The following is a 72,089-nucleotide window of genomic DNA, read 5'->3' as shown; positions in this document are numbered from 1 at the left end:
TCATCTCTGGTCTTAGATTGGAAGCATTCTTGGGCAGGGCCATCTTTTTGTTCTGTGTTTGTACAGCACTTAGAACAACCAGCTCCTGATCTGTGACTTGGGCTGCTAGGTGCTAATGCAATACAAACAATAAACCACCAACATTCATGTTAAAATTTGGAAAACGTTCGAGATTTGCAAACAATTTTGAGAATACCTGGAATCCCTCTGAACACCTGTGAGCAACAAATAACACAATCTCACAAGTAACAGCTTACGCAACTTGCTGCTTCCATTCATTAAAATAGTCACAAGTCACTTTTCGTATGATTTGATCAGCTGTAAGGAGCTAACTCCCATTCTGCTGGTAAGCAGATGCGGCATCTACACCCTGCATCAGGCACAGAGAAAGGTGCATGCAAAGTAATAAAAGATTTTTTAAAAAAAAGTGGAGAGGGAAGATAAACAAGTGAAGATAAGAGAAAATTAGAATTCATCATTATGTAGCACATTCATTCATGGTCATGCAGTCAGCCTTCAAATCCCCCCTTGTGTGTGTCAAAATGCTGCTGCCACATTGCAGGAGACAATTCTCCTCATGAAACTGGAGATCACCCATCCACTTCAATGCTGGCCACCCAGAAAACCCTCCAGGAGATCACTACGTTTTCTCAATCTCTATGGGTCCATTAGCTACTGTGATAAAAGAGAGGAAACTCAGGGTACGTAAGAGCGCTGAAGTTTCATTTCTCCTGTCCCCTCAGGCTGATTGTAGAGCCCATCTGCCTCAGATTTCCTCAACTGCATAGAGATCCACCATGTATATAATGAAATAGCTAATAACCTAAAAAAGGCCTGTCAGAACACAAGTGACTGTCAATTTATACAGAATTTTCCCACAAGTAACATTTTCTTTATGAAATGGAGTGAAATGTCAGAGGCCAAACATTCTGCATTTTTTACTTACTGCAATTTAACATCTTAGCAAATGAGGTTTTTTTCTGCTTATGGGCCTAAGAGAGGAAGGATGATCTTGTGGCTACCGCATGAGTCTGGGAAGCCAGAATGGCTATTCAATACTCATCATTACTTGTGTGTGTGTGTGTGTGTGTGTGTAATTCTTTCAGTGTATAATTTCCTATCTTTACAATGAGGGTAATGCTACCTCCTACTTCACAGGGATGCTGTGAGGATAAATCCATTAATGCTCTTACTACCATTTAAGCATGCAGATGATCACTCAAAAATAAACCAGCTGAGAATGGTACCCAGGAAGCATCTGCTCTTAACACAGCAAATACTACACTGGACCAGACCTGAGCTCCATCTACTCCAGTATGCTATCTCTCACAGTGACCAGTCCCAGATGTTTCAGAGGACGGTGCAAGAAATCCCACAGTAGGCAGATGGGGGAGAATCAGTCCCAAGAAGATCTCATCCTAATTCTGAATACTTAACAATTAGCTTCAGACCTGAAATGTGAGGTTTAACATCACTTCCAGAAGAAATTTATTAGAAATAGCTATTAGAATTCTGCATATTCTTGTTGTCCAAACTGTAATTGATCCTTGTAAGTTTCTGGACTCAACCACACCTTGTGGCAAACATACATTTCTTAAATACTTTTAAAATTTCTTTCATGAAATGTAAATCAGTGAGATCTATCATAGCAGGAGCTACTAATCCAAATAATGTCCTACTGTACTGTCAAGACACAGGAACAGATCCTGCTCCTATTGTAGTCAATGCCAAAACTCCCACTGACTCCTATGGAAGCAGAATAAGGCTCATAAACAGAGAGGTAATAAACGTCATTCAGTACTCACTTTGAGAGTCAATCAGTAGCACAACCAATACCTATATAAAGCAAAAAAAAGGGCAGAAAGACAAAGGATTTAATAGCTTTGAGGGAGTACAATGCTTGGAAAAACTGCAGTAATGTTTCAACTTTTCTCTTAAATAATCACGCTGAACACTGTTTTGTCAGACAGCTATAACCGAATAGTCCTCATGACAACCTGTAAGGTAGGTATTTTTATTAGAGCTAGTTGGAAAATTCCAAATTATTGTTTGCTGGAAGTTCCAAAAAAAGTTTTGTTTTTGTTCTTAATTTCCTGTGATTTTTTGTGTGTGATAAAAAACAGAAATAAAAAACTGAAAAACTCTTGATTTTCAAAAACAATTTTTACTAAAAAAAAAAAAACTTTGGATTTTGATTTAAAAAAAATTGGTTTTCAAAAGCCAGAAATGTTTGCTAAAAACTGAAAATGTTGGGGGAGGGATGTTATTTCTGCTTTTTTGTTGAAAAAATGGAAAATTCTTACCATAACAAAAATTTTCTATGAAAATTGACACTTTGATGAAGGAAATGTGTTTTGATCCAAAGCGCTCTTTCATAAAAAATAAAAACATTTTGTCCATTATACAGAATAGAAGACCAAGGCTCAGACAGGTTAAGTGACTTCCCCACGTCCACACAGCAAGTCAGCGTCAGAGCTGAGGTTCCGATTCCAAAGACTCCCAACCTCATTTATTTTCCTCTAAAGCATTTTCTCTCTCAGTTCCTATCTGAGACTTTTGTGACCGTATTTTCAATTGATGCTGAAGATCTCCAGTATGCTGCACAAACAAAATTTTCCACATGAGAAGAAGACATGGCCCTGGCAGGATGCAGAAACAGTGTTAATTCATGAATTACAGGGAGTACCTGTTAGATCAGTTCTTGATTAGGAATGGGTGAAAAAAAATTATGGATCCAAACCTTCCCCTATCCTTTGAAACAAACCATTATTTAAGTTGGGAAAAGTGCTGTTCAACTTTTTCTCCTGCTCACACTTGTGCTCTTGGGATCCAACCAACAATAGAAGCTATTCATATCATTTTTCTGGCTCAAATGGAATGAGGAAACACCAGAAATCTTAATAAGAAAACTTGATTTCAGGAGATATCCTGTCCCTGCTCCAAATGGTTAATGATCTCAAACAGTCTTACAATCTACACCTTTTAAAAGCTTAGATTCTTTTCTCATCTTTTGCCCAGAAATCCTGCTTTTGAGTCCTGGGCATGCCTATATGGAGACATATTTTAGTACATCTGTAGCATTAACTAATGAGATAGGTAAAATGTGAGTCTCCCCTGATTACATACATACAGAAATATCAAAAAAATTGTATCCACCTTTTTTTCTTTCAGTGATTTTCACTACTGATGCTGATGCCAGACAAAGAGAAAGCTGGCACTCAGGAAATGAGATTCCCACATAGTTCTGCTAATGAATCTCAGTCTGATCTGCAAGACACTTCTCTTCCATTAAGAGGCCCCTCCTAAGGGGAAAAAAAATCCGCCAGTATATATGGCAGATAATGTGGCTATGCACAACTATCCACAAAGGACTAAGCTGCACTTAAACCAGATTTATGTCGCATATGACCAAGTACAACTGATTTGGACTCATGTCTCCAGGTATGCATTGACAGACTATTATCTGACTGCAACATGTAGCCTGTCCTAGCTCCTTTGTTAAATGCAAAATATCTCAGTTCTCATTCCAGTCTAAAAACAATAACATGGTGCAGGTGTCGCTCAATGCCTAGTTTGGGTGGAAGAACTTTCATTGCCAGTGATGATGCACAAGAAGGAAAGAATTCTACTTTGCTCTCAGACCAAGTTTGCAGGGCTGGCCATAAGAAACCCCCCAACCTCCAATTCTACTTGTAAACTGAGCACATTTGATACCGAAATCTGAAAAACACAATAAATATGCAATACCATTCTGCCTTTTTTTTTTTTTAACAAAGCTGCTCTTCAGACTGGAGCAGCTCTTTACTTTATCTTGTTCCAGACACTGAACGGTCTTGATCTAAATCCACAGTACTTTAGCAAACGCATTTTGCTTTAGAAAAGTCCATAAAACCTTTCTTGAAAGGGAACTTTGCTATTTAAAATAATCAGCCACCCATCGATGTTAATCTTTAAGTGAAGGGCCTTCACTTTCCAAAAGCAGCTTTCCATATACTGCACAGATGTCACAGATTCAGGGAACCTGCAAAGACTCTATTGTTCAGGGAAAGGGAAAGGGGAAAACAAACTTGCTTCCATAACTTCATGGAATGATGCTGTGGGCCAATTTCAGCCCTGATGTAATGCCAATGATTTTAGTCCAACTGATACAAGGCCAGTGGAGAAGGAAAGCAGTTATACCACGGATGACTTTGATATCATGAGTCTAATCCAATGCCCACTGACGTCAATGGAAAGACTCCCACTGACTTAAATGAGCTTGGAATTGAGCCACAGTGCACAATACAAGTAACTACTCAAAGATTTTCTTTCTTTCCTTCTCTCTCTCTTTCTCCCATTTAATGTGCTTGCCTGCCAGTCAGGAAAGAAAGATGGAACTAAGCGCCGCAGATTAAAGGGCAAAGGGAGGAGAGGGAATCAGAAAAGTCATTCACTCTCCCAGTGGAAGAGAAGCACGTCTGCTCACAAAGGCAGTGACAAATGGCATGGTTAAGGCTTTCAAACAAATATATATATCTCAATAAGACGGTGTGAGCAAGTACATCTCCCACACACTACTTTTTTCTAAGGAAGCATCCAATGCCACTTGCCATGATAACTAAATTTATTATTAACTGTGTATTTCATGATGTTAGTGACAATATGTTAATGTGATTTTTCACGTCCTCCTGCAGTGAACAGATGGCTCCTTTTACTTTACTTTCCACATCAAGTGTGATTATTTCTTGGTGCCAAAAGCCACCTGCCGCTCCTCGGTCTCCAGTCTAATTTTTTATGTTGGTAAAACACAGCAGGACTTGTTATCAGTTGGATGGCATCTTAATAAAAGGAGACATGCCAACATATTGACATCATGTTCAAGGGGAAATTTTCGCCCCTGTTCCTGCCCCTCCCCCACTCAAAAATATATTTTTTAAAAATACCCATAAAAACAGACCATACCAGTTTCAAGATGCTCCAGTACAAATTTTGGGCCCAATGCCAAGATGCAGAGTTGGCCTCCTTTTGTTCCCGCACCAAGCACCTCACTCAGGGCTCTGATCTCTCGTCCTGTGTAATGATAATTAGTCATAACATATTCAGAAGTCAAATGTAAGCAGGAATACATTAACATTGAGATCAGTGCTGGGATCATTTTCATTGGGAAAATGACAAAGAAGGACACAAAAATTAAAATACGGGATGTGGATTCACAGTATCACTTTCAAATACATGAAGGGTAAACTCATTTGTTTGTCAGTCACGAGCTGGCACTCAGCAGACAGCTGTGGTTTACAATAAACAAACAATAGGAGCCTGATAAGCCACTGTCGCCGATTTCAATTTTTCTTCACCTTGTTGGAAACAAAGAAGGACAACGATTTAGGCCAAAGCCATCAAAAGCGGGAGCCTAAAGTTAGGCTCATAACTCCATATTTAGGCATCTAAATAATTGGCCTAATTTTGAAAAGTCCTGAGCATCCAGTATCTCCGATTGACATTTAGGAGCAGCTGGATGCTCAGCAATTTTGAAATTCAGGGTGGGTTTTTCAAAATATGCCTACGTAATTTAGACACACAAGTCTCACTGAAAGCTAACGGGACTTGTGGTCCTAGCTGACAGAGACACATTTGAAAATCCCACCTCGGGTTCTTTATGTGGGTGCTTAAATATGACTTACGAGGCTAACTTTATACATCCATATTTGAATATCTTGGGTTTCGGCTACGAACGACATGAGATAAAGTCTGTCCAGGAGACAGCATAAGTCTAATATTTTCTTCAATAGTCATTTGCTCCTGTGTCATGTTAGAGAAGAAAATGAAAACACCACTAGTGAGATTTCATTATTTCAAAATTTGTACTCTTGGTTAAAACTTTATTTATTCATTTTAGTTACAGAGGGGCTCATGCCAAACCCCTGAATCTGAAAGCCCCTGCACTTAAGGAAAAGTTGAGTACTAGGCTTACTGACCAACTACTTCGATAAGCAGACTAACAAGTCTAACGAACAGCCTGTAGTGTTACAAATATGGAGCATAGCTTTGCTGGTGCTGGCGTTGTGGGAATGAGATGTCAGAAGGGGAAATAATTTTTATTTAAATATGTAAAGAAAATATCATAGGTACGTACATTGCTTTTTTGTATAGAGGATCCCTTCAAAACAATTTCTCCAAGTGTGAAAGTCTCTCTTTAATAGCAAACTTGAGCCTGATCCAAAGTCCTCTGACATCAATGAGAGTCTTTCCAATCAGTTCCTGGGGCTGTGGATCACACCTTATCTCAGGTACTGTTTTTAAGAGAAAGTCATGGTCCACAGGATTTTGAGACAGGATATTTCTGAGTTCCAGTTGTCTCTGATACTGATTTCCTTTGTGGCCTTGAGCAAGACATTTTATCTCCTATCCTCCTTCCCATCTGTAAATAAGGTCAATAGATATTTTTTAAGCCTCCTTGCTTTATTACAGAAGTATTTTATTTGTATGAAAGAAATGAAGGCAGGCTGTGATTGCCAAGATGATCTCATGTACTTCTGACCTTCTTTAGGTCTTGAGACCTCTCTTTCCAGACTCATAAATATCCTCTATGGGGTTTTGGTCAGCATTAGTTGGCAGTTTTGGTCATACTGCACCTCTTGACAGCTTTTAAAATGATTGACCAGCGATTGCAGGCAATTAGCAGATATAAATATCTGGTCTAATGATATTTATGTGTAGTCTATTCAGTGTTTTTCTTAAATTGGTGAAAAAAATATTTTTTCTTGTTACCTGGTCACCTCTGTAGATAGTCAAATAATATTTGGCAAATTATTCACAATTTTTCCATCAATCTATGACTAATTTATTCATGAATCATTTGAATTTGCATTATTTTATCTCCTGTAGTTAGGCGTGGTAAAATTCATTTTTTTAATTCTATAAGTTTGATAATTTTGACCATGTTTATTTTAAGCATATTTTTATCTTTTATCAATTTACATTTTTACAGCTGCATAAAATTATACGTTTTAAAAACAGATAAAATTGAAAAAAATGTTTATTATATCTTATCTATTCATTTTATCTATTTACATTATAGGAAATTATTGTGGAAGTCAGACAATTATGTAATGAGAATAGATGCTGAGATTCAAAAGTTTAAAGTTTTGTAACTGTAACTGTCAACATCACATGTTAAAATAATAACAAAGTAAAGAGCCTTAAATCAAATACTAAATTCTCAAGCAACATTTTTATTACTTTGCCTATTTGTACATTTTGAGTGTTATTGATGAAAATATTTTCCTCAATTTGTGTGTGCATGGTGAAATCGATGTTTACCGACATTTACCAATTTAATCTTTCCAAGCCTAACTGTAGATAACACTGTGGGATCTTATCTCCCATGCTGCTCAAGGCCAAAGCTGGCTAGAAATTGCAGAGGGAGCGGGGGAGTATGTTGTAAAAATTTTTGAAGAAAAAACATTTCTATTTTCCCTTGTTTAAAAAAGAAAAAAAAGTTTCCAACCACCTCTGCTCAACATATTCATGAAGCCTCTGGATAAGAACTCTCTTAAATATTCTGTGTGCAACATCAGTAGGTTGATGATAGATATTACAGTATTTTAGAGCTGAGTGATGTTTTTTTGTTTTGTTTTGTTTTGACAAATAATGGCTGTTCAAAGGAAACAAAATCTTTTCCGTGGGTTTTTTTTTTATTTTGGTTAATCGAAATGAATGAGGGGGCAGGAAAGAAGAGAAAAGGTAACTCAGAAAGCTGGGCTTTTCTATTTTTGAGAAATGAAATGAAATCTTTCAATATGAAAGGAAATGAAAATCATTTCGCTTCATTCCATTTTCAGGAAACGTTCCATGAAAATTTTCAAACATGAACCAAACCCATCACTTTTTGACCAGGCCTACTGTATATGTGGAGGGGTTTGGGTTTGTTTCTCCCCCCGCCCCCACTCTTTCCCCCCATTGACACTACAAATTTGGTCTGTTGCCTGAAAGAATGTTAGGACACTATTGAAGGCTGAATGTATCAGAGCTGCCTCATCCTCAACCCTGGGGAAATAGAAGTCTTTTTGCTGGGTACCAGTCATCAGCATGGGAAGTCTCACTCCCTTGTAATCCAGCTTGCTGAGGGGACTGATGAATCTGGTGTAAAACCCTGATGTCACTTCTGACATGCCTTTTCCATGGAAAAGCAGGGCTGAGATGAGCTGACTTTCCCCTCCCCGCCAACTGGGCAATTTGTACAGGCTACACTCTTATTTATCCCGTAATGAACTCACAACAAAAACACACACCTTCATAACCATAAGGCATGATGATTGTAATTCCTTCTTTATATGGCTCGCAGCAGGACTTCATCATTTGCAGCTTCTTCAGAAGGCAGCAGTATGTCTGCTTATTGGTTCAAACAGCTGAGAGCGTATTACACGCTTCCTATGTTCTTGACACTGGTTTCCCATTCAGTGGAAAATATATGCTAGCACTGTTCTTTTATAAAGCCCTGGTTGGTGTTAGCCTTAGCTGTAGTTGAGCCTTGTTTTGATGTGTATCTGGGTATACTGAAACAAAAGTGAAATCTGTGAAATCCTTTTGGTATTTCCTCCTTCCCAGGAAGTATTCTAATTCTACAGCGGACCATAACGGGAGGTCACATGTATCATGGGTTGTAAGGAAACGTCTAGCAGTTGAGCTGCAACATTCTGGGAGATTGCACAGAGGAAAAGAAAGGCTTTTAAGGTGGGATTTTGAAAAAGCATCTAAAGGACTTAGGAAGCCAAACCCCATTATTTTCAAAGGGACGTCTGTTCCTAATGCCCGTAAGCCTTTTTGAAAATCCAGCCTTTAGTTCATTTATTTGTTTCAAGGCCTTAATATATATAATAAATATATAAAAAGGCTATCCACAGCCCTTTGCTACTTGGTTAGCGGGAACACTGAGCCAATAAATCTGGACTCTGTTTCATTTCTGCTTTGCACCTCACATCTGAGACCCTGATCTAGCAAAGCACTTAAAAATGCATTTAACTTTAAGCACACAAATAATCCCATTCAAGTAAACAGTGCTATTTACTTACTTAAAATTAAATGTTTAAGGCCTTTGCTAGATTGGGGTCCAAGTCAATGCATGATCACACTGGTAAGCCTTAGGATGTGCATCTTGCTCGTCCCTGCAATCTCTCTGGGTCCATTTTGAACAGGTGTTTGAAGGCTTAAGCCCTAGGTTTTTATTGTATTTTAATTTGTTTTCATTCTGTTGCACTGTGCCCTTAGTGTCTTGCAGTCAACTATACATTGCAGTATTTCCATAAGTTAATTGTAATAAAAATAGTTAGTTTGCATTCTGTGAGTATTATACAGTTGAAAAGTCCTATTCATAGTCACCTGAATTAAAAAGAGAATTATTTCATCTTTGATCACAACTCTGTGTGTGCGCGCACACGTGTGTGTGTGTGTGTGTGTGTGTTTGCTTTGCAAAAAGAGTAATAGATTTTAAGGACCGAAAGTACCATTATGATGATGTAGTCTGACCTCCAGAGATTCCTGCATGCAGTCCAAGAACGGGTGGTGGAACTCCAGCAACTCCAGAAAGACAGTCTGGACTGACCACATTCTTTGTTAATTAAATAACACGTTCAAAGCCACACAGCAAACGAGGGTCAGAAGCAAGACTTGAGTCCATGTCCCTTCCCAGTTCGACCTCTAATTCACTCGCTCACAGAGCTTCCTGTAGCATGTGTTCACTGGCAAGAACCTCTGAGGAAGCAGTGAATTTATATGAATGGATATTTACCAAAAAATGAATTTTGAAGTCTTACATGTGAAGATTTGCACAAGAAACCTCATTCTAAGAATTATGCTTATCTCCTCGGGGGGGGTATAAAACTTTTATTTTTTATTATACGCTTATTTGTATGGTGGTAGCACCTAGGAGCCCCACCCACTGACCAGTCTCCCATTCTGCAAAGCAATTAAGCACATGCTTAAACTAAACTAAATATGTGAGTAGTTCCATTAAATTAAATGGGATTGCTCATGTCCTTAAAATTAGGTATCTGCTTCAGTAACTTGCTGATTTAAGACCTGATCCAAAGCTCATTAATGTCAATGGACAGATTCCTATACACTGCAGTGGACTCTAGATCAAGCCCTTGGAGCCTAAGGGTTCAATCCTAAACTGGTAGGTGCTGAGCACTCCTCTGAGGTGCTGAGGGCCCTCAACTCACAAGAAGGAATCTCTCCATTGATTTTAATAGACAGAGATCCAAACTCCATATTGGCGTAAGCATGTGCAATTCAACTAGAAATCAACTCAGTTCTATCCACTTTCACTTGAGCTGAACTTGACTTATATCCTTTATATTTCATTTTGTATTCTGAGTTCTGGGAGTCAAATGCTGCTTGGAGAAGAACCTCAGCTTGCAGCTGGGTTTTTTTGTGTGTATTTTCATCGCCCGCAGTGGCTGATTTTGCAAACTACACCACACTCTGGGCCCACACGCCTTTGAGGGTAGGAGTAAGCCCTTCATTAGAAGTCATTTCGGTGGCTGGAATGTAGTCTCTCTCCCAATAATGTCTAGTATCATTTAAAACAAATTAATATTTCATTTCGTGCTCAGGTCATAATTCTCAGCATGGCACACATTACAAATGACCTTAAAGATGGACATGCAACAAACATCATTAGCAAATCAGAAAAATCCAAAAACCCCTTTAGACCTAAATCTTCCACCCTCTTTCTTTGGCTATTGGAACCTCATTTTCATAATTTAATTAATCTGATATTGGTAAATTACAGCACTTTCCCCTTAGGCTACTAGATAGTCTCTGTATATTCTATTATAAAATTGGTTCATTCATAATTTCTCTATATTGCCACTAAGCAGAACTACCTGGTTAAATTATGATGATGGTGCCTCATTACACGCACATTCTGAGACACTAAGTCATCATTTAATGTCACGAGTGTGCACTGTGTTCACACTGGGTTGCTAGACAGAATAATGCTCTTTTTTGTGCCGCTTTCCAGGAATGCACTTTCAAATTAAAATGAGTCAAACCTGGTAGATACAGATTGTCCAGGAGGGGGTTGGGTGCAGGGGGAGAGGTTTGGAAATAGTTAAGGTACAGGTATTGGAATGCAGTCGGAGACCAGAGCTTACTAGTTTAACTGAAGGACAAGTACAAATCTCATTAGGGAACTTCCACAGGAGCCAAGAAGAGTCTTTGGTTTCACCTACAGGCACAAAACAATAAGCTATTACGCTCTTTTTCTTCTAGAAAGTAAATGTTACAAGGAAGACAACTAAATAAGTCAGCCTTTACGAGGATCAGGCTCCTTTGAATCCCCAACTATCTGTTTTGGCAAGGTTTCTGATGCTTGCGTTATCACTTTGATATTAATACCCCTAATCCCCTGGGAGTAAGCTATTGTTTGACTCGGAGTAAGCCCTTTCCCTCAATATATGAGGCTAAATGTTAAATTAAACAGTCCTTCATCTAGGTAGAACATTATGCAGCAACTGTATGAGTGTTAGATATAGACAATTTGCTTCTTTTTTTTTCTTTTTTTAATCATGCAGTCTAATAAGATCTCCAGGAGTAATCTCCCTACCAAAGTCTAAAGCAAATACGATCACATCTAGTCAGTCACCTACTTTAACCTCCCATCGAAATTACAGCCACACAATCTTTTCTGATTGTTTCAATCAAAACAAAATGAATAAACTTAACCCAGAGAATATTTAACTATCCACTGGAGTTTCCCGTAAAACCTTCACAATGTGATTTATCTGAACACTGGTGAAATTGCCTGCAATGCCTGGCCTCTGTGTTTAGCATACAATACAGTTCATTATTATCCCACCAGCTCTGGCCAAGCAACTCAATAAAAAAAAATTTTTTTAAAAAGGAAAAGAAAATAAAGATTCTAATCTTAGATGGGGAGGGAAAGCAGGAGGACCAAGGCTATAGAAATTGCCTTCTGTATAGCTAGTGACTTTAGGTTGAGTTTACTGAAGTGAAGTGAAAAAAATATGGGAGTTATTTTAGCACTGATTGCAAAAGAAAATTACTTACACATTGACACAGAAATAGATGGACAAGCGAGTGCAATTCTAATCTGGTGGGCACTGGATATGTCATGCTTATTTTTTTCTTGAAAATACAAGAGGTTGCCAGTTTGATGCCGCCTTGAAAGTAAGTTCAAATTTTAATCCTGCACCTTTTTTCTCCCTATATATTAAGCAATATGTAACCATGCAGATATAGTGGCCCTTCTGACAACACCAGTGTTCCACTACTAAGACCATTGTCACCACTCTGCTGCGTTTAGTAGCATTCTGGGGTCTTGCAGGTTGACTCCTCTGATGAATCCCATCCCCCTACATCCAGACCCCCTGCACCAAGACCCCTCACTCGAACCCCACCAAGCCCCATTTCCATTGCATCCAGATGCCCCCCTGCTGAGCCCTATCCCCCTCACACCCAGACCCCCCTGTGCTGAGCCCCAAACCACCTTACAGGGACCCCACCACAGAGTCCCATTCGCCCCACACCCAGAATCCCCCAATAAGTCCCTGTGCATCTAGATCCCCGCCATATCCAGACCCCCACACTGAGCAGCCTGCATGCAGACTGCCCCACACAAAACCCTCTCACGCCACACCTGGATCCCCCCCCACACTAAGCCCCTCCACACTTGGATCCTGCTGGGCTGAGCCTGCTTGCCTCACACCTGGATTCAGGGGGGTGGGGGGGCAGCACTGTTTTTGTGGTGCCCCCTGCACAGAGGGGCAGAGCCCCGGCGTCTTTTTATTTCATTGCTGGAGCCCGGGCTCTAGGACCCTGCAGGGTGGAATTGTCCCAAAGCTGCAGCTCTAGTCTGAGCCCAGAAGTCTAAAGCGCAAAGAAACAGCCCCCCAGACAGAGCCCTGCAAGCCCGAGTCAGCTGTCATAGGCTAGCTGCAGGTTTTTCTTTGCTGTATAGACCTACCCTTAAAGTCTTCTGTGCTTGATGTATATGGAAATACCAGTTTTGCCCTCTGCCCTGAATCTTTTTTGTCATCTGTATTGTTACAGACATACTTGCTGACAGGTATTTTGAAATAAATTACCAAAATAATTGAAAATGGCGTGATCATATTGAGTTGCGTTATTTTGACAAATAAAATACGCAGAATTTTTAATTTTTTGGCTCAGAATTCCCTCAGCAATAAACAAGGGAAAGAAACAAGATGGAGACTTGTTATTCTGTATGACTTAGGTAAGGGACAGATTTTCAGATCTGTTCAATACCCACAACCAGTGTCACAATGGGAATTGCTGGATGCTATGCCTTGAAAAATCGGGTCCAAATAGTGGGTGCTCCTAGACACTTGAAAATCTAACCCTGAGATTTTGAAAATGTAGACCCACATGAAAACAAAACAACTACATTCTACTTTCTTACCTCAGTCAAAATACAATGGCAAGCAACGGGTGGGGGGTTGTGATTACACAGCACAATGATGCTAATTCTTGTGATTTTATCATGAGTCTCACAATATTTGGTGTTTCTCAAAGCCCCTGCTCCTGGAGCTATGTGAATATGAAAACCTAGGCTTTCCTTTGAAAACAAAAAAGTAAGTTTCTTGCTCATGTTTGTGAATAAAAGCTCAAAGACATGACTCGAGCCTATCCTAAGCACTCAAAAACCAGTAGAGAATAAAAATGACCCCAACATTATTATTTTTTAAAAATCTCTTGGTTTTTAAACCAATCTTATGCTTTCTGTGAGCCTGATGCATGATTTTTGAACCCTGGGCAATGGCAATACTGTAACATGCTACCACGTTGGGGATCTGACCACAAATGCTGAATACCTGGGAACGGTCTAAAGGACCAAGTATGTATGCTCAGCTTGCAAAGAGAGGAAGCAACTGGTATTGCTCAGTAATGATGCGGCTCAGAAAGAGGCAGCCAGTCCTGAGCGTGAAAGATGTCAGCTCTACACATATGGATAAAGGGAAGCAAAGGAAGGAATAGACAGGTCCCAGAAGGGCTTGCTATAGGGTCCAGTTTTCATGGCACAGCCCAGCTTTGAGAAGATTGCATTTATCTGGTAGTTCTTTAAATGGTGCTGCAAATGACTTTTGCTTCACAATGCTGTGCATTTCCAAAAACAGGGACACTCCAAAGGAGCTACCACCATCACCTATGCAGATACATACACACAAAAGGACTATAACCAAATTTGATCACCCCTTTTCACCCGTTCGCCGATTCTGCTGAGGGAAATCATACGCTACTTACTATTCATATTCACTAACATAAGAGAGAGAGAACAAGCTGTTTAATGCCTTGCAGATGAACATGCATGGAAAAGCGGCTCTGACTGCCCACTGGACAGCCAGCGGTAATTTACTACGGATCTGGTATCTCCCTCCATGGCAAAGAGTGACTTTCATTACAGTAGAATCTCTAACAAATAATGTGTCAAATGTTTGATATAACAAGTATTTATTCCCCTTCTTATCATTCATATTCACTCACTCTCACTTTTAATATTCTCATTGCATATACATCAAACAAGATGTTGCAAAAATATTCCTGGATTCTGAAGCCTGAAAAAAAAGTACAAAACAGATACCCCACGGCATCTGTTATCTATTAATTATTATTATAGTATGTGATAAGTGCTTTACTGAACAAATAAAGAGATAAAGCCTCTTCCCTAAAGATACTGACAATCTATTTAATTATAATCTAACAAGAATCTCATTATTGTAATAAATAGTTGCCTAGTGTAAGAGGACTGGGTCCCTTCGAATAGTACAGTAGCAACCCTCAAACACTGTCTCCTTTGCAGCTGAACTAACAGCCTGATGTGAAAGCCCCATGGGGATTAATAGTTTCGAAAGACATTGGGTGATTAATTGTCATTGGTGATATGCATGTTTCCTCCTATATCTGTGACAGTTTTGACACAAGTAGAAGGCTTACAAAGGTGTGCCTGACAGAGGATTCCTTAATTATAACACAAAATGGATGAGCCTGACTGAGTTTTCCTTGCAAATGCCAGTTTTATTTAAGTGCTGAGTGAGTGAGAGGTTGTTCTTTGCCAGAAGAACTGGAGACAGCCAGCAACATCACAGAGTAATAAAGTTGTTTGTCAGCTCTCCAGAGATGCCTTAAGCTCCAGCCTTTCCCCAAGGGAAAGAACAACATAATAGGGATGTAATAACACAAGAGGCCTGGGAGAGAGTGCAGATTCTTATCCAAGGGGCATTTTTAACCCAGGAATTAAGCTTGTCAGTGGGGCTTGCTAAAATCCCATTGCACTGTTTAACTTTAAAGACGTGAGCATGTAGGCATAGCAGTTTACTAGGTGATTTGTGGGGTCTACTCTTCTATAGACCTAGGCATCCCTACACACACACACACAGTGTCTAATGAGCAAGTGATGAAACTTCATGATAAACCCTAGACTTCTGTTGCATAGGATTCTGCCAAGGCAAGGAATGCAGTTGCAATATTAGCCAGGGGAGCTGCCTGGTTCAGAGTGTTGGTAGTGTGATATAGAGCCTGCCAGTCCCCAGTTGCCCATATCTAACTGAGCTCCGGTCAGCGGTTCCTAAAAGTTGTCACCATCTGACGTAAAAGAGATTCAGCTGGGGGCTGGAATGGGACCATCAATCTCTGTTCCCACACTTTATAAACAACGACCTGAGTCAGCACTGATACCCGAGTTGAGAGTCTCAACAAAGAGACCCACCAGGGCCACGAGAACTAAACCCTTAAAGGGGATCCGTTCAGATGAGGGGTAGAATGCATGGATAGGACAGTGTGGAAAAGCTTGTACTCTCTTTACCTGTGTTCTACCTATTCTGTTTGGTTCTCTAGTCACCACTCTTTTAACCACCATGCTCTCTATTCATAGAAGCGGTGGTTTGGAATCCTGGAAGTAGAGGAATAGAAAAGAAGAAAGTTCATATGCAGTGTAACATCTGGCACCTCTAAATAGCACCAACATACTGACAAAAGTTACCTAATGGAAAGATAAAAATACAGGGTTTCTTTGGGTTAGAGAGTACAGGTATAGAGGAAGGAGTGGCTGAACAGCCACCGGAGTGGGGGAGCTGCAGGCAGGGCCATGGCTCAGAAGACACAGGGTGATGCCGCTTCCCACAGGCCTCCAGTGCAGGCTAGAGAGTAAATAATACAAATTGGGCCCTTTATTGCAATCTTTTTACCCATTTTTCAACTTAAGGGAAATGATTATTATCTGATCCAAAATTTTACCTTGGATTGCTTGGTCCCATTTCCACATCTTGAATCAGGACCATGCCTGGAGATTTTCCAGTGATCCTAACTTGGCAAGGAATTGACATCTTGATTACTGTCCAGAATATTCAAAAAACAAAATAATGGACCAAAACCTTCTGTCAGCTGCCTTGGTACACCCCTCCCCGCACCTTGCTTTCAATGGGATTGCAATGCTGTAACAGAGGTGGATTGACCCCAATTATTAGGCTTCAGCAGTCACTATATTCCTGACATATAAGGGCAGGGCAGAAGAGAGGATGAGCTTTGTGTTGAAGAGGGAAAGATCTGCTGAAAGCACGAAGCCAGTAAGGAAATAGGCCATTGCATGCTATGCATAGGCATGGATTAAAGTAATACAGCAGAGTCCATGCAAATGTTTAAGGAATGTGTCCATCTCTGATTCTGCAAAGATTGCACTAGGCAGCTGACTCACAGATCATGAAGGGGGAAAAAAGGCTTTCGCCCAAAGTTCTTACAATCTTTTGGAGATGGTCAAAATTCAAGTGCATTATGTCTTTCACCCATTTTAGATACAGCTGATAGCAGTATATACAACTGTTCTTCAATAGTTCTGCTCCTTTGTAGAAGGTCTCAGAGAGTGTTGCTGGACAGCTGTTCCTTCCCCAAAATTTCCAACAATGGTCCACTGAATGCATCCAATGAAGTGAGCTGTAGCTCACGAAAGCTTATGCTCAAATAAATTTGTTAGTCTCTAAGGTGCCACAAGTACTCCTTTTCTTTTCACCAATGGTCTTGTTCTGTCCATTGTGTATATGATGTTGGATGAGAACGAGGTATTTTGGGTTGCAATGCTATCAGTATATAGATGACTTACAGCTCTACATCTCCTTTTCATTATATCTAGGTGGCACAGTTTATTTGCTTTCTGGATGCCTGACTGAGAGAAGGACAAGGATAAACAAACCACCTGAAATTCACCCCAAAAGAGATGGATGTGATAATCGCTAGCAAGGGGAAGCAACTTGAGGAATTGACAACAGCATTGCCACACCTGGCCAGAGAAGTTTGTTATCTTGAGATACTTTTGGATCCTTGATTGTTCTTGGATTTCCAGGGAGGATCAGTGACTCATACCTCTTTTTTTCTCCCATCTGCTAGTTGCTAATAAGTCACAGCCTTTTCCTTATTATGTGAAACTTGCCACAGTCTTTCAGGCCTTTGTCACCAGTGCACTCTGCTTTGGGCTGTGGCCTATGCTTGTTTAACAGAGTGAGTTGATGTGAGCACACTACTCCTGTGCTCTAAGAACTGCTCTGTCTTCTCATCTTCCTCTGGGTACAATCTATGGTACCTAAGTGTGTGTGTACATACACCCTTCAGGGATTCTAATATAGAAAGTCATAAATGGGTTTGAACCGGTCACCTTTGGACAGCCTCTCTTCTCCATTTATCACTATGATGGCTGATATCATTCAAAGATTTTTTTTCCTGCCAATTTGTTGATGGGCTCCTGTGGGGGTTAAAAGAAGAACATTGCCTCCCTATGGCTGTGTACCAGAAGTCCAATTTACTGATCTTTAGAGCACCATGCAAGATATATCTTTTTGGTCAAAACAATATGGAGCATTAGTAGATTATCAATCAATGAATGGGACAATACAGGGAAGAGAGTTGTACATAATTTATATCATGCAACGTTTGATTTAATGTTTAGTAGAATTTAATCGGTCACGTGCCCAGATGCTAGTGTCAGGTGCATAACAAATCATTTTCAAAAGTACTCAACGTTGGCCTAACTTTGCTCCCCTGGGAGTCAACTGGGGTTCTACTGTTCACCTAACTAAAAATATATGTTTACTTTTGGAGAAGATGTTTTATTTATTTAGGGTGGAATTTTTAGACAGGTGAACAGTAGATACACACATTTTTTTTTAGATTCCAAACAGTTCCCTTCTAGCCCAAATCATCCTGTAACAATAAAGAAGTGTCTGTTTATGGATAGAGGAAATATAGACAAAACACAATTAAACCCTGAGCTGTTAATAGTAATAGTGAGTTTCCTTTACTATATGAAGATCCAGTACATCAGTAATGTTACTAATAGTCCAGAAATAGCAATCCAGATTTCATGGCATCTGTCCATGCTTGCCTGTAGCCCATAAATCACCTTTTCATAAGATGCCATCTGAGTTAATGATGGGATCCCTTCCTCCTCCATAGTTGAATGTTTATCTTTCCAAAGCCATATGATAATTCTTTTAGCGGAGATCAAGCTTATTCTTAACCAATAATTCAAGATACAAAAATAGTTTTCTTTGGTGCCCGTCTTACATACCCCCCACCCCATGAATACTGTATGCAATATTAGATACTGAAAATTTGTGTGTGCCTATATAAAAATCTCTCAATAAATATTAAGGGCCAAGAACCTCTGCCAGCATAAATTGGCATAGCTCCAGTGAAGTTTTATTTTTATACACACACATATACATACATATATATATGTGTGTGTGTGTTATTTAATACTAGCAATATGATATATGAACTTCTATAATGTATTTATTATAATATTGTGTACAGTATGTGTGTATACATAGTAATTTGGGACTGATGACGCATACAGAGCTCTTTCATAGGCTACAGCAGTGATTCTGTACGCCGAAGAGATCAAGTACATATTTTCAGCTGCAAAGACAGGCCTAATTATTAGTGCTGATTAAGAGGTATTTCTGTGTAGCTGAGCATTGGGGCTGTGCATGTGTTTCATTGATCTTGATGGCATACTGTGACAGGATACAGCTGTCCAGATGTGCTCTGTAACCTGCTCCAAGGCCAGCACCTTTACACTGGTACCAGTTCCTTAGCAGGGTGTGTGGAGAGGACTGTTGATGTACACGCTCTGCCTCAAGGAGAGAAACATCAGAAGGGTCTCAATGAACTAGAACCAAATGCCTTCAGGAAGAAAGGAATCTAACCTGACCTTGATGTGTCCAGTTGACTCTCTCCACCTACTGTAGCATTTTGCCCTGAAGCAAACAACGGATACTGCTATGTGATATATAAATGGTAGGTGTGTGCCATTTTTAATTGTGTCTGACTTCAGAAAGTCAGAGATGCACTATTAATCTCAAATTAATATTAAAGGGCCAGATCCTTATCCAGTGTAAATTGGCCTAGCTCCAGTGATGTCAAAACAGCCGCATTAATTTACTCCCGCTGAGGATCTGGCCCTAAATGTGCCACAAATGTGGACTGAAGGGAGACTCCAGGGGTGCAGATCTTTTTCATAAATCTGCATTTGAATACAGGAGGTTAAATATAACCTTTTCATTCTAATGCCTCCTCCTCCTCCAGCACTGCCAGTACTAGAATTGGGCAAATCCTAAAGCAAAATGTGTGAGGGGAGGGCAGAAATGTTAATATTTAAATAATCATTTCCATGTTTTTCCCATTTCGTGTTAGCTTTTTGTCAATATTCTAGCATAGAGTGTTCCGGCAGAAATGTTTGTGGAAGCAATGAATCTTAAGTGAATACTGGACAATATTTAGCAAAAGCAAATTCTGAATTCATAATCACAAGTGTTAGCACTGGGACTCTGATTCAAAGAGTTACGTACATCCAACCAGTGAACACACGCATACCATGCAATCTATGTATCCAGTCAAAACCAATCAACACAACTCAGATTTCAAATACTAAATATTCACATGCCCTAGCTACAGACCAATAATTGTTTACCAGAAGAATTTGACAAAGAATTTTGAATATCAATGACATTTTGTCAGCAACTCCTGGACAGTTGACTGGGTTTCTGTTTCTCAGTTTTCTATCTGTAAAATGGGAATAATAATCTCTCTTTTCTCTGACTCTTTTTCTGTCCTGTCTATTTAGACTGAAAGGTCTTTGAGGTATGGACTATTTCTTATTATGTGCCAACACAATGGGGCCCTGATCTTAGTTGGGACCTTTATGCAGGAACTTTAATTTATTATTGCCTGATCCAAAACTCAGAGCTTTACAGTTAGAGACATAAGAGAAGTAGGTTCTGCATAGTGAACAAAGTTTGCAATCACATGCTGTGCTGCAATTTGTTTATTATGTTCAATGTAAAACAGTCTAAATTCTCCAAAAGAATGTATTGTGCTATATACATATATAGAACCAAAATAATCATATATATATATGATTTGCAGTGGCCAGTCATGTCACATCTGATAACTATGACAAGTCATCAAGATGTTGGGTTAGCACATTGCCTTGGCTTTCAGCTCAGATAAATAGGTAGGAGCTGATAACTCAACAGTAGCTCTGTGCTCCAGCTCCCTGGAGGTATTCCGGTGTAATTAACAGTAGCCCACCCTGGGGGTATCCAAGGTTCTTACTGCATTTCGATGTTACATCTAAACATACAGTGGACTTACACATGAGAGCCTTGTATAGAAAGACTGATTGAATAAAAATGCAGTGTGGCAAAAGTTGAAAAACCACAGGAAAAGATTGTGAACTTAACCAAGTAGTTTACCTTTCTTTTTCAAGAGCAACCTAGCCAAGATATTGCCTTACAATTTAACTGATAAACGTTGATAACTCAAAAGACTGGTAAAGCCATTGGCTACTAATCTGATAGCCTAATACCAGGGGTGGCCAACCTAAGCCTGAGAAGGAGCCAGAATTTACCAATGTACATTTCCAAAGAGCCGCAATAATACATCAGCAGCCCCCCATTAGCTCCCCCCCCATACACACCGCTCCCAGCACCTCCCACCCACCAGCAGCACTGCGGATCAGCGCCTCCCCCTCCTTCCCTGTACCTCCCGATCAGCTGTTTTGTGGCATGCAGGAGGCTGGGGGGTGAAGGGAGAGAAGTGAGGGCACGGCAGGCTGAGGGGAGGGGATGGAAAGGGGTGGAGTGGGGGCAGGACCTGTGCCAGAGCAGGGGGTTGAGCAGTGAGCGCCCCCCGGCACATTGGAAAGTTGGGGCCTGTAGCTCCAGCCCCGGAGTCGGTGCCTAGACAAGGAGCCGCATAGTAACCTCTGAAGAGCCGCATGTGTCCCTGGCCTAATACAGAGAAGAGTACATTTAACACAGTAATCATCTGGTAGGGTTTGTATAATGATCTCTCTTCATGAGGTGATTTCTGGATGCTTTTTAGTTTTATATCTTTAAGGACACTTGATCCAGGAAAGCACCTTCCATTAATATCAGGTATGGGTAACTAAAAAAAAGTGTCAGAAAGATAGACCATTTCACAAAAGAAAACCCTTCTCTCATGACTAGAGCTGATTGGGATTTTTTCCTCCCTCACAGAAATTTGACTTTTCAGTCAAACTGAAAGAACCAAAATAATTTGGCCAAAACCTGAAATATTTAGATTCGGAAATACCACAGAGTGCTCCATGCGAGTTGAAGTTTAACTGCCCCGTGCGCGCATTCATTGCTATAAGTTAGACACCCTGGTTGGATTACATCTCTCAATATTCACCGAAATCTCCCCTCTTTATCATTTTTGATGGAAGATTTTTGACCAGCCTTGCTCATGACTTACATTTTTGCCACAATGTGTTTATTTTCCATGAATATTTCTATAAGCATCTCTCAAGTTAAATCCAATGCACTCTAGCTAAAATATCTAATGCTGGCATTTTCAAAGGAGCCTAAGGGGGTTATATGTCCATGCCTAACTCCCTTAGGCTTTTTTGAAAATCCCAGCCTAAATGATAGGAAGAGCTCCAGTTACCCCTAAGTTCGGCTAATGTTAACTTTACAGGAACGACTTCAGGCACATGGAGCAGAGAGCTACCATCTTGTTACCATTGACAGCTGCACAAGTTTAACAGGAGTGATACATGGGTCTACATTCAAAATGGCAGTAGGGAATGACCAGGTTTTACCCTTTTTCTAGCCATTGCTAAGAACACTCAAGCATCTGTTCTGCCATCAATGAGAGCATAGAGCCTAGGAATGGGACCTTCATGCTAGGCTCTGTGCTCTCACTGATGGCAGAAGAGATGCTTATATACATCCATAGTGTATATCTCTGCAACCCCATAACATGTGCCAAGGCACTCCCCATTTTGCATAAAGAAACTACCTGAAGAAATTAACTTTGTTTCATTTGCATTTCTAGTTTTATTTAAAACCAAAAACATTGCAATATTCTATAAGGTGGAAAGTTTCATTGTTTTATATTTCTTGTATAACACAGATTATCTAATGGTACTGACTACATCCTTCCCGATATATGATCTAAAATTAGCTTTGTCTCCTCCTTTATATTCCTGGACATTGTGGACTGGTGGGAGAAAAAAGGAGGCGATGTAAGAATGTGGACTGCGAGAGCAGTTTAGTTATTATAGCTGCCATCGGTAACTTATGTTCAGAGGAACTAGCACAGGTTCCTTGTTTTCTGTGACCTCTGCCACTGTTTATCATTTACCTCTCACCTAAGACTTAATTCTGCAACCTTTACTCATAATATATAGCATTACTCTGTAACTAGTCCCATTGATTAAGTATTACTTGAGTAATACTATGTGGCCCAGCCCAAGATTAAGGGATCTACATGGCCCCAGAGAGGATCCTAGGAGCTCCCCTAGCTAGACTATAAATTATACAAGTTACCATAACTCATGATTTAGTAATACTTGAGTAACTTGAAGTATCTGGTCCACAGTGTGTACTTTTATTTTATTCCTTTTTCCTTTCCCATCTGCCTGTCTTTCTTTAAAATGTATGTATTGATGGGAGAACATTCATTTAAATAATTTGCAACGGCCTGGCTATGCATGTGACTCGTAACTTAAATGAAAAATCTTTTCTTGTGCAGTGTGCAACTGCAAGCAAAGTTGAGTCCAGAGTATAATAAAATAGAGGTTGAAGGCAATTTTCAGTACATGTTTCCATCCTTCTATGCTTCACAATATTTTCTCTTAACAACATTCCTGGACACTGCCATTTGAAAAGTAATAGACAGATATTCCAGAATATTATGTCTACATAATAACAACAAAATATATGAATACATAGTAAACAATAAGCCACATACTCTCCTTGTGGGTTAGTTTTATTATATCTATGTGAGAGAAGGATAAATTAAGGAGCGCAGAAGCAAAGTAATTTGCCCAACATCAAGGTGTGTCGAAGTAAAACCAAGAATAAAACTTGAATAATCTGCTTGCTCTAAACTCTAGTCACACTATGGGTTCAGTTATGCCATCTAGTCCCAGCCCAACATTAAAGGGTCTACATGGACCCAGAGGGAATGCTAGCTAGACTATAAATTACACAAGTTACTATAACTCATGACTCATGACACAGGCTGAGGTAACTTAGGCCACGTCTACACTACCTGCCGGATCGGCGGGTAGTGATTGATTTATCAGGGATCGATTTATCACATCTAGTGTAGACGCGATAAATCGATCCCTGATCGCTCTGCCGTCGACTCCGGAACTCCACCACAGTGAGAGGCGGAAGCGGAGTCGACGGGGGAGTGGCAGCCATCGATCCCACACTGCGAGGATGCGAAGTAAGTGATTCTAAGTCGATCTAAGATATGTCGACTTCAGCTACACTATTCTCGTAGCTGAAGTTGCGTATCTTAAATCGATATTCTCCCCCCCCCCGCCCCGCAGTGTAGACCAGGCCTTAGAGCATTACAAGCTTACATGAGGAAGGAATGTCCCTCCATGATATAGCTGGATTGCAGAAATACAGAAGGTTTATTATGTGATGTTTATGATTTCTTATGAAACATCCAGCATTGGTCACTCCAGAGAAAGAATATCAGACTAAATGAAGGCACTGGTCATTTATTCATAGAGAGGGTCAAATAACATTCAAAAATAATTCATTTGACAATATACGTATCAGTTGTCAATTCAAATAATTTCCAGCTACATTTCCCCCATTTGACTAGCTCTGCTTATACTGTACAAAAATTCTGCATGGCAGGAGCATTAAATTCTAATTTATTGTTAGAAACATTTGTTCAACATTAATACGTATGTATTAATTGATGCATAGTTGTTAACCAATCCTCTCCTCCTTTATCATGTTGATACAATCAGCTATTACTTCATTAGCAAACAATGGGCACAATTCTAAAGTCCTTGCTTGGGCAAAAATTCCTTCTGAAGGCAAGGGAAGTTTTGCCTAATGACTTCAGGGGTTGGCCTAATAATTGTAATAATCACCAAAAAAACATAGTTGGGAGACTTCTATGGAAATCATTGCCCATATTTAAATATAACTTATTTTCTACTTGCAGAATATTGATCCAGATTAGCCACAACAAAGGTCAGTGGGCAAACCTCAACTCATTCTGCACTGAGGCCTTCATCAGCTTTAACCACCAACAGGGTTTATGACAAATGAAAAGCCAGGCTTCCAGCTGAATTTCAGTTTAGTTATTTTTGTTTTAATGTATGTGTGAATCAATTAATCCTGTCATAGAAGGGCATCGTAAACTGTGTGCCAGAGTTAATGAGTCAGACATTATCACATCATTACACCAGCTGGCATAATGTAGCATGTGTTGTTTGTCATAATATACACTGCCATGCTTAACAACCATTAATTGTTTACACGAACAGTCATATTTTTCTTCAAAGAACCTTCAGCGACTGGTTAATATTTTGAAAGCTTCTTAAGTGAGTAACTCTTACAAACTAAAAGATAACAACAAAAATAAGCCACTCTTGCAGGAAGCTAAACAAAACAGAATCACACGTCACGACAATTAAAGCTCCATCTCTGTCACCTTAAAAAAGAATACACTAATATCTCTAATTCTTATAAGTTCCATGAATTCGATTCCCATTGGTTGACATCCCCACTTATAATAATGATGACTAGTCTTGTCTCTATATAGCATTGACAAAGTCCTGTCCTTATTCTCAAATGCAAACTACAAAAAGCAGAAGAAGGGAAAGAACTTGGGCCTGACTCTTCTCTCTCTCCTTGATGTAAATCAGGAGAAACCCCACTGAAGCCAAGGGAGTCACATCAACGTAAAACTGCTATGACATTGGATGCAGGCCTTCTCTTTATAGGTATAAAGCTTTAGAGAGGAGGTGGTTGTGCCGTGCCCTGCCTTTGCTTGCCCCACTCATAGATCACCTGGGTTTGTCGGCTGAAAATACAGTAATCATTTCTATTTTACCATGATACTTTGGCTGCTAGTATTTCCTTGGCTGACTAAAGACAATATTTGGCCACACATAGCAACAAACTCAGGTTTACCAGCTTTCTATGAATTGGCTCAGTCTGCTTCTGGCCAGATTTGCTGGCCATATGGCTTCCCAGAGCCAAAGGCTAATAACGTATTTAAGGAAGAGATTACTGGAACAGCCAAGAACACTGATTTTGACCCACAGGTACTGTCTATATATATAGACAGATACTCCTCCCATACCCCAACCCCCGAAAAAACCAGTTACATTGGAGTTAATGGTTTTAAATACATCAATTTTCTTTAGGCAAGCAAATAAAGACTCTTAAATGAGCACTGAAGTGGAAAAAACACAAACCAAACATTGGGAAACCCATTAGTTTCAAGGTAAGGTATCATTTTTTTTAAAAAATGAAGTATACGGAAATATGGAGTATCAATAGTTCAAACAACCTTAATGTTCTGTTAGCTTGATTTAAGTTTAAGACTGGGAGAAGTACAAAACACAATGCTACTATTTTGATGTAAAACACTGAGTCCAGTTTCTTCACCTCCTGGAATTAACAGCCACCATCAATTACTATTTGAAGTGTAACTAGGAAGCTCAGTCCTGCAGCTACAGACATGAGGATGTCATGGAAGTGACATCTCCCCTGACATCTTAAACCCCAGGCGCTAGCTGTTTTATGCCTATGGCTGCACCTAAAGTGGCTTCAAAAAACCCTATTGGCCTGGATTAGGATTTAAGGCCCTGATTTAACAAAGCACTCAGGTATGTGCTTATATGTAAGAATGAGAGTAGCCCCACTGAAGTCACATGCTTAAAGAGAAGCATGTGCTTGTGTACTTTTGCTTAATCAGACTATACCCAATGGCATAAAACTGGTTACTGGACTAGTTTTGAGTGCATTCTAATGTTTTTTATATCTGTAACTCCAGTTTTAGTTCTGTGTCAGGGAATTTCCTTCACGTTTTTTATATTGTCAAGATACAAAATACCGGTATCCCTGCTACATAGACACACTTATTCACCAACAAATATGTAAAATAGAGTCATTAATTTGACACTGGCATTCGATACCATGCAGCATTAGGGTCTCAGGCTTGCTAAAACTATGCAGTGGACGTCAAAATTCTTCACCTTAGGTGGTAATACCAAGAACACTGCAGGAATTCCCATCGATCTCGGAGCTGGGGCATCACAGTTCCAACAGAAGCTGCTGAAGGACTTACTACAGAATCATAATTTATGCTTTATTCTGACTGTCTGCCGGAGTGCTTGCAGTGCTTAGAAACTCTGTCAGAATCCTGAAGTTCATCGGCAAGAATACATCAGGTTCAACATTTCTCCATTTCTGCTGAGGAAGCGTAAATAGTTCTCCTTAAAAGTCTGCAACACGCCAAAGAAGAATTCCAACACACCTAATTCTCCAGGGACTATCTTCCCAACAGGTAGGGACAGCACAAGAAGACAGTAGGAGGCAGTAGAAATCAGCAAAACCTTCACAAATAACCAAATTTGAAGTTTCTGCACTTCACTGTTTTCATTTTCTTAAGATGTGATACAACAAAGAAGCAGGAGAAGAATATTAACAGTGACACGGGAGAAGGATCATATCTGGCTGCTGAATGCCTGTACATTGTCTTAATATTCTCTGTCCCTATTAAAGTAAACAAATATATCTCGTTGCATATGGTGGATATGTCATGCTGCAAAAATCTACATTTGGAAGTATGACATTTTCTTCAGCTGCTGTGTGGTGCTGCTGGTCTGGTACAGAATGGCTGCGGCTTTCCATCCCAGAGATAACAACCTTTAAGCAGTAGGTGAAGTGTTTCTTGGACATTAGCGATTCAAATCTCAATGTAATGCTAGAATTCAGCAGGCCCCACTGCAGGATGAAACACTGGACAATTCAGAGGGGAAACACTACAGCAGGGCCGCAGTACTGCTAGAACTGGGCTTCCACCTGAAATTTAAGAGAGACGGAGAAGGCAGCACCTAGGGTTGTCAAAGATTGCTGCTCACTTCTGGCCACCTCAGCTTGCTATTGAGCCTCCATTCCTTTTCTAAGCAAACTAAAATTACCTCTGCTTGTAAAGAAAGATGCCAGAGTACATCAGACTGCTCCACGGACAGGAAAGGACTTTCACAAACTGTGTGATTTCCTGCTGGAGAACTCCTCATTCCTTTCCTCACCGTGTTAATGTACATTTACTGCTGTGCTCTGTAGGGACATTGTAGCCGATGGCTGTGCTGTTTTTCAGACCCTGTGATTGCATCATCAGAACCATGGCAGTAAAGAGCTGCAGGTCCTGACACACTGATGGCTTAAGAAGCATGAGGCTCAGAGATCCTAGGAATTAAAGTTTTTGTTCTGATGACATCTTGAATAGGCTAAGTGAAACTGTTGTCCCTTCCCTTAATTCTGCAAACTGACCCAGATACATGCATGGCCATAGACGCCGACTCCATAGGTGCTCCGGGGCTGGAGCACCCATGGGGAAAAATTGGTGGGCACCCACCAGCAGCTCCCAACCCCAGCTCTCCTCCGCCTCTGCCTCCTCTACTGAGCGCTCCTTGCCCGCTTCTCCTCCCAGGGTAACAAGCTGTGGGAGGGAGGGGGGGGAGAGGGAATGCGGCACGCTCAGGGGAGGAGGCAGGGAAGAGACAGGGCCAGGGCCGGGATTTGGGGAAGGAGTCCAATAGGGAAAGGGAGGGGGCGGAACTGGGTGGGGACTTTGGGGAAGGGGTTGGAATGGGGGCGGGGAAGGGGTGGGGCAGAGGTGGAGTTGGGGCACGGCTGGGGTGGCGCGAGCACTCACCGGCGCCAGGAGAAGTTGGCGCCTTTGTGCATGGCAAACAAAATCCTCTCTGTACCATCTTTAGATTATTTTAAGAATCAAAATCGGTTGAAAATGATCATAAATATCATTGCAATTTATTACAATATGACAGACATGCAGAGTGTGGGCCTGGCTCCTGTCTTGTTGGTTGGAAAGCTGTCAGTAGCGTCCACTTTGTCCCATATTAAAAATAAGTTGGTACACCCCCCCACAATATTACCCTGAAACTCTTTAACATGTCCTCCTAGGAAAGAACCTTCTTGCTGGCAAACATAACAATGCCATACAAACAAGGGAGAGACCCTTGAAAGGAGACATCCATTTAGAGGTGCAATCCCATTCATCAGTCATTGTTCAGATTATGACAAATCTTAAATGCCATGGTTTTACAGGGAGGGCTGGATGGGCTTGGAGGCTTGGCCAACAACATTCTCTGTACGCTCTCAATTAATGTTACCAAAGATTAACTGTCACTAATGAGCATTGTTCACACGGTTCCATGTGCATCACTGTCATATCTGCCTACATTCAGCCACCCAATTACTGAACAGGTGTATAACTCAAAGCTCTGAGGAAAGGGGGAGAAAAGGTTGTTTCTCCATGTATGCTACGTCAGCCCAGTACCATTAGAATGCAATCTGTCCAGTATCCGTGGGTTGCTAGGCTAACATAATCAGCACATGGCTATTAGCCCCATTCTCGGTGACCCTTTGAATACCTGCGTTCTGTGCTTCTGAAGCCATCCGGAGGATTTCTCCAGCTTTTGGGAGAAACATCACCCGTTAAACAATGAAAAAATGCCTATTTCCCTACTACAGAAAGGGAAACTTCCCCTCTCCCAAAAAATTATTATTTTTAAACTAGAACACTGGCAACATTGCATTGTAATCACACAAGCTAGGGATGGATCAGACTAGAACCCAGGATCTGACCAGGACAGACTTTAAGGTGACTCTCCACTGCCATTTTCATTTACAAAGTCAGACTGTAAAGTGGATGTAAAACACCACTGACTCCAAACGGTAGCATTTTACTCGGACTTTGTAAAGATGTAAATGATGACAATAGGTTCAGGGCAGTAGAGAACCCCGTCTATAATTGTATTTGTTTACATAATGCTTTAATTTTATACTTTTTGCAGGAAGAGAAAGGGAGGTGAGATATAGAAACTCAATAGTTTAGGGAACTAATAACTGGCAACATAGCCAGTGAAAAATGCAGCATCAAACCTCTGAGGTAAATCTATCTGCACTGGGTTAAATTGGTAACACAGGACCAGATTACTCCTATTGGTGAGTAGTCGCTCACATGAGTAGTCTCGTTGACAATTGTAACCACTCACGAGTGGGAGTAAAAGGTTTACAATCTGGACCATTGTAACCAGAAAGAAAGAAATGTGTCTATTATAGACCAAGTAGGAATGGTAGATAGTGACATATCAGTAGCAAGTGAGTACCTGGATTACATTTTAGGCATTCCAGTTCAAATCATAAACCTTAGCTTCCTGGAACAGAAAAGACAAAGTGCTTGTGGCTATGATTTAGTATGTGTCATTAAGAGACAAGTACTCACACCCTTTTGCTCAGTAGTACCATTTATTTCCCAAGAATAAAGTAATCCTCGCTGGCCAGATTCTGATGCCCTTACAATCATAACACCTTTCTCCTTTAATAGTCCCATTGATTTCAGTGGAGTAAGGTAGAGCTGGTTGAAAACGTTCCAAAATTACCTGGAATGGTTCCATCTGAAAATGCCATTTCATCCAAAACTAAACAGATTATTTTGATATTTTGCTTCAAAGTTTATTTTACTTGGTAGACTATAACTAGAATATGTCTTATTTTTTTTAAAAAAAGTCTAAATTGGAACAAAATATCTCTGTTTTATCTAAAGAAAGTATTTTGATGGATCTGAAATGAATTTTTTTTCCAAAATTTCATTTCATGGGTAATTTTGGAATTTTTTTTGTTTTGTTCAGAATCTGAACAAGAGAATTTCCCACACAACAAAAGTTCCATGTTTCGATGAGCTCTAGAATAAGGTACTATTCAACATGCATATGGTTTCTAGAATCTAGCCTTAAGAACCTGGATCACTGTATATAAGAAATATTTGGGGGTGAGGGGGAGAGAATTCCAACCATATATCATACCTGATCTGCCATATGTAAGAGGACATATCAAATCTAGGATGAAATGAAGAAGGATTTTTATTTTCACAATGAAACTGAAGCCTAGAGAAAGTAATGTCAGATCAGTGTACTGTCCTGTTCCATATTGAGGAAATGATTTTACCTCTTAGTTGGACTTACAGTAATTGTATAAAGGCTTCCAATCTCTGAAAACGGTAATGAAATCTGTAATCCTGACCTGCTGGATATGAGCTATACAATTACTCTGAGTATATTTAGAATAAATAATCCATTCTCATAAAGCTCCAAATATTCATAGCTTCTGATAATGGACGCCATGTCCAAGGGTTGGATTATGATTACTTCTGCAGTGGCGGGGCGGAGGGTGATGTCTGACTTTTGATAAGCCCTTTAAGACAGCTCATCCTTTCTCTTTGACAGTGTAGGAGCCATCGTTAGGTCTTTGTTTTACTTGAGATCTGTTGTGTTAGGAAAATAAAGAAGGAAACAAAAGGGTGAGAAAGGGAGAAAGAACCCTACAGATCAATTAACCGAAATTAACAGCTGCTAAAAGATACGAAGTTTCTACCATACAGGAAAATCCACACCCCTGAGTAACCATCCACAGTTATCCCATCAGCAGAGGTAGTGTCTTCGCTAAGTGCTGTATCTGTAGATAAACCTATCCTGGTCAACTGACCTACTAATATTGAATGAGATATTCTGTGATCTACAGATCTCTCCTACGAGAAACTACGAGAGCGTTTAGGGAACATGCTAAAAAAAAAATTATTAGCACAATGGGAAGTATTATAATAGGTGAAGGTCTTGTTGTTGTTGTTTTTTAAACTTCTCCACTGTTCTGCTGTCCAGTACTTCATCAAGAGTGAAGTTCATGCACAGTCCCTGTCCGCACAACACTTAAGCCGTATATTTAGGGCTTAAGTTGTGCATAGGTCCCTGTTTGAGCATGTTTTTTTTTAATTGTATAAACCTTGGTTCAGCAAAGCACCCAAGCACAAGCTTAAGTTCATACCTATTCAGCACAGCGGCCCAGATTTTAAAAGGTATTTAAACATTGCTCTACCCAGTGTTGCAATGCCTAAGTGATTTAGAAGCCTACATCTCATTTTTCAAAGGTTATAGGAGCTTGGAGCCTGAGGCTTGGTCTATGCTTAAAAATAAGGTCAACAGTTGCATCAGTCAGGGGTATGAAAAAAACACACCCCAGACTGATGTAGCTTGGCCAACCTAACCCCAAGTGTAGACACGTTCTTCCATCAGCAAAGCTATTTGCCAATGGAGCCAACTTTGTTCAGGGAGGTGATGTCCCTATACCAATTAAAAAAAAGTTTAGCTGGTGTAGGCTGTTTCTATACTAGAGTGTTATGCTAGCTGCTTGCATAGTGTACACAAAGCCCAGGTCTCATTGAAAGTCAAAGTCAGTTAGGCATTGCAATGCTGAGCAAAGTGACGCCTAAATACCTTTAAAAATCTGGGTGTAAGGCCCAATCCAAGCCTCACTGAAGTCGGCAGAAAGACTCCCATTGACCTGGGTCAGCTCTTTAATCGTGTGCTTAAAATTAAGTGCATGCAAAGATCCCAGTGAAGTCAACAGAACTTTGTCTTACAGTGAAAGTTAAGCATGTGTTTAAACTGCATAGCTGAATAGGGCTGGACAAAGCTTCGTGGTATGCTGAACTGGGGCCTTTGTTAACTGAACAGGTTGAAAAATGTTCAAATATTTTGGTGAAAAACACGGTCAAAAATTTAACTTTTCAAAATATTTTCAACCAGAGGGACAAAGTACACTTGATTCTAGATTTGGATGTTTCTAAGGTATCTGACTTTAAAAGTTACCATACTATTACATATTGAAAAGCTAGTTAAAAAGGAGTTACATGTGCCAAGATGTATCGGTAATAATTCTCCTCTCCCCTAAAGGCTGTGCAGTTGATGTAACAATTACTAAGGCATAAGGCTTTACTTTTAGAAGGATATAAAAATAGATTTTTAAAAACGCTCCAAAAATAGTGAAAAATCTGGTCTGTGCACGGTATTTCCTGGTGTTGCATGGAAGTTTTATTGGCACTCCTTTGGGATGACTTTCAAAAAATTCACACGGGGTAAGAGTCACCCCATATGCATGCTGACAAAGCCTTTACGACACAACCCTCACTCCATCCTTCTCTACCACTCCTAACACCATCATCCTGTCTGTACTACGGCCAATAATATGAAAGTCATCTTTTACTTCCCGCTCTCCTTTGCCCTCACATTTCCAGAAATGTCCAAATTCTGCTGTTTCTTCCTCTATAACATATCTAAAATGTAGTCTTCCTTCTGCCCAAACAATTAACACTCTGTTCAAGTCCTCTTCACTTCATGTCTTGATTACTGACCCATCCTCTTCTCTTTACATACTAAATTCAGTTGCTAAGATTATCTTACTCACCTACTGATCTCAACAGATCACCCCCAGTTTGAATCTCTCCATTTGCTCCCCTGTTTTTCTCCACCAAGTTCAATTCCTCACCTTGAGGGATCTTCACAACTCCACCCCTCTCCTCCTTAACCATTTTTGTCTCTCATCACCCCTCTTATGCTGCCAATGCTGCCAAACTCGACCTTCCTTCTACACCAGCCCAAACGTCTGGAATACCCACCACAAACTGACCCATCAGACTACTATCCTCTCCTCCTTCAAAACCTTCTTCAAGATCTACTTCTGCTGTGGTCTACAAATCTGCCAACTAATTATGTACATAATGCAGTATTCTGTATTTAGCCATATGGCTCACAATGAATACAAATACATAAAAATAATTAGTATAGCGTTGAAGCTGTCATTGTAAAACAGAAAATGTAGTGCCGTATTTTTGTAAGGTTTCTGGTAAGGTCTAGTCAAGGCTTTGATATATGATTCCCTCTGGTACAGGTGAAAATATATTTGGTACAAATCTTTAAGAATAGAATTCACTGTAAGAAAAAGGTATCAGGAGCTCTAGTAATGTGATGTCGGGCTCAATCCTGCAGCAAGCTGAGCTCTCTGGCTCCAATCCAGCAGAAACTCTTAAGCACATTCTTAACTTTAAGCACATGAGTACTCCTCCTATTCCTGCTTAAAGTTAAGCACACGCTTAACTGCTTTGCTGGGTCAAGATCAGAGTGCTCAACACCTTGCAGCATCAAGCCCATAGGTATTACTCCGTTTGGAAATCTCAAGTCTTAATAGGCCTAGAAGTACCATATAGAGAGAATCCCAGTCAACTGGCAATATCCAAAAGCAGCAGACAACAAGGTATTATGGGAAGAAATAAATACTATTGGCAACCTCTAGGACAATAGGCCTACCAAATTCTCACAAGCCCATGGAAAGTTTCTGTGCCTGAAAGATGGTAACAGCTTGTCAAAAAGGCTTAAAGCAGCTGTCCGCATGGCTCCCTTCAGCTCTCAAGAGTGTGGCAGAGTGTATTGTCTGGCGTAATCATGACACTGATCTGCATGTGTATGTCTTCAATAATTCATGTTGCAGCTTGTCTCACTGTGGGGACAGATGTCAGCGAAATCAGTGACAGCCGATCATGCTGATCCCTCATATAATCATGTGAGAGCTGATCCCACGGTGACACTGAGCCTTGGGAACATGCCCATCAATACAAGAAAATATAGATACACATGTGTATGTAAGGGTGTAAATATGTACTCATACACTCACAGTATCACAGTCTATTTCTCATATATAGGCAGCCATCAGAGGTGATGTAAATCTGCATAGCTCAGATAAAGGCAAAGAAGCCATGCCATTTAAACCAGCTGAGGATCAGGCTCACCGTGCATATCCTATTATGAGTGAATGGTCACATTAAAACAACTTGTGTAATTGTGTCCTCTCACACACGCAGTATGCATATCACACTAAAAGCCGCCACCACCACAGGCTTAGTGTAGTTGATTAAATGGAAGGACAATCTTTAGCACAAAACCAACATTTTGGGGTTTCTGTTGTTCCGTTATTGTTAGAATGTGATAATATATTAGATGTGCTTGTTCAGGAATGGGGGTTCAGAAAATATGTGACAATGAAGCTTTGGTCAAAAACCAAACAGTTATTCAGCTTATCCTTGTCTTACACATTCTCCTTGATATTAGATTTCTCAAACCATATAAAAGATTGCAAAAGAAAAACAATTAGTTACACACATTTCAAAGCCCCATTGCGCTGCCAGAGTGGTGTAAAAAGTGATGTGAGTAAGTGAGAATCCGCTCCTAGATGTTACATGCTTTGAAAAAAAAATCAAACACAGTTAAGGAAATAACTTTATTAATGTTAAAATGTTTTTTGTTTTTTTGTTTAAGTTCTGTGTTTAGGTATTAAAAAGTTGTGTCTTGATATTCTTTGGCACATACTGTTGAAAGTCTGACTCGTTAATTATGCATGTAAATATTTAGCTCCAGTTATATTAGCTTTATAAATAAGTGTATTTATCTTTGTTTGTCGAGTGATTGGTGGGTTGGCTTTTTTTCTCTGACGCTCTAATGCAGAAAATCTAGGGCTAACTTGACTGTCTAAAAAATACATTGCTCAACATCAGACACATTTCAGAGGGACACCCTTATTCCAAAATCTGTTATACAAGAAAAATAAGGGTTAATTTGGTGATGCTGATTTAGGCTTTAGTTAAAACTTTCTAAGAGAAAAATCTATCAAGCATGCTTGTCATGGTCATTTCATACATATGTGCTGGAAGACGTGACATATCTATAAGAGATATTTAGAAATGAGACAAACAAAAAACTCTAAGTCTGAGCATATGCAAACATCAGTGATGTTCTGATAAGGATCTGAACTTTATAGACATCAGAGGCTGCTGCAATCAGTCAAACCAGACACACAGCTATAAACAACCTGAACATTTTGGAAATTTCTCATAAAGAACTGGATTCAACCACCAGAGAGGAAACTCTCATTAAATGACTCAAATAATATCTTGAAGGCCCCTTTGAATTCTCTTAAACCAATCCTTTTTGTCTAGCAATTATAAAATCCCTCTGTTTGCCTCGAACATAGCCCCCATGATATCGGTTGTTATGCTTGCTTGTAATACTGCACTGTGGAGTGGTGAGATATGGGCAGATATCAGTTCCCTAAGAATATGGTTTTCTGTCTTTTTTTTTTAAATCATTTTCCCCCTTTTGTGATTTTAGTGTTTAAAGGCTACACTTTTCTTCCTTGATGATTGCAGCAGCAACCTCATCTAAGATCAGTGCATTTTTAAAAGGACATTAATTTTTCATTATACTGGGATCAGATTGTTTTTGAGATAACATCCTGCCTGAGTCAAAGTATCTCATTAGAGCTGCCATGCATATTGTTGTCTAACACCATGTGCCATTTTTCTTTGGAAGGTACATTTACATAAACATTTCTAATCACAGCCCTGTAAAGAGACGCAGTATAATAATTTATGACTTTTCGGTAATATGTCATATGAATCTCAACATATGGCATTACGCTGTACGATGGCAATCTTGGCTCTTCTAAGGGAACCTGGATAACATCCAGCCAGACGCGAACCAGCCAAATGCAATAGAAAACCATATCAATGCTAATCCAGGTTTACACCTTTCATTCAGCACTCGGAGCTCTCCACCAGATGGCTTCATGCAGGAACACTAATGTTAGCAAAATGCCAGAAATATTTTCCTTGAACTCCCCCATTGTTCAGACCTACTATTTCTCAACCACCAAAAATCAAAATTACATTAATGAATTGTAGCAATAAGGGTCTCCGATTACAAGTGTAGTGTTTGGTTTTAAGCAAAAAACCACTCAGTGATTGGGAATTAAGAAGTGGCATGTAGCATTATTAATAGCATCCACATAAGCTTTCATCTCATGGTCATTTCATTTATTTGCTCAAATGAGTGTCAGCAGACAGGCTATGCAAGTGCATATGGAATGCATGTGCTGTGGACGTGCAGTTGTTACTAGAGCTGTCAAGTGCTTTGGACTAATTTGGGGTGGAAACATGCAAATTAGGTAACACTGAAATAGCACAGACTCATGTCGATTTTGCCTAATTGTTCATATCAGACAAAAATGCAAAAAGTTTCCCCAAAAAAGGAAACAGTCAGTTTTTACATTTAAATGAAACGTGTCACTGTTTTGGATTGAAAGGACTTGATTTCAAAACTCCCTGTAATCTTACTTAAAATTTAAAAAAAAAAAAAAAAGCTCAAAATCAAAACATTTTGTTCAAAACAAAACTGAGTTTTCAATTTGCAGAAAAATTCTGATTTTGGTCCCAAGTAGACCAAAACTTTGATATTTTGAAAGTGCCAGAGAATTTGTGGGGTAGAATCTATTTTTCACTCACCTCTAGTTGTTAGCATATGTGAAACTACCCTATACATTGATTTTGCTGTAGCATGACACTGACCTGTGGAAAAACACAAGTATTAATTTTGGAGCCACATTTTCAAACGTGGGTGCTAGGTAAGGGTCCCCACAGTTCCACATGAGACTGCTCAGATAAGCACTAGGAACACAATGTAATAGATATTTGGCAAATATAAGCAGGTACTAGGATGTTAACAAGCCAGCTTTCCCACAGGCTCTGCAATCACAATTAGAGCTAGATTTTCCACGGAGCGCAGCACCCAATAAGCTGAGCATTTCTGAAAGTCCAGCAACTTATTTAAGTGCCTGTGAGTTGAGCTCTTCCAAAACACCTGTCCCAATTCCTCAGTCAATGGGACTAACTGTGGAGGAAGATGTTACTCAGTGTGAGGAATGCTGTCCCAATCTAGCCACAAAGGAGGTACTTGTGCACCTACACGCAAATTTGAGAAACCAAATGTGGAACCAAGTGCTTTAACTAACATACCCAGGTTTGAAAATTGTGCCCTAGGTACCTTTTCTATGCTGTTTCAGTATGGTATATATGCAGGTTACAGTTAGGAACATATCTGTGGGTATACTATACTTTGCTGTTACTATCATGCTTTATACTGTAAACCTACTATGATGCTTAGTATATAAAATGGTATATAAAATGGTGTGTGAGTATTCATCTTATTTGAGCAATAACTATTGAATTAAGCAATGAAGTGGGTTGGATGAAATCTAAGTGACTGAGACTTAGCCCATGTAAAACATTGGTAATGCTGGTAGGCTGGGAAAAAACAAATGGAGGAAAGCAGTGGAGGTAGCACCCTGAGAGGGAAGGGCTACAAGGTGCAGATGGATGCCCTGATCGTCGGAGCCCTGGGTGCCTGGGACCCCTGCAACGAGCGTGTGCTGTGGACCTGAGGGATCGGTTGACGCTACACACGGCTCATGTGGCACCTCATGGTCTCGGACACCATCCGATGGTCCTGGGACATCTACACTGAACACATACCCAGCCGCCGACAGTACTGGGAGGCATGAGCCGGAACGACATCGTGCATCGATTACGAGAAAGGGACCGAGAGACTTTTTCTGTTGGACCATATGAACTGGAACCATAAACTCACGGAACATTAAATCTCACCAAATGAGGGTCAATCCAACCTCATCATCGTATCCACTCATTATCCACACCTGAACATAGCCATCATATGAATAACATACCCTCCTATCTCAATGTCTGTACTTTGACCCATCAACCTTTTACCCCCAATCAGGAATATTTCAGATTATGTATTCCTTATGCCATCCATCTTAAACTGAACTTCGCACCCCTTGATAATCTGTATGTTATTCCCTGATACCCAGAAACTTCTATGCTTAAACCCTATACCGTTCACTTTTTTTAAAAACATCTTAATAAAAATTTTAAATCTAGCCTCTCGGTGGAAGATGTGTCCTGCCTTTGTTATACATCTTGGGAGTCCTCTTGGATTCTTGGCTTCCTCTGGACGTCCAGACAGCAGCAGTGGCCAGAAATGCTTTTGTCCACCTGTACTTCGTGAAAAAGGTGCAACCCTTTCTTTTGCCTGTGACCTCACCACAATCACTCATGCCTTTGACACTGGGATTATTGCAATGCATTCACCTATACCAAGGGCACGCCACACCGGTTCTCCAAAGGCTCCATTTGCTTCCATTTAATTTCCTAGCATGATGCAAGGGGTGCTCAAGTATTTGAAGTCCTTTTTGGAGAAGCTGAGACCATGACCCCCTGTGTTTTGTAGAGCACAGCTCCACAGGAGCTCCCAGCACGTGACTATGAAAGAGCTATGGGGTGGGACAGAGGCAGGCTGAGAGATGAGTGAGAGCCACTGCCTTGGGGATGCACAGAACATTGTTCCAAGAGCGGAGGTATAGGCAATATGAGCAGATGGGGAAATTCCTTCTCCCCAGCTCCAGCAAAGAAACCCAGTGCTCAGTTCATTACTAAGGCCATGCATAACCCACTGGTCAACATGTGTTACATGCTCCCCCTCCCCACAGTATATGAGTCTGTTACCACAGCTAGTGATGGGGACATTTTAGCTCAAGCTGTAGCAGCTCTCGCTTTTAGCACGGGTGGTCTTTGGTTCAATCTCTTGTGCCAAACAAGATAGTGGCCATTATATACATGCATGACTTGAGTCTTAAAAATTTAGCGATCCACAGAATTCTGCTCATTATTGGCACTAACGAATCAGTCTTCAAATGGGGAAAATTGCAAATAAATCTTTACATGGCAGGAACTACCATAGCATCCTATGACCTTGCTTGAAATACTGCAATGATCTTAGTATGTCCCTCTAAGGGTGAGGTTTTCAAAAGCACTCAGTATTTGCCCAACTCTGCTCTCATCAAAATCAAGGGTAAAACTCCCGTTGACTTCAAGAGCAGCAGGTAGCTCAATGGTGAGCATTTTGAAAATCCCAATCTCCACAGATGCAGTTTTATTCCTGTGGATTTTATATTTATTTATGTACTGTCTATACTACCAGAAAGTTGAAAGATACATTATCATGGGGTCTGTTCTAATGGCCAGTGACGTCAATGGAGAGCTTTCCATTGGCTTCAAGGGGCATTAGAGTAAGCTCCATCGTTTGAAGAAATGAGAGAAAAGATGGTACAGTGGTTAGGCCACTAGCCTCAAGAGGGACTCAGGAGATCTCTTTTCAATTCCCTGTCTTGCCATAGACTTCCTGTGTGACCTTGAGCAAGTCTCTCTGTGCCTCAGCTCCCCATGTGTAAAAGACGGGTATAACAGCACTTCTCAGGGGGGCACTGTGAGGATAAAGACATTACAGATTACAAGGCTTTAAGATACTACAGTGATGGGGGGCCATAGAGATGCCTGAAAGAGAAATAGACAAGATTACCAGGAACTGATACTCTTTGGCCAAAGAGCCAGCTCCTCAGCTGATGATGAAGCTCCATTGAGGTCAACTAATTTATACTGAGTCTCTGGACCCGAGTCATGACCTGTCTTCTGCCATCAAACTTTGCTCAAGCATGCACAAAACCCACCATTGTTATGTGTGTGTAAGTATGCAGATAAGTGACCATTAAGATTTGTTCATGCAAATGAATTTTTTACAAATTTTGAACAAATGAGAGTCACATGCTAATTTTGTTGTCACAATTTAGGAAGCTTTGTTGAAGGCTTGACCTAGAAACTAACCTAATGCTGCTAAAATGCTTAACAACAAAAGCTGACAGGCTGGGAGTATTTAACAGAGGTATGCATATTGATCAGACAGAGATGTGTTATTCAAGCTTTAATTTCCACCACAAACAATGCTCTGTGTGAAAGTATAATATGAAAAGAATTGCAAAAGCAAAAAAAACCTAAAAAACTGTAGAATTATTGTGTAGATAAATCCTAGCATACATTCCTTTACAAACTAGAGAACAATTATTTAACGCAATACTAAAATGTATCCACTTCTGGTGTGGAGTGCGGTGGCTGTCTTACAGTGTTCAGGAACAAGGATGGGAAGTGGAAACCTCCTCTGAAAGAAAAGGGTGATTGCTTTAGGAAAGCAAAATGTAGTTACCCAACTTGGAACTTGGCCAAGATACCAGAGTTAGCACAGCTACTGTTTTGGAAAGAGAGCCATAAGGTTTTAGATGCCCAATTTACTTCCCATTTAGATCAATTTAAAAGACAACAGTCCAGCCCGGGATCTTTGCTCACCAAGTAAACGATTAGGGCCTTTGGTTTAGCACATTACCCTCTAGCACAATTCTCAGGGTCTGCTTCAGTGCTGTCTCAGAAGGAAAAGCGAACCCCTCTGAATTGCCATTATAAGATCCTGCCTCAATCTAATATTTTCCTTGGACCCCTCCCATCCAGTTACTGGCTCAGCTCAATGCTATTCAGATGGTGAGATCTGATGAAACCACAGCCCCGTGGCAGGGGTACACCTTGAACACTGCCTGACTCCACTACTAGAGTTTACCTGTTACACATTTTGCCATGTTACTAAACATGAGGCATTTGCATTAGAGCTTGTTGAACGAGCCAAACGTTTGCAGGTGGGGTAGGAGGGCTGTTTAGTTGAAAATATGGGAAATTGCAACTAATTTGCATATTGGTTGGTGTCAGCTGCAGATTGCTCAGATTTTGTTCATTTTGACTCATGACTCACCTCCATTATTACAAACAATTTAAGTGATTAGAAAAAAAATCACTTTCCATGGGTTACTCAGGACATAGGTTGCCTACTTATTTCTTCTCTCTCCATGTGAAATGGGGCAGATAGATAGGGAGTGAAAAAGGAGAAACAGGAAATTGGCAGGGGCTGAGTTGAAGTATGGGATGCTGTAATTTGCTTCTGTAGGCCCACAGTAAATTTCCACCTCCCATGCACCCTGAAGCAAGTAGGATACAGGGCAGCTGTAGTGTCTTAGAGGGGTATCTTTGAGTCCCAATAGCTCCTGGGGCTCACGTTGTGCCCGAAATCACAATCTAGGCACAAGTAAAGATTCATTTAGGACCAGACTGTGGTACCTTTGCTCATACTGAATAGTACCTTACACTAAGTAGGCCTACCAAAGTAAGTGGGACCACTTGTGGAGTAAGATACTACTCAGTGTGAATAACTGGCCAAAGTATCGTAATCTAGCCCTTAAGCACATACTTAACCTTAACTTGAAAATGAATGAAGTCAATAGGATTTAAACACATGCTTAATATTATGCATCGGCTTAAGTACTATGCCGAATAGGGATGAACTCACACACGATGAAGTACTTTGCTGAATCAGGGCCTAACAGCAGGAAACAAAAAAATATATACAACAGAAGGGACATCTGGAATTAGGAAGCCAATACTGACACAGAGGTGTACACTCAGTTTATGAGGGTTTACCTGCTGTCATACTCACATCTGTTTCAAAACAGGGTGCCAGAAACCAGTAGGAAAAGGGCAAAAGTAAACACATCCAAGCACTGCTAATGATTATATGGGCAAGTCTAGTCCCTGGAGAGTCTGTAATCTACCCTCTTGATATTGTCACACAACAATTTCAATACGGTAACAGGCAGGTCTCCAAAGAACACACTTATAGTGTCACTCCACTGATGAAAATGCAACTGTTAAAGAGTAGGTCCTCGGCCCTAGAAACAGATCTGAAAATGAGTGTTTTGACTTGGCGTCAGGCTGATGTCAGCACTACATCCCTCAAAGAGAGAGCGTGAGCGGTCTGGAACATACATGTGTGACACTCACACGCCACCTGCCAGCTCTCACCCAGGCTGCAGGCATTAGCTAAGAACTGACAAGCTTGTAGCTGGAGACCAGACCAGGTCACCTGTATGTTAGTTTTGTTCAAAACAGGTATTAGTCCTCTAAGAATGTTTTTAGGGTTTAGACCCGGGGTCGGCAATCTTTGGCACGCAGCCCACCAGGGTAACCTTTGGCGAACCGCGGCCAGTGGGAGCTGCGACCGGCCGAACCTGCGGACGCGGCAGGTAAACAAACCAGCCTGGCCCGCCAGGGAGCTTACCCTGGCAGGCCGTGGGCCAAAGGCTGCCAATCCCTGGTTTAGACTGGATGAAATGCTTGTGGGTTGCTGCACGTATTAATCTCACTTGTAATATCTATATCCCATGTTATAAGGTAATATTTAAGTGTATGCTCTGTAACTGAAAAAAATGCTTGCTCTGAAACTCTAAACCTCACCAGTCAGGAGAAAAGCATTACCAAGTGTGAAATACTAGTTTGCCACAGGAGGCGTTTTCTCCTGTCCCACACAAGAAGGCCCATAGTCACCAGACAAACCACTGTGGAACATCAAAGGACAAAAGACTTCATTGATTGCTTCCCTCTCTTTCCCTGCTCCCCATCCCAAGAAGAGAAGATGTGCATGAGAACTCATCCCATCATCTTGAATTCTGGGGTGTTGGGTAAAATCTGTTTCTGACCTTTCTATGTAACGTCCATCTTGGGTTTTTGAAAGGACAGCTAAGCCTACATCTTGGATACCCTTCTCCTCAGATGATTTAGTGCCCTTTCAGCCTTTTTCAAATTAAGGCGGGAAAAGGTCAGGGCAGTTAGAGTCATGTGAAGCCATAATAGGCCCAGCCACTCCAGGTTATTTAGTGAGTGGCACACCTGTCACTCAGGGCTGTCCATCTGAGTGGCAGCCAGCGTCCCACACAGTTCGGCGAGCTGCCAGGAGCCCCAGAGGGACCAGGACTCATAGGACTTTGGATTCTTGGTCTCTATTAACATACTATATTTATTTATACCTGCCTCTGGAAATTTCCACTACATGCATCTGACAAAGTGGGTATTCACCCACGAAAGCTTATGCTCCAATACGTCTGTTAGTCTATAAGGTGCCACAGGACTCTTTGCCGCTTTTACAGATCCAGACTAACACGGCTACCCCTCTGATATTAACATACTTGCACTCAACTGCTACACACCATTAGTGAGCGCATACTTGCACTGGACTACTAGGTCAAGCAGAGACTGCATGGGCAAGCACTGAAGACCCACCTGAGGAGAAGATCTGCCCAAGAGGGAGAAGACCTGCCCAGAGAGAGAAGAATACCCAGTTCCTGAGTTCCTGCTTGGTGTCCAGCGCCCCTGATTTTCACCACTATCCCTGTCGGTATCCTGAGTGTTTGTCTTTGTATCCCTGTCTTCAGGATATGGTACTGTAATAACCATTGTGGTTTTCCTCTGTTTTACATCCATAGGGTTTAAGGGCTCTGAGCTTAACGCTCCGGTAACTGCTAACAACCGAGTGTGTCTTGCTTATGTTGTTTATTGTCTGGAGGGGTCCTTGTCTAGTTTACTGACTAGTGGCATAATAAATATTTGTGTGTTACATCTTATTCTGCCTCTGTCTTAATAAATTACCTGATGATAGATGCGGGAGGGGATGGGATCTGCAGACAGCCCATCTTCTGATCTGAGTAGACCACAGTTAAACTGTTTGGGGCTAATGGGGGAAGGGAATAAAAATCCCTGACAAGAAAAACAATGCATCTTTTTGGCTGTTTTAACTCTGACAAGGCCAGAGACTCTAAACTGAAGCCAGAGATACCCAGAGGCTGCCTCCTGGGTCTTCTCTGAAAGACACTTTGAATAGACGGATCACAACAACTCTGTCACTCTCAGGATTTAGATGGTAACTCATTTGTGTGTATATCTTTGCTTGCTTTAACCTGTACATACCTTATTTCTTTTTCCTAGCAAAATAAATCTTTAGCTAGTTTATTACCGGATTGGCTACAGGCATTGTCTTTCGTGTAGGATCTAGAGTGCCAGTTGATCTGGGGTAAGTTATTGGTCTCTTGGGACTGGATGCAACCTGAATATTGCGTGATTTTGGATATAAGTGACCATTTATCACTAAGTCCAGTTTGTTTGGGTGGCAAGATAGCCTGGACAGTCTCACGGGGCTGTCTGTGACTCCATGGTAAGACTGTAATAGTGATCCAGGAGTTCACATTGGTTACTGGCTTTGTGAAATCTATTGAAAACACACTACTAGTTTGGGGTGTCTGCCCTAAGGCAGGCACTCACAGTCGTGAGCCACTCTAGACAGCGTGACAACATGGATCCTCCCAGTTATCATTCAAACTTCCAATCCCTAATCACACAGATGACTGCATCACATGATGCCTCTGAAATCAATTAAAGAAACCCCACTCATGTTGAGAGATGACGCAACTACCAGGGCTCTCAGACAGGGGTACCCATAGACTGCATCATGCAGACTGTTTTGAATTGTGATGCCTTCAGCTAACATACTGGACGCAGAGGTGCAACAACAAAATCTCCTATTCAGGAACCCTCTTCTGTTACAGGAAGCAACTGAGTATGAATTCTGCACCCACTCCTCAGTACATTCCTCCCTCACCTCTTATTAATAATAATAAAAAATCCTTGGCCTTCTGACTGATAATATACCACATGATGTACGTATGTGTACAGAAGGCTCTCTTTGTTAGAGCTATCTCAGAACAGAGAATCCCAGTTCCTGAACACTGCCAACCATAGGGGACGTGCCCTTTGTGTGACACATAGCAAGAGTACATATGTCAGCTTTTTCTTCTTTTTTAAAACAGTTTCCCAAAATGGAGCTGTTCATAGCATGTAACATCAGACAGCTGTCAAGGGGAACAAATTGTTAAGCATCCTACTCTGAACCTATTTTCACAATGGTTTTCAAGGCAGCATATTGCTCCAGATATATAGGGGGGGGGAAAGAAATGCAACAACTTTTGCCTTCAGAATCCTGTTCTTCTTTAGTAGACAAGGCTTTGGCAGACACAATGGCTTTGTTAAAACACATTTTATTCAGGGCAAAGGCTTTGAATATTCAGCAGGGCTCCAGGCTAGAGATTCTATTGCAGCTAGGTTTCTTGTCTTCCAGGAAGCCCTTGACAAAGGTCACAAACAATTTGCTCATTCCTCTTATTAAAATAAAGATGGAAAGCATTAATGATAGCTCTGCCCAGCAGCTAACTTCATCATCTGTAGCGGTTCCAACATATGCTTGTGAGATAATGAAAAATATAGCATTAAATACAGTGGCAGATTGAATCTTGTTTCAGGGTAAATATAGTAAGTCATTTTTTTTCCTCCTCATTTCCTCAGAACCTGTTTAGCATTAGACTGTTAATATCATCACTGATACATGACAAAACCATTGCATAATATACTGCATTGCAGGCCAACCCCCCCATAAAAGTGAGCAATGGCAAAATATGAACATTACTCAGGCATTCATAATAATGAAGTGCTCCAAGCCAGCACTCTTCCAGCATGTTTCCATTTACAGACCTTCAACCAACTTGGCTTCAGATCAGGCCGAGTGTCCATGAATTCCCAGCTTTTCTCTCTTGGTCAGGTTTAAGGATTCTGTGACCATTTGGTGGCTATATCTCCAAATAATGGCCAACCTATTTTTGCATGATGACATTCATTCTTAAATGGGTCCCAGTCATGTTGTTTAATGACAAATACAACTCATTCAGTGTGGCTTTGCTGAGAAATAAGGAAGCTTGATTTTTTTTAAAAACAGGATGGGTGGTGTTTCCATTAGAAGCATAAACAATAGTATTCAATCTTCCCCCCAAACACACGCGCTTATCCTAGGTCCGTGAGGTGAGATCCATTAAGGGACTCTAGGAACTGCAATGCCTAACTTTTTGGCGCCTAGAAAAAAAAATTCACAGGAACAACACTGCAATCCTCAAAGCTGGGTTAGGTACCTAAGCTCCTTCCACAATGAATTGGGTGAGAGAGACCGGAGTCTAAGAATGTGGCCTACAAAAACCAGTACACTAGGCAGGGAGCTGCCTAAGAAAGCAGGTGAGAGGTGCCCAGGAGAAAGGTGCACACTAACCCCCAGCCATCTCTTGGAAACAGGGGCTTAAGTCTGAGCAATCTACAAATGTGAATCCTCTGCCAGGAGTCAGGCAACTTAGGCGCCTAAAGCATTTCTTGCAGGGATGAGTTGTGTGCCACCCTCCCCTCTATGTGCTGCAGCACATCTTAGACCTTTTAGCCCAATGGTTAGAGCACTCACCTGGGATATGGGATGCCCAAGTTCAATTCCCCCCCTCCCACCCTGCTTGAGGGAGGAGAAAGGATTTGAGTAGGGGTCTCCCACCTCTCAGGAAAGTTCTCTAACCATTGAGCTATGGGATATTCGAATGTGGGGCTGTCTCCATTTTGTGTTTTTCCACTGAAAAACTCCTTGTCTTATTTCTGATAGTATGTACACAGGTTATACAGATACTGTTTTTTGATAGAATAAACGCTGAGCTGAACACATTAAGGGGAAGCTGGATAGCACACAAAGCAGCTGCTGTAGCCTTTGCAGGAGGACTACATTGATGTCTGTGCTAAACCTGCAAAAAATTAGGGAGGGATGCAGACCCTGTTTTGGGAGACGCAACTCACTTGCATCTTGACCAACCTGCTGCTACTGGTATATATGAGGCACATTTGAGAAGTGCCATTAGGTGCACCCTAATTCCATAAGCACATGACTTACAAAGACAGCAAATGGCTCAGCTGCTGTAGTAGCCCTGAGATCTAATTAAACATGGGCATTATAGCTACCATCGATTGCACTAAGATTGTTGTTTTTTAATGCTCTTTGAGCCTAGCCATCACGTGGAACACATAGCCCAGTGGCTGCTCTCACAAAAATAAAGTGGCCATGAAACTCATTGCATTTGTTGATGTGCGTAGTGTGCAGCTGGAAGTAGAACTGATTGGGAATTTTCCAGGGGTGCTTTTTTTGGTTGGAAAACGTGGATTCATCAACACTGAAACTGGGAAAGGGTCAGTTCCAACTAATCTCCCACTTCAAACAATTTTTCAGTTGAAATGTTTTGAAAAAGAGTGAAAATGTTTAGTTTTTATTCTAAATTACCTTATTTAGAAATTTTAGTTAATTTAGACTAAAAAGGTTAAAAAATAATTTCAAAATTTAAGATAAACATTTAGAAAGGATCTGAAGGAAACCTTTCAAGTGACCCAATCCCAAATTTTTTGGATTACTGGTTTGCAAGAGTTTGAAGTTTTTACTTTTCAGTTCTGTTTTGGGGTAGAAGGTGTGTTTGTTTGGGGTTTGTTTGACATCTCAGACATTTGCCAGTTCGGCAACCCATTTCCTGTCTGGCTCTCTTTGGAAGTTGGAACATGTAGAGCTGCATACACGCGCCATGGATGCGGAGGCAAGCCACCATTTTCAAACCCAATGCTCAGGGCTGCCATCCAATGGCAGTTTTCTACCCACCCAAACTGCTTTTTGATGATGAAGAATTCAAGATATAAAAAAAAAATCTGTTTCTTTTTCATAAACCTGAAAGCATGTGAGTTTGTAATCACTAAGGAAATGGTTCAATTAATATACAGTAACCTTAATTTTAAGCTGCTTTCCTTGCTCTCCAAGGGCCTGACACTGCAAAGCCTGTGTAAACAGGTAACCCCCATGACCTGCATGAGTACCACTGCTTACATAGGTAAAGCTTCTAGGAGCAGTCCCTACTGCATGGAAGTTACTGTTAGTGTTCCAGAATGTAAAATGTTTCCCAAAAGCTATACTGCGACAGACTACACGCTCACACAGGGGGGTAAGACGAGGTAAACTCTGCCTGTTATGCCTGCATCTGGGCTTCCTATATCTTAGTTGATGTCCTGCAGAAGTGAGGCATGAGCATTTGCTCCCTCCCCAGAGGAGGTGGGTAGGGACAGGGGAGAGAGGAATGGGAAAAGACTTGGCTCCACAAGCTGGTTCAGTGGGCTTCATTATTTGCTGCCTGTGGCAGGTTTTCCAGTGACTCAGCCCTCCGGCCAAGTCACACAGAGTCCGCATGTGTAACAAACAGAAAACATACCCCCTTCTGGGATAAACAGTCCAATAGGGCCTATCACGGTTCCCTCCATTGGTCTCTTCCTGCATCCCTCCCTGGGCTCATTCCAGTCCAATAGGGCCCTCTTTTGGTGTCGGCCTGCCGCCCTGCCCCTGGGCTCAGTCCTCAATCTGTCCAAGAGGGCCTATCACAGTGCCCTCATTGGCAATGTTTTCACCTGTAGCCCTCTCCTGGGCTCAGTCCTCAATCTGTCCAAGAGGGCCTATCACAGTACCCTGGTTATTGCCCCTCCAGGGCGAGCTTTCCAAGTGTCTCTTAGCGTCTCCAGGGCTCGCTCAAGTATTGTCCCCTGCTCTGATATGGAGCCATGCCCCCAGGGCTTCCTCCCTGGAGACTCTTCTCCTGGTGCCTCAGCTCTCCAGCTGAGTTACTGTTTATAGGTCAGCCCCCTTCCAGGAGGTAACAAAGTTCAACAATTTCTGGGTTTTCAGCCCCTCTCTGAGCTACTGTCTTGCTTAGGGTTTTAGCCACTCTGACTATGGCTGGTGGGGGGGGAAGCTTATAGTTTCCTTTAACTATTTGCTACTGCATTTCCCTGGGCCACTTCCCTTCTTAGTCCCAGTACCTTCCTTGTAGCCTGGCTCCAGCCAGCCCGGATCTAGCCAGCCAGGACCACTATCCTTGCTCCTCGGGCTTCAGCCAGCAACTGAACTGCTCTGTTTTTGTATGAGCCTGCTGGTCTCTAATTGGCTGTTTCCCCGCAGCCTCTGTAGGCAGCTTGGAGGATTCACCGCTACTGCTCTTTCCTGGTGTAGTAGAGACTGCGAGGCCTTCAGCAGGGCCTCTGGGCCTGGTACACCCTGTCACACTGCCAATATAACCCAATGGCAAATAATAATACACAATGATTTCCCTGAGGTTGTACACCCATTACTCAGATCTGTGCTTAAAATAAAGTCCCTTTCCATAGTATTTCTTGGAAAGGTTTCAATATATATTCTGTTAAGAACTCAGCAACTTCTCAATTGGTTCTTATAATGCTTTCATTACCATAAAAAAAAGAACAAAGAGTACTTAGAGACTAAGGTGCCACAAGTACTCCTGTTCTTTTTGCAGATACAGACTAACACGGGTACCACTCTGAAACCATTCATTACCATAATAGCCGAGTGCCTCGATACATGAGCAAAACCCCTGGACAAAGGAAACAAGAGATACTGGGAATTGAACCCAGGGCCTCACACATGCAAAGCAGGTTGTTTACCATTGAGTTCCTCCCCATTCTTTGGGTCTTCTGTGCCTCGTATTAATGAGAATCACTCTGGGACATTTAGGTTTCTCATCTACTGTGTATCAAATATTCAGACATCAGAAAACCATCAAGCTGTATTTTCATGCCACATTTATTCTTAGTGCCCTCCTCCCAATATGTCCGGCATTAAAAAGAGACAGGGATAGACCACGAAAGAATGAATCTTTTGTTTTATTGGGTTGGGCCAGTAATGACACTAACATAGTGTTCATATGGAGAAATTCTTTAAGACAATCCATGTGCCCTAGATTACAGCTAACGGGTCTAGTAAGAGCTCTGCAGCAGCAGCTTGCGCCTCACCATAATTAGCGCCAGCAGTTCCAGTAAATTAGTAAAGCGAGCCAAGAGACTAGTGACTAAAGTGTCATCTTTCCTTTACAATGTTGTATGCTTTGCATTTTCAATCTGTACTGTGTTGGTGAGGGTGAAACTGAGAGACAGCACAAAAGCCTGAGAGAGACAGAGTCACAGAAAAGCGGGGGAGGCTAATATTGAAAAAATAAGCTTGATTTTTCCTGGCTTGATTAGAAAACCAAGTCACAAACTAGTTTGCAACTGGTGAAGTGATTTTTGTGAATTGCTTTCCCAACTGAAACACATGCCTACATTCACAAGGCTGAGCTGCTTTGCATAAAGAGTCCTGTCTTATGAAACAGAGGAAGTAACCTTGCTAAGTGCCTTGGCAACTCCAGCAGAATTGAACTACTGGAGCTCTTCTCTGGTGAGTTAGTTATTAAATGCGTTCTGCCGACACATCGCCTTGACACTGGCATCTAGTCAAGTCCCAGGTAGCGTCCAGGCAAGTTTAATTCCAACTGGCAATTCCATTTTACAGGGGAAATCTGCAGTTCAGTTAGGGGCAATGTGAAGAGAAGAGGTCAGGAAGAAGGAAGACATACGAGGTGGCACATGAGCACACATACAGAATGGGCTATTTTGTGTTCTTGGAGAGGAAATTAATCTTAATGATTAAAATAGCTTTCACTAATGAGGGATGTGTCAAAATATCCAGTTGAGCCAACCCCCCTCACCAGTGTTGACTCCAGGTAGCTACACCAGTGAACTCAGCCAGTTCAAACACACGAACTCAACAACACCATCAATCTGCCAGTTTGCCATGACAAGGAATATACTGCCCACGTGGCTAACACCACCAAATGTGCAGCTGGAGCTGTGATATTTAACTAGGTGCACGGCCATAGTCCTCTCTCTCTCTCTTTTCCTCTGAGACCTGTCACTCTAAAGCCAAGTTGCTAAATGTTTGCATAAGCACTCACTGAACTAGACTGCTCTTAATTTTAGTAGACAACTAATTATAACCAAGAAGATATACTGAAATATAGAACAAAGTTAGAAACTGACAACGCTGGTAAGTTCCAAGTATAACCTTATCCTAGATATGCCAGAAACTATAGATTTCAAATGCAACTACAAAGTCTTTTAAGCTGATGAGGGGGAAGTGTATGGCTTTTAAGTTCTCATTAGCTGGACTTGATTTCGAATTATTGGTCACTGGGAAGAATTTTCTGATTTCCCCTTTTTCCATTGGTCTGTGGATTTGAGCTCAGTGTTTTTTGCCCTACAGTTCAAAGGGGCAGTCCTTGCAGGGCAGATTCCATTATCCTTCCTTGTGGAAACAGTCCCATTAAAATGAATGGGACTACTTATATCGTAAGGGACTACTCAACATGAACAGACATGGCTGATTCTGGCCCTTTGTCAGCAAAGGCTTTTCTGAACCCTTTTGATGGTTGTTGTACTATATTCAGATAGGTAATAACCTACTGTGGGTGAGTTATGCAAAGTGAAACTGAAATGTTCCATGGACTGGCCAAACCAGAATAAGAAAAAAAAGATAGTAAACACTGAGCAGCTGCACTAATATCTCTCAGGGCTTTTCTACACGGTGGGGTAATATGCACGATGGGGGTGTGATTTCTAAAGCACACTAACATAAGTGTCTAAGTGACTTAGGCTTCTAAGTCCCAATGAGTTTCAAGGAGACAGCCACTGTGACTTAGGAACCTAAGTCACTTGGGTATTTTTGAAAATTATATCCACTGTAAAGTCTACCTACAGAGCTATCACACAGTAAGAAAAAGCCCCTTCCATGAGGAGCTTCAAGTCTAAATAGATGTGAAAGACAATGGATTGAAGGGGAGAGAGATAAAGGGATTTGCCCAAGGTCACCCAGCCAGTCAATGGCAGAACTGGAAATAGGCCCCAGGTCTCCTGAATTCAAGTCCAATGCTTTATCTGCTGGACATTTCTCTCTTTGTTTCTTTGTTCTTTCTGTTTCTTTGTTCTGGATGTTTAATTCCTTATCTTTTAGCTCAAAGTCCTTGTCATAAATATAAAGGGAAGGGTAACCACCTTTCTGTATTCAGAATTATAAAATCCCTCCTGGCCAGAGGCAAAACCCTTTTCACCTGTAAAGGGTTAAGAAGCTAACATAACCTTGCTGGCACCTGACCAAAATGACCAACGAGGAGACAAGATACTTTCAAAGCTGGGGGGGACGGGACACAGAGAGTCTGTCTGTGAGATGCTCTTGCCGGGAACAGATCAGGAATGCTCTTCATAACTCCTTAAGTTAGTAAGTAATCTAGCTAGAAATGCATTAGATTTCCTTTTGTTTAATGGCTGGTAAAATAGATGTGCTGAATGGAATATATATTCCTGTTTTTGTGTCTTTTTGTAACTTAAGGTTTTGCCTAGAGGGATTCTCTATGTTTTGTATCTGATCACCCTGTAAGGTATTTACCATCCTGATTTTACAGAGGTGATTCTTTTACTTTTTCTTTAATTAAAATTCTTCTTTTAAGATCCTGATTGTTTTTTCATTGTTCTTAAGAACCAAGGGTTTGGGTCTGTGTTCACCTATGCAAATTGGTGAGGATTTTTATCAAGCCTTCCCCAGGAAAGGGGGTGTAGGGCTTGGGGGATATTTTATGGGGAAGACATCTCCAAGTGGGCTCTTTCCCTGTTCTTTGTTTAACACGCTTGGTGGTGGCAGCATCGGGTTCAAGGACAAGGCAAAGTTTGTACCTTGAGGAAGTTTTTAACCTAAGCTGGTAAGAATAAGCTTGGGGGTCTTTCATGCAGGTCCCCACATCTGTACCCTAGAATTCAGAGTGGGGAAGGAACCTTGACAGTCCTAAAACCTTAGGAAACAGAATGGAAACCTTGGTGAACTAAAGGAAGAAAACTTGAGATCAGAAATACTGATAGCAAGGGAATATTGCAGTAACAGGTGTATTAATTCTAGAGGTAGGTCAATTGTCACTAGGTTATTTCCTGGGGATAGGGATGAACTGACCACCACAGAAACGCCAGGGGGCAAGTATTTACGGCAGAAACCTGATATTAAGAGGTGCTGTTATTCAGACAGATAACAGCAATAATACAGATGGACCAATCACAACTTGAAATGCAGATTTCAAAGCCAAAGAATAAACAAAACTGGTGGAAAGTGTTATCAAACAGCAAAAGAATTGAGAAAAAAAAACCACCACGGGCAGAAAATAAGGTGAATTTCATTAATTAAATTGCACAGCTCCTGGGGGAAAAAAGAAGGAGATATTTTAACAAAAAGTAGTTTTGATTTTATTTTGCTTGTTTTTTTCAAAATTAAAAATTTGAAAAATTGTAACCAGCTCTATATTTCGTTTGAGTAATGAGGGTGAGCTGGAGAAAAATTCCATCAAAAATTTAAAATATTTCCATCAGCTGTAATACATTACTTATTAGAAATAATTCACTCAATTCTAATACATACTGTTGCCCATGTGACCTGAGCAACTAATCAAAATTCAGAGCCATGCTTGGTTGTTTTCATTTGGAAGAGAAATCAGTTATACAAATCAGATATAGTCTTGGTCAGTCATCTTGTTTGTTCACAATCAATGCACACACAGACCTGTTTCACCAAACATATCAGAAACAAACAGCAACAGGCAGTTTCCTTGATCAGAAATCCCCAAGTCTGCCACTCCAGTGAGCTCTGTGCCCAAGAAGCTATGTCTCTCTGCTTCCTCTCAGAGTTGCATTGTCAACTTCTTCTGCAGGATTACTGCCTCCAAAACACACACATCCCACAACTATTATCCTCGGCCCTGTGTTTGCAACTAGGAAAACCCATATTAATCCACCTGGTTTTAGCTCTGTCCTGACTATGTAACCTCCATTGCCTGCAGCTGTTTTTTACTACATAAGGGGTGGTGGTGATTGCTCCTTCTGTGGAGCCTAAAAGAGAGTGCTTGGCAAACTCATTTGGTTTTAATGAAGTCTGTGATTGTCTCTGGATCCAATGCCCACCTTATAGCAGCCATTAACTTCTTTCAGCATAATAATATATATACACACACAAATACAAAACACACGCCTTTGAGATGGGAGACCCATCCTTTGTTACGAACAGTCCTAATATAAAGAGTTTATGAATCAGAAATATTAGTTTAGAAGGGTAGCTCCTTTTAGCTCATTCCAGCTCACACTTTACTAGGCCCCTAATGATTATAGCTGTATGCTCTATTTCCACATGCAGTGACTTCTGCTACCAAAACTATTAGGTCCTTCTTGCTGAATCCTGCCCATCAGATATTTTCATCTGAGCTCATAATTTAAACTGCACATAGAAGCTGACTTACCACCTCCTTTCACTTTTACCACACTGTCCATTTCATCATTATCCAAACACGCATAACTCAGTAGAACACATTTAAGTATAAGCCACATATGTTCAGTGGGCCAGATTCTAATCTCAATTACACAAGTCTAAAACCTTAATTGCTCTAGTGAAGTTAAATTGGTCCTTGCACTCCCAGCATGTATGGTCTGGGAATGCAAGTGTGAATGGTGATGCTAGAAACCCTTGCATCCTTGTACAAAGGATGGGGGTAAGTAGTGGAGTTACTCCAGATTTACACTAGCATAATTGAGATCAGAATCTGGTCCAGTGAGCTGAAATCATATGTACTTCATGCAGCTCTAAACCTTACACTCTGTGACCTGTGAGAGATTAAAGAGATTATGCTTCAGAACAAATATTCCTGATTTACAAACTCTTTTGGCTGCTGCTCTTAGTTTCAACCTGCTGAGTCGATTGATTACATCAGTGGCAAATACTAGGCTTATTTTCCCAAAGAGGAGGAAGGAAATCCTTGTTAAATTACCTCTGTAAGGTTTGGGGTTTCATAAAACCTTCAAGAATGTTAAGCCACCAAGTGTGCCCCAGGCCAAAGGAAACAGCTCCACAGAAGGCTTTTAAACTCATTTTAAATCCAGCAGAAGAAACTTGTACAAACACAGATTATCTACGCTTCCTTCTCCATTACAACCTAACACAATAAATACTCCATCAAATGCACAGGAGACTACAGATGGTTACTAGAGTGAATGGACCATCTTTCAAGGACCAGTTGCAAAGTGACACAGTCACTTTGTCACTCCAGCCTCCCATTTAAGACTGAGTTGGAAATTCTTAATAAAGGAGCACTTTGCAGATGGCGACATTTATACAGTATGTATATCACATTTAGAGATACTGAGAGCTTGTACAAGGATCAAAATGTCCCCTGTGCTGTCATCTGTCACCTCATCAGCAGAAAGTCACAACAAGCTTCCTTGGTGGTGTCAGTAAAGCTTGCAGTACTTTGCCAAAACATAACCCAGATTATTTCACACCGGGCCAACTAAGGTACCACAAGGATGGCTGTCGCAGAAATAGCCACAAGACAGCAACGTCCCCATTGTTCCATTGTCAGCATCAGGTGATATACATTCCATCCCCCGGCACTCCTGAAAAGGGAAAAGATCTTTCCTGTTAAATAACACAACCACCTTTGCATTTATTAGCCAACCAAAGCACTTCAAATAGTTGAGTGACAGCCATTCCTAACTCTCAGGGGGATTGCACATGCGTCTGTAATTGGAATCAGAAGTATCCTCTTGGATCCCCAAATATGGCAAGAGCAGATCCGCATGCCACACACTGCTATTTAGTGTTCTTGGTCCATTTTCTCTTCAACACGTGCTCTTTTTAGCAAAAATAGCATGAGAACAGCTTGTTCCCACAATATTTCAAATGCCAGCCAGTGGAGGATAGCATAACACCGGAAGATACATGGGTAAGGGGAGGGGAAAGAAGAAGGAACAACAGGAGAGGCAAATGGTCATGTCTGGAAAGCACCAAGCACAATGGGGTCTTGACTGGGATGCCTTAGTGCTATTGATGATAATGTAACGATAATAATAATTAACAACAACATGACATGGGAAGCAAGAAGGAGAGAAGTCAGAAGAGAATCCAGAGGAAAAAAAGAAAAAAGGACAGAGAATGAGAAAGAGAATTAGGGAAAAGCAGGAACAGAAGAAATGAAACACTAGCAGAAAATAACGGGGAAATAGGGAGAAAGTAAAGAAAGGACAGAAAGAACATGAGAGAGAACTAAATATGGAATGTGCATAAATATATAAACAACATGAAGAGCAAACAATCTAGAGAGATGGATAGGGGTCAGGCCAGGGGCAACTGAAACCACAACAGGGAAAGAGAAATAGAAGCAGACAAGTTGTAAAGGGAGATACAGAAGAAAATGCTGGCGTGTGAGTGAGAGCCAGAAACACAGAAAAATAGTGACTTTACTGGGCCTTACTATGAAGAGGAGCTGTTTTATATTAGTTCAATTTCTCATACTATATAATCAACAATGCTGATTCTCCCATTACCATTAATGTAAGTTTGCATTCCCAGAACACGTCTGTATTTGATTTACATTTTGTAGATCTCTGCAGAAAGGGAATAATAATTCACAATGGTGCCTTACCATTTGTAAAGTGCTTTGTGGTCATTGGGTGGAATCTACTATCAGACCCTGATCCAAAGCTCATGGAAGCCAGTGCAAAGACTCCCACTGACCTCTTTGGATCAGGTTCTAAAAGGGCAGCGTGCTGTAGTATTATTGCTAACTGTGGGCCTGACTTTACCCCATTGATCTACACCCAAAGAGGCTTTCTCCACATGGATCTCACCCTTGCAACATGAAAGACAGACATCAAGATTCCCCCCCCCACACACACACACACCCTTCCCTGGCCCCTCCACTGGGTTATCTGCAGACCCAGCAATCCATGGAGAGGAGGGAGCAAGTTATGGGAGGAATGGATGGGCCATAGGAAAAGCTAAGGTGTGATGCTCATTTTCTCTATTCCAGGCTAAGACGTATAAGTAGAGGCTCTATTACCTTTTCCACAACTCTCATCCACAGCGGAGATTCCCCCTTTAAGGGGGATCACCAGGAGAGTTGCCAGCTGGAGAAGCCCTGATAGCATGGTTCCAGCAGAACGTGCTGCCAAGGGGTGACAGTGTTGGGGGCAGTTATTCAGGGGCACAGAGCCTTTACATGGTGGTTATGGCCTCCTGGAGACCAAAAGACCAAAAGCCTCTTCCCCAAAGGCTGAATATAACCCACCCAACAGAAATATTTGGTTGGCAATTCTGCAAAGCTAACTGATGGAGATATCTTCCCCCTTATCTCCTTCCCATGAGAGTGGGTGACATGGCCTTGTGTAATCGGAGGAAGTGCTGACTCCCCCACTCTCAAAACAGCAAGCAAGCCAAGTTCACTGGTGTCAAACTGTCTCGAGAAGACGTTTCTAGCAATGGCTTTAATTTATTACCCCATGGCAACCTGCTGCAGAATCCAAAATACTTTTAAAGGCACTTCTGGCTTGACGGCCTAGCACTTCATATTAGGTTATTACTTCTGCTGTAAAATGGATTGTGTGGATAAAATACAGCTTTCTGAATTTATTGCCACTTTAAGGTCAGCCTCTCTGGCAGGCGTCAGGGAAATCTGTGGCTCTCTATATAAAATGCTATAGTAATTGTGTGTTAATATTTAGGTACTATGTAGTACTAGGGCCAGATCCTCAGCAGATGTAAATCAGCTTTGCACCACTGGAGTGGACTGAGCTACACCAGTTTACATCAGCTGAAGATCTGATCCAATATCTTCAATTCTGCACCCCCAAAATCCACTTCTATGCCAGGAATTTACACCAAGGAATTAGCTGTTACAAACTAAGCTCCTTCATAAAAAAAAATACACAGTATGGCAAAACGTTTCCCCGTGGCCCTAGTAACACTTTGCCGAGGAGCAAAGCCATCCTCTAAGGGTGGTCTGGCGATGCATTCTACCCATGCTGGCAGCACTTGCAAGCGACACAAAATAAGCACTCAATGTTCTTCAGAGAGATTTGTGGGAAAACAAAGCTAGTGTCACTGGGCCCAAGCTAGTGCGTTATAAACCTGCAGAAGCAGGAAAATTCCAAACCTAAAGGCTGACCCTGCTTTCCCGATCATAGCTGCTGTTCAGTTACACGTGCGATGTTAAGCAATACCTGCTTCAATTCATCCATCTCCTGGCTGTGGCTTTCAATTAGAGCCGTGCCATTGGAGAACAGATCACTGCTAGCCAGCTAGCAATGAACAGCGTTACTGCCAGTACCTTCGTACACTACCCACCTCACAGCACATTTACACTTGTGGATTTAAGGCCCAGTCCTGCTCACTTTACTCCCATGAGACTGTTTGTGTAAGGCAGGCAGGATTTGCCCCTTAATCTGCTTTTAGGAAATAGCAATTTCCCATTCTCTGTTGCAATACTAAACCCCCCTCCTCCCTCTCCTTCCACCCTACACTGGCACACAGCAGAAAAATCCCCCCATCCTTCCTCCAAGCATGTGTTTATCTCTTTATTTTTAAATATTATTGCTTCCCAACATCTGTCTCCGTGGGGTATAATCTTACTGATGAAATATTTCATGTTTTCCTTGAGCCTCTGTCAATATGTCTTCCTGTTATCAGCTTAGCAGATGGAGACACAGAAGGAATAACCTCAGCTTACCTGCATGGTCTCTTAGTACATATGTATTTATTTATTTACTACAGGACAAGAATCAAAGTAATTTTAGCCATGTGACATGGCTTTGATTTTTTTAAAACTTTCTCTATTCTTTCCTCTTTAATGACAATAGTAATTCCCAGCTCCTAGAGCTTTTTATCTTTTGATCTCAAAGCACTTTGCAAAAGAGATTATTACTCCCGTTTTACAGATGGAAAACTGAGCCTCAGGGAAAGAAGTGACTTGCCCAAGATAACCCAGAAGGCCAATGGCATAGCCAAGAATTGAACCCAGGTCTCCTAAATCCCCATCTAGTGCCCTATCCATTAGGCTATATATTTTCCACCCACTTAGTGCTTTTTCAGCAATAGATCTCAGACAGATATGCATTATTATTCCAATTTTCAGCTGGGGAAACTGAGGCACGGAGGAGTGCCATGACTTGGCCAAGGTCTTATAGTGAATCAGTGGCTATTTATTTCAAGAATAAATAGAAACAAGGTCTCCTAACTCCTGTCCCAGCCCTGTACTCATTCCAATGCCTCTTTAACACCCATCCTAGGTCTCTATACCATGATGGGACCAAAAGCCTGATCCAAAGCCCACTGAAATCAATATAAGTCTTTCCACTGATCTAGTGGGCTTTGGATTAGTCCTTAAAGATTGCGAGGAAGAGTTCTTCATTGATTACCAGATCAATTTTTTCTAGAAAATTCATTTTTCCCCTCAAAAATGGCAACGCCATTTTTTGAAAAACAGTTAAGAACATAGAACAAGGGAGAAAAGAGGGAAGAATAAGAAAAAACAAGAAAACCTCAAAAGATTCAGATACATTTTTAAGAGGGATAACATTTCCTGAAGACTCCCAAACCAGCTGCTCACCTCGCCCCAAGAATATGAGTCTGATTCAGTGTTGCATTGTGCACTCGTGAAAAGTGAACGTAAAGTGCACGTACACCACCACCAAATCAGAATGGTCAGTTGTGATTCTCATTTACACCACAGCTCCTTTACACCATGCTTGCAGTATAAAGGGGCCCGTCAGTGAGCGTCAACGTAAAGCTTGTACTGTTTTACACCTGCTTCGATTGCACTGAAGGAAAGGACTACACAAGACAGAGGACAATGGAGAATCAAGGTCTTCTGCATTAAAATTCCTTTTCAGCTTTATCTGGGAAAAGCTGCTTCTACAGCTATGCACTGGCACTGCTCACATGAGTAAAGACAGGCACATTGCAGAAGTGTTTGCAGGATCCGCTCCTATGCTCACAAACTGCTTTTAAAGTTTCAGTAACTCAGCCCTGTCACTGGCATATGTCATCTTAAAAAAAATAGCCAAATTGATATGACATGACCCAAGGCAGTGGGAACACCTCAAATCTCACAGTCCTGAGACTCAATGCCAAGGTACAGGAAATAACCAACATCTTTGCAGATGTCTGCTGTGCATAATTATTTACACAGGCTGGGATCTTCAAAGGAGCCTAGACTTGGTGCCTAACTCTTTCAGCTTCTTTTGAAAATCCCACCTTAAACTCTCAACATGGATGCAGCTCAAGGAAAGAACCCAGGAAGGATTCTCTGAACAAGCTTCTCCTTCTGAAGTTCAGGTCAATAACCTGGAGTTAGATCTTCAAGGCATTACACTCTCTAACTAAACTAGGGCTTGTCTACATTACCCGCTGGATCGACGGGCAGCGATCGATCCAGTGGGGATCGATTTATCATGTCTAGTCTAGACACAATAAATCAACCGCCGAGCACTCTCTCATCGACTCTGGTACTCCACCAGGGCAAGAGACGCAGGAGGAGTAAGCCATTGACTTACTGCAGTGAAGACATCACGGTAAGTGGATCTAAGTACGTCGACTTCAGCGACATTATTCACGTAGCTGAAGTTGCGTAACTTAGATCGATCTCCCCCATCCCCAGTGCAGACCAGGCGTAGGCAATCGAATCGTGGCTGCAGGATGATGTGCAAGTGTGGACAGAATTAGAGACATGTCTGAAATGGACCCAGTTTATAAAGTGAGTGAAAAGAGTGCTGGGAAATCTAGAAATCCACCAATGTTGCTGACTAATGTAAGGTGAAGAACTTAAACAATTGTTAGGGGACCAATAAAAAATCAAAAACGATCAAATGCCACAATATGACTACATAATTATGAGGCCTCTCTTTCTTTTCAACTTAAAAACACCAAGAGGCTTGCTTTAAACAGGACAGAATCCTCCCTAAGACTTCCTCTCAGCTAATAAACTCATCGTTCCAAACGCCTGCTTTTATTTTGGCACACACAGATTGTCTAGTGTTCTAAAGTAATATGAGACACTTGCACATGACAGACTCATATGGCAACAGCCCTATTATACTTAACAAACAAAAGATTGCAGAGCATATCTCTTTCTCCCTTCCTTTCCCACCCCTCAATTCCTTGCAGCACAGAAATGCCATTTTGCGCCTAGAAAAAGAAAATAAGCAATAATCTCTGAGAAATCTTGACTGGTATTTAATGACTAGTTTGGTAGTTAATGGCCTGAGGCATAGCCTATGGCCATTAAAGCTCTGGAAAAAAGTATAGTCATTAGCTATACTCAGCTGAATCAGGAGTTTCTGGGAAAGTGGACAAAAATCACATCAGATGATAACATTTCTTTGTCTTTTTATGTTCAGATATATTATAGAAGAAAATATCAGGGCTGTAAACTAGATTAGGTCCGTTAATAAACACAGCGCCAGGAGCACCACAGACAAATTCTACCATTTCAGGCCAGTACAACAAAGCTACATGGGAAGGGCTTGATTCTCATTTATAGCAAAGCCCCTTTACGTCATTCCAACGGTGTAAAGGGTGGGATGTTTGTGGGAATATGAAATGTGCCACAGCAATGCAAAGCGTGGTATAAAAGGGCATTAGTGTAAATGAGACTCAAGTCCACCATTATAAAATAACTCAATGTAACACATTAGTTGATTGAGCTTCAGTTTAGCACCAGTCATGAAATCATAATGGTTGCTATATTAGGATTATATATATATAATATAAATAATCCTATCTCAAAGGTAAACACATAGGAATTATAAATGAAATAAATCTGAAGCGATACAGGATGAGACGTGGGGATGGAAAAAAACCTCAAGAGGGTCAGGAGATAATGAAGATTATACTTCAATATTGGGATTATGATGTTAGTTCTTTATTTCAATAAAACTGGATAGAGATCTTTTATATCAGGGACAGAGCTTAGCTGTAAGGACAGAGTAATCTTCTGGGAATTATGCATACAGGCTTGACATCATTTTTATTGGATGGCTGATGAACTGGAAAACTCCAGGATAGCCTGGTTTTAATTTGTAATCTTAATTTTCATATAAATTGGTACAGTTGGAGAAAGGGGGGTACAGATGTAGCGAGACTTTGATGCTGCGCTAGTGTTGTAGAATTAAGACCATACTGATCTAAGTCTGCAGTTGTAAGTCATCTAGTATCTGATTCTGTCTCTTTGTCTATCCATCTGTTTCCCATCTCTCTCTATCATTTCTTTTTTTTTTAAGTGTTTAACAACTATGCAAGGACCAGAAGAGATAATGTTAGTTCAATCTTCCCTCACCTGCTCTGAGAATGATCTACAATAAATCTCCTTATCAGCCATTGCATACATACACACACAGTTAATACAGAAGGCCTTAGCTCAGCAAATGGCAGATTGCTCACCAGAATGTGGTAGTGTGAAAAAAGATGGACCAGAGGAGTCTACCACACTGGGATTAATTCCATCCCACCCGCTTGGTCTGACATACTCTGAATTTGTCGGCCTTCAGAGGACAATGTAAAGCACATCTGTGTTCCGTCATCAACATCTTCAAATGTGGTTGCCTAAAGTTAGGCCCCTAAATTCATATTTCAGCACCTGAGTAGAGACCCTGACTTTTAGACGCCTGGACACCCACATCTCCCATTGTTGATCCCTCTGAGAGCTGTGAGGAGATGTGACGGAGTGCTGGGTAACAGAAGCTGAGACAGCACTCTGATCACTGCAGCTCCAATTAAAAACTGCAGAACAGACCTCATTAAGAGCAGCTCTGCCTAACTGATGGGTGGAGGAAAGCTGGAAGGCTAATTAAGCCATTAGGCTGAGAATACAAAATGGCACAGGAAGGAAATAAGGGGGCGGGGGTGGCTGGGAATCAGATAGAGAAAGGGAGAGAAAGAGTGTTCTTCCCTGTGTGCCTCAGGAGCTAGGGGCTTGCTAAGACAGTCGCTGGAAGGCTGTATAGTGTACAAGGGTGGTGGGAACCAACATTGTAAATAAAATGCACTGGGTATTTTGTCAGCATAAAGGTCTCTGAGCTATTTGTGGACTCGAGGAGGGGCTGGAACAAGCGAGGGTCTGCCACAGGACAGTTGATCAAAACCCAGAATTTCCATTTCATGGGAAATTTCAACATTTCAATATTAGCTTTCATTCCAAATTGTGTCAAACTGTTCCATTACAACACAACTCAGTGCCACTTTCTTCTGAAAAGATAAGACATTTCAGTCAGCATGAAGTAGCAGCTGACCTTAATGTTTTTAAATTAAAATAAAATATTTCAATTATATTATGTCAGGAAATAATGAAAAAATATAAATATAAAAATGAAAATAAACCATAAAATAAGATAAAATTCGAAATGAGGATTTGAAATTCTGAAAAAGATTTTAAATTTTCAGAAACAAGTTTTCCAAAATCCATTCCCCCCACCCCCCCAGTTTGAAATGATTTTCCATGGAAATTTTATAATTTCATGGAAATTTTCAGTTTAATTGAAACAGCTTTTTTCAAACAAACAAAAAATTTTCCAACCGATTTTAGCTGTGAATGCCCCGTACTTTTAGTAAGATATCATAAGGGCTTTTTCCTCAAAATGGCATGCTTGCTTGCGCTCTCTCTCTGTGTTCCAATCTCAGAAGCCGCGTGGCTTTCCAATGGGTCAGAGGTACCTCCGCTCTACACTTAAAGACACCCAGAGCACACAAGAATTTAAAACCAGAATCAGACCTAGCAGAGCTTTTCTGACATACTTTATTGTCAAGATGGACTTCAGCAGTCCTCAGGCTTAATATGACTTATTGCCTTTTTTTTCCTTTTTATTTTTTAAACAAAAAAAAACCAACAAAACTGAGATTTGAGCCAGATCTCCAGCTTGTGTAAACTGGTAACACTCCACTGTTGTTATTTATATTACAGTAACACATAGACCCCCCTCCACCCCTGCACCTTTACCAGAATGAAGACTCTTCTGTGCTAGCCACTACCAGAATGAAGGATCTTCTGTGCTAGCCACTGTCTAGGCAATCCCTACCCCAAAGTCATTACAATCTAAATAGTCCAGACACACAAACAGTGAGAGAGGAAAGAGGAGCACAGACTGGTAAAGGTCACACAACAGGTTAGTTGCAAAGCTGGTCTGAGAATACTAGTCTCCTGATTCCCAATTCAGTGCCCTATCCACTAGACCATATTCCGTCCCTGCCTTCAGTAGAGGCTTCAATTCACTTCACTGGAGCCACAAGGATTTACGCCAGCTGAGGATCTGCTTGTTATCTAAATTTTGGGCCAGATCTTATTCTTTCAGAAGTGGTTAGTCATCCTTAATTTAATTTCTCCCCCGCTCCCCTCTTTCCCTCCCTTTGCCATAGTGCCCTGCTTGAGGAGTGGAATAAACTGTTGTTTTCCAGTGTCTTAGTCCTCAAAGTGCAATGCAAGAGTGATATGAGAATTGAAATAGACCACTACTACAGCCATAATCTCCCAAGGAAAGCACACTTGTCTTCTAAACAGTTCTGTCAAACTGGATTTATTTGTGTGGAAGAAGAAACGTAAAGCTTCATTTATATAAATAACATCGAGTTCTGAGTTGGACAACTCTCAAGGATGAATAACTGCTCCACAGCTGACATATTAAATCAATCAGTAATACTCCGATGAATAAGAAATGGGCTGAATATTCCACACCAACCCCCATCAACCCATAATCTCTCTCTGCTTTTTGATGAGGTAACAAAATGCACAACATTCACAGAACAGCTGCTTTCATAAGAACAGCAATAATGAAAAAAGCTCCCAGAATTCCTCAACACTTGAACATCAAAACAAGATTTGCAGGGAGAAAATTAAAATGCCAACGAGATTTATATTTACCTATGCAGATGTCCTGCAGTCCTACGCTTTAAAACCATGGACTATTGCATTAGAGCAGAGGGAAGGAAAAAAGACCCAACCCTCATTTCATTTTCAAAATATATAGCTATTGTAAAATGGAGGGAACAGGCAAAGTTATATTTTTAAAAAAACAAATAGTACCAAAATGGAGAAAGAGTGAGAGAATGACAGAAAATAACCTGATACGCTGACATAAAGTGTGAATTTATTTATTTTATAAGCATCAAGGATGCCCTCTATAAACTACTGGCTCAACTATGGCTTTTGGTTTGGCTGCAATGTGCTGAGGGAGATATTACAGAGACATGCTTCCACTCACTTACCCACTTCTAACCCAGTCACATTTACCTTCTTCCTCAAGTCTTCTTCTCCGCCTGATTCCTAACCCCCTCCACCCCAGAAGATCCACAGAGTCACTAAGCGGAATTGGTTCATGGAATCGACAAGTAACAGTGACCACAATATAATTAACAACCAACATCTTTGGGGGAAGGATCATACCAAAAACTAGCATTTCATCAAAACAGTAGAGAAAGGAGAACCTGGTGACAATTTATTTGGACTTTCAGAAAACCTTTGCCGAAGTCCCTCACAAGATGCTATTAAGGAAATTGAGTAGTTGTGGGGGTGAGATGTATTGTTCAGTCATGAATTCAAAGAAGGGAAGAGACAGAGGAAAAAAGAACAGGAACAAATGATCAATTATCATAATGGCAGAAGATTAACAATGAGATGCCCCAAAGTACTACAATCAAAGTTGTTTAATGTACTCTATAATAATTTGGAAAAGGGGATGAACTGGGAGGTGGCAGATGACACCAAATGTTTTAGGTTTGTCAAACCTGGAAGAAGATTGCGAGGAACTTCAGAGAGACCTAACAAATGAAATTCAGTGTTGACAAATACAAAGTTATCCACGCTGGAAGAAATAATTGGAACAACTCATGTATATTGCTAGATTCTAAATAGATTGTTGCCAATCTGAAGAGTCGAGGATGGTATTCCGGAGAGCTCAAAGAAAATCTCTGCTCAATGTGCAGTGTCAGTCAAAAAAGCAAACAAAAAATTGGAATGGATAAAGAATGAGATAGAAAAGAATACTGAAATATTATAATAATATTATATAGATCAATGATGCTCCCTCATCAGGAATATAGTATTCACCTCTGGTCACTCCATCTCAAATAAACTATAGCAGAAATAGAAGGGGCCGGATACTGACATTGAAAGACTTCCATACAGAGAGATTTTTTTTTTAATTGCAACTGTCTCATTTAGAAAGGAGATAATTGGAAGAAATAGGACGCAATTATACAAAACAATGAATGGTGTGTGGGACTCATTATAGACCCTTCCTACAAGGGCTAGGTTACACTAAATGAAATTGGAAGGCACCACAGTTAACAATTGACACAGGAAATATTTTTTCACATCACATATTTGTCATGAGGGAGCCTGCCTTTGGAGCACCTCCTCGCGGCAGGGTGTAACATTACCATTATCCTTGGCTGCGGCACCTCCTGCTGGCCACCCATGTCTCATCTTAGCCTTCCAGCCAAGTCACAAAGTCTAAACCCCTTCCAGGGAAACAAAAGGGTTCCACTGAAAGTTCACAAAACTTCCCTATGTGAAAGAGCCTTCGGACCCCCTCTTCGGCTATTCCTCAACCTATTCTTTGGGGTCAGTCTTCAGCCCTACCCAGGCCTCAATAATCCTTACATGGCCTTGCAGGCCGCTTCCTCAGGGGCTGGTAGGAAGACCCAGGCCCACCCCCTACTCTGGATTTCAGCACAAGGGACCTATATTAAGCAGCTAAGGTCTGCTTCTTCAGAAGTGCTGCTGTTTCCCTGGGTCACTTCCTACCTCTGAGCCCCTCGTGCAGCTTCCCTGCAGCCTGTGCTTAACAGAGTCCCTTTGGTTCTCAGGCCTCTCCGGCTTCCCCCTAGGTGCTCCCAGCTTCTCCTTTCTCTGACGAACTGGCCATTCTTCCACCCTCTCAGACTCCACTGAAGTGCTTTCACTGACCCTATCTCAAGGCCTCCCCCACAGGACCCTAACCTACTCCTGTGGCTCCTGCTACCTGGCTTCTAGCTTGTTTAAGCCATATCTCAGGGCTCCCTACCCCTGGATTCTGACCTGTTCTCTGTAGTCCCCCCCCTAGTAAGTTCACTCTTCATCCTTACAAAGCCCAGGTGCCTAACAATGCTTGCCTAGCTCTGCCTCCTCAGGCCAGGAGGTAATCAATCAGTCAGAAATAGTTAGAAAAATAGCTGTTGCTTGTTATATACAGCTTTGAAAAAACAACCCATTTCTGGGCCTTTATTTAAAAGTGACACTGTAAGGGGAGAAATTAAAGGGGTTGACTGTTTTGGTGGGGAAAAGGGATGCACTGAATCAATGAGTAGTATGGGTTAATACTCCTTCCCTGTTTAAAGGCAAAACCTATTCAGATCCTTAAGGATTTAACTTGACAGAAGCTGGTCTCCAAGGTTGAGGCTCGTTGTTCTGGTCTTCACCACTGATAAGTCTTTGAAGCAGGCATTTAGTTAGAAGCTAAGCTGCATGAGGAGCCCCTTGAACTCTCATATGTGGTTGCCTATTGGGCCTGTTTCTTGTCTTGCATAGACATATTCTCATAGTGGTTCTGGGATGCCAATCTACTTCCACTCTAAGTCAGTTAATGGCACGATGCTTTGAAGACATGAATTGCATCTTCTGGCATTTGGAAGTAATTGCATTTCTGGGATGCTCTTTAACTGCAGCACAGAACTGAGGCCCTGATATGGGTGTTGTCAGTAGGGGAATCTTCCTTTAGTCAACAGCTACACTAATTGGCACTTACTCTCTTGTCTAAAAGCCGACAGGAGTAAACCCCATTACAGTATTATCAACCTGTGGAACTCAATGCCACAATATATCAGTAATGTTAAGACCTTTGTAGGTTTAAAAAAAAAGGATTGATGAGAAAATCCACATTAAATAGGATGTAAACATATTTTAGAATTAATATAAACCTTCTTGGTTCACACCACAAATTAGTGGCTGGTTTAGGAAGAAACTTCCCCAGGGTCATGTTATTCTAAAATTCTCTATGATAGGATTTCTTGAATCTTCCACTGAAGCATTTGGATCTGGCCACTGTCAGGATCAGGTTACAGGATTAGATGGATCACTGGTCTGCAGTATTTCTTCATAATCTGAACTGGGTACAGAATATATGAATCCTATCAGCTTTATGGCCATTCATTTTACAAACTAGCTCTCTCAGATAAATTGGGGTCTTCAGTGATGTTAGATTAACAAGTTAAAAAAAAGTCATGGTAAATGCAGTGGAAAGTGAGAGGAGAAAAGTTTGACTCTCTAGAAGATGGAATTATATTGGTCCTTATCATCTGGACAAACAAAGGCTGCATGATGATAGAAAGAGATAGACCTGATTGTTGTGCTTAATTATGAGTGATTTTATGTTTCCTTCTGTTTAGTGACTTCAAATGCCTTCTTTGCAAGTAAGGAAACAGAAATTAGAAACACATCTCCTAACTCCTGTGTTTGCATGAAGCATTGCCCATCACATTCTTTCTTATCAGACATGAACAGAAGCTGAAATACATCTTCGGTGACAGCCAAGAGCCAATGAAGAGACCCAGAGCATCATTCAGCAAGGAACAAACAAGTACTGGCACAAAGCCCGGGAACATCCCCTGAGGATGGATAGTGCACTTGCCGGTACAGCATGACATCGACTTTCCTGGGTCAAGAGAGGACCTCTTCCAACCAAGCTGGGAAGTTTTTGTTGCCCTTGTGAAAGTATTTGAAAAGTGCGGGAGTCCATTGGGAGAAGATTAATTAAACACAGGAACAATTTACCAAGGGTCACAGTGGATACTGCTCTAGGAATTATTTTGGGGAAGATATCAGAGCCTCTGAGGCACTGGACACAGAGCTGAAAACCCTACCTACCTCCATACCCAATTAAACCATTTGATTTCTTTATAAACCTGCCTCTCTCAAAGGAAGCCAGCCTTTAGATTGATTTTGACTGTAAGCTCTTTGGGGTAGGGACTATCTTTTTGTTCTGTTTGTACAGCACCTTGCACAGTGAGGTCCTGTCCACGACTAGGGATCCTACTAATTACTGCAATACAAATAAATAATACATAATAAACAACCCAGCAGAGGAACGGAGGCCATCGCAGGAACTCATCCACCCAGGAATGCTAATCCAACACAAGCAGACATGATCAAATAATTTAATGTGACACCTGGTGAGCAACTATAACAATTCACACATATTGAGAAAATGCCCTACACTGTTATTACTTGGTGGTAGTGAATCTAATATGCATACATAAAAGAAACATTGCTATATAGTGACTACTGGGTGAAGCTGCTAAAAAAACTGCATGCACAGAAGAAATGTGCTGGATGTCTCATAGGAGCATGAGTTTATGAGAGGTTTCCAGGGTTAACTGCCCTTGGCTGGGATGGAAATGCTAACAAGAAAAGTCTTTCTCATGGATTTCAGTACTTCTGTTTCCAAGCTCAACTTGAACCAAGCAGAGTACGAAGCTGCAATCCACTTGGAAAAATTTTACTCAGTATTCTAAATTGTTCACATACTTTTGGGGGGAAATCTTTTCCGACTGACATTAATTTTTTTAATTCTCTATTTGCCAACTAGACAACCACCAGCTCAGTAACAATCCATAAAGAAAGGGGAACAGGCTAGACATTAACAGTGTTATTATTAATATAATAATAATTTGTAGTGCAGATCTAGGTGCATTCTACAGTGTAATGGAGAATTCCTGCTCTTAAGAGTTTACAATCTACATGGATACGACAGACAAAGGATGGGGACAAGGCACATAACGTACAAGCAGAATGGTGATCTGCAAGCATCACATTCATTCCATTATTTTTGTTCAGGAAACAGGTAGCTGGAGTTGCAGTAGTGTTACATTTTCTAAAACTGTTGATGGGGGCTAACTGTAAGTTTAGGTAGTACTGCCCTGTGTTCAGTTACAAGTAGAACCTGAAAAGCTTACGTGAGGTTACACTTCTCCAGTGTGAAAGCCTTAAGCAGAATAGGGACACACCCAAACTGGAATTTCTAAAGCTAATCCATTCATACTGTAAAGGATGCTCAGATTCAAAATCCCAGATCTAAACCTGCCCTATGGTTTTTTTCTGGGTTGGATCCAAAATTGGAAGGAGACCTATTTTTTGTTTCAAGTGCACACAAAATCTCACAGGAACAGACAACACACTCTTGTAAGATTTCGGTGCAGGGATACTCAAATCACAGTTCTCAAACTCCCATATTAACATGGCTATGAATCTAAGCCTCTTCTAGAACATCTGTTGAGATAAAGTTCAACTTAGCATCCAGTGTTTGAAGTGCTTATCCATACCAAACCTCTGAACCGCTTTCTATTTCCCCAATGCAAGCTGACTTGATTACATGATCAGAAATGCTCACATTCACTGTCAGTGGAGACAGGTAGAAGCTCAGTTCAGATAGGTGTCTGGGAGCGAGAGGGGCGGGAATCTTTGAAAAATACATTAACATTTCAACTCTCTCTCTCTTTTCTTGGTACTTTTTCTTTTTAGTCATTTTCTCTGCTCACAAACAGATTCTGATTTCCTGCAAATGTGTTTTTCATTTATAAGTATTTGCCATATCGTTTGAACAAACAATTCTCAGCTTGTGGCTTGTCTGCAGACTATTCAACTATTCACAATTGGTTTCTTGGAGTGTTTGATTGGTCAGCTAAGTCACCTGGTATTGTTTCTGTTCCTTGACTGAATGAAAAACTTTTTAAACAGATGGATAATTAATGAAGAATAGCGAATAATGAATACTTCTAGTGGAACATGTGCGCCATTGTTTAGATGCATGAAGAACAAGCCATTCCCAGACATCCTTCTGAACAGAGACCCATTGTGATTGCAAGTAGTAAATAAAATGGAGCATGAACATGATCAAGCCATTCACAAACTCTGTTTCCACAGTAACTGGCCAGCTTTAATGATGATCATCATAGAAATCCCTGTAAATACACGGATCTATGTATATACATAGGTCTATGGAAAGGAGGGATGAGCAGGTGCTTTAGGTACTGGCCAGGCACTAAAGAGATCTGAGTTTAATTCCTGTGTTGGTCCCAGACTTTCTATGTGAAATTGTGCATGTTGCATAAGCCCTGCGTACTTCAGGTCCCCATCCGTAAAGTTGAGGCAATAACCCTTCCTTTCTCCCATCCTGTCTTCTCTCTTTAGAGTGTAAGCTCTTCAGGGCAGGGCCTGTCTCTTGCTATGAATATATATATCACCAAGCACAATGGGGCCCTCCTCTTGGCTAGGTCCTCGACATGTTGCTCTAATACAAATAATGAAGAAGAAAAAAGTGAAGATCAATTTTTATTTTCTTTTGATGAACAATAAGTGCCAGAGTCACTTTGCACCAAATGACTGATACCACGTCAACTGGATTGTGAAAGCATTCATAATTACAGTCCACTGTTAGCTATTTCTTCTTGGTATTACCTCCTGTTCCATTCCCACCATGGCAAGTGGGAGTCGCTAAAAGCTCCTTGGGATTCAACTGTAATCTTCCTTCTGCCATCACTCCTTGCAATTTTAGCCTCACTCATTCCAAACTCTCTCAGATAAGCTTTTATTTTGGCTCTGGTGGCAAAGACTCAAGAGTGCTAAGTAGCTTTCCCACTCTTTCTGTCTTAATCCTCCTATTTATCAACCTGAAGGTTCCTCAACCTTGCTAATCTCTCTTGAGAGCACATAAGCCTGATAAGAGATTTTCAAAGCAGGATAGAGTTAAATAAACTACTCGATTACTGCTATTTGGAACATTTGTCCTAATTTCGTACCTTATCCTCCAGCTCAGCCAGGGCTTGAATGGTAAAAGATGTAGCTAGGAAATTCTCTTGATTTCAGCCCTCTCCCTCTCTATATATAATTGTTTGCAGCAAGGAAAATTTAGGTTAAATATTATCTAGCTAAAAGGATAGCTAGCTAAATATCTAGCTAAAAGGATAGTTAAGCACTGGAATAATCTTCCAAGAGAGGTTGTGGAATCACTATCACTGGAGGTTTTTAAGACCATGTTAGCCAAACAACTGTCAGGGATGGTCTACGTCTACTGGGTCCTGCCTCAGTGCAGGTGGCTGAACTAGATGATCTCTCATGGTTCCTTCCAGCCCTACATTTGTAGGATTCAATTATTTTATTTTGACATGGAAAACTGTGATCCCACCCATTCCCCTTAACTTCATTCTCTGCATTAGGTCTATGCGAGACTTCTTTAGTAGCCCTAACCGGATTACAATCCCAAGATCAAAAATGCAGTTAATGTGAAGGTCAACACATTCTACCCACTTGGCCCTTTTCATTCCCATGTTCTCAGCCAGCCTGACCACAACTGCAGCAGCTGTTCTTATGAATATAATAATAAGTGTCTAGAGATCCCAACCA

Source organism: Lepidochelys olivacea (genome assembly GCF_965140295.1).
Source record: "Lepidochelys olivacea isolate rLepOli2 genome assembly, chromosome: 4".
In the NCBI taxonomy this organism is placed as follows: domain Eukaryota; kingdom Metazoa; phylum Chordata; order Testudines; family Cheloniidae; genus Lepidochelys; species Lepidochelys olivacea.
Note: the sequence above shows the minus strand (reverse complement) of the source record.